This window comes from Mauremys reevesii, linkage group 1 (assembly GCF_016161935.1).
Source record: "Mauremys reevesii isolate NIE-2019 linkage group 1, ASM1616193v1, whole genome shotgun sequence".
NCBI classification, from domain to species: Eukaryota; Metazoa; Chordata; order Testudines; family Geoemydidae; genus Mauremys; species Mauremys reevesii.
In genome coordinates this window covers 296536977-296609065 of record NC_052623.1, presented here as the reverse complement: position 1 = coordinate 296609065, position 72089 = coordinate 296536977, and the positions used below count along the sequence as shown (strand labels likewise).

The following is a 72089-nucleotide window of genomic DNA, read 5'->3' as shown; positions in this document are numbered from 1 at the left end:
CAAGTACATGGAAATGATCTGGCTGAGTATGATTTTTTTTTCATTTGCCTGTTAGAAATACAGCACATAAAAGCATTTAATGAACTTCCATCAACAGCAAAATGTAGAAAATCAAAATGAAGGCCCTCTGCTGTGATCAAAGAGTACTCAGGACAGGGGAATGCAAAGATGGCCTAAAGCCTTGATTCTGGGTTGGCTGGGCCTTGAGCTGAGCACCTGGCATAAACTAAAGTATCCTGAGGGCTGTTGTAACTAGTGCCAGCTGCCACAATCCCAAGGAGCCATTACAGCAGCCCAGTGATCAATGATACATAGGAGCTCCCTGGCTACCCCCCTTTTTTCCCAGCCATGTCCCCTGCACTAGCAGAGAAGGCAGCAGAATGTCATAGGAGCCACTATGTCAGTTCTAAGCTACTAAGGGATCCCAGACTCTGAGGTGATTCTCCTGTGGCCAGTTACTTCGGGTTGAGAGCCACTTTGCACAAGTAGCACAATGCAAAGCACCTGCACCGGTGCTCAAAATCTGGTTCTAAGGATGTAAGCTTACCTCTGTCCAACTTTTCAGTCTTTCTGTGAAAATAGATCCGCCCTCAGCTACATCAGACTGACTTGAATTCTGGAATGGAACATAGAAATGACTTAGGAGACACCAAGATTTACTGAAAAACAAACAGGACCCTCCATTGAAATGGATGGGAGTAATAGTGAAATACATACAAGAATTATTTTTGCTTTAGAGATTTTCAGCTGTTATAAGTCTTTCATCTTGGAGGAATTATACAACTACATTCACTAAACTGTCAAGTCCCACTGGTGTTCTGTTAATTGCCCAACAAATATCATTAGCTGACTTACCTATACCTTTTCCGCCTGCAATTCATCTGATAAGCAACTAGCTACTCACAGTGTGTAGGTTACTACGTGCTCTTTGTGTATGCTGACATTAATAACTAAAAAATAAATACTAATAGACACAGCAAATTGTTCTTTGAATTGTCTGATCTAGTTTTATCTTCTTTTCTGAGGGATTTAAGGCCAGCAGTGCAAAATCAGTGGGCCTAACCCTTCATTCATTCCTTTCACAGTACTTAGGAAAATCTCCCATTGACTTTAGCGAAGGAATGGGAATTCATTTACCTTAGTGAAAATTTTGTGTCAGTATAGATCCCAGTGCAATAGGGTGACCAGACAGCACATGTGAAAAATCGGGACGGGGTGGGGGGGGGTAATAGGAGCCTATATAAGAAAAAGCCCCAAATATCGGGACTGTCCCTATAAAATCGGGACATCTGGTCACCCTACAGTGCAAAGGGCCCATTCAGTGTGATTCTCACATGCGGAGACGACCCGTGCCTGCCGATAGCCGGGGAGCAAAGTGAGGGCAGCTGGCTTCATCAGTGTTAGTGAGCATGATCAGTCCGTGTGAGCATGCTCAGTATAAGCCAAGCAGCATAGCTGAGGGGGAGGCACGTGACACCGCATATGCCTCCCCCCCCCCCGTATCGTCTCTGCTCACGTGATTCCCATGTTAAGGGTTTGAATGTGGCTTAAGTAGTGCCCATAGGCCTTCCCTGTTTGGGTGAATTGCAAAGAGCCCAGTTCTAGTAGAGGGGAACTGTCATTTCAGAGTCAGAACTCCTGTAATATCAGAGGTCTGTAAAAACTGGGGGAAAGTCCGATATCCCACTCTCAGACTGAGGGATGCAAAGATATTGTGGACTAGAGAGTATTTCGCATAGCTGGAAAACTGGTGTTCTGTATGCTATAGCTCAATGATTGCAGGGTTAGAAAATCCAGAGCTTTAAAAATATTTTTCTAGGGGAAATTTAGTTATTTTTACTAGTCCTGATAAAACATAATCCTAACAATACAGCATGAATCATTCATTTTTTGTTTGTTCAATAATGTAATTACAGCGACTTCAATGGGATAATTTGCATACTTAAGTGCTTTGCTGGATCAGGGTTACCTGTCAATTTTGAGAAGTGCTGAGCACCTGCAGTGGGCTTGAACTCTTGACTTCAGTGAAAACAGTAAGTGCTCAGCACCTCCCAGGATCTGGCCCTACATAGTCACATATACTATAATAGGAATCTAACATATAATCACAATAATTTTATTATATAAAATCAATATTGCATTTAATCTTCAAGCACTTGACAAAAATTAAACAAACCTTACAACATTCCTTTATGGTTATTACTGTACTCATTCTACTGACAGATAAACACCTAAAATCAGTGGCCGATCTGGAAATGGAAGCCTATGATCCTAGCCCCCAGTTCTTTGCAGTGGCTGCAAGAGCATTCTGCATCTTTCATTCATTTAAGGAAATGAATTTAAAATGTAAAAAAAACAATTAATGCCCACCCCATCCTACAGCTTTTACTCCCATTAGTAATCCCAGCTGACTGACTCCTAAGCGATCATACATTTATTAACATAACATTTACACAATCTCTATGAAAAGTGCTAATGTTGTAGATCTAGTATTCTTGCAAACATCATAATCTCAGTGCATGAAAGCAGGATTAATGTAGCAATGTTTCAAAAATACTAAAGAATAAGCACTAGGGGCCACCTTTGAGCAATGTAACAAGAAAAAATCACCAGATGCATTTGCTGAAGCAAAGGGTCTCCTTTCATCTCTATCATTTTCATTTGTTCCTGTTTACATTTAACTACTACTTAATCCCCCGTCACTGGCAAATGTAACTTTATCACCCTAAAACTAATGATGATCCAAGAGGCTGCATCCTAACTGTTACAAGATTTTCTCATTATGCATTGTTCCATGTAATTGATTGCTAAGGGAACTGGGAGAATGTTCCCCACCATGAAGCAGAAACAGTTGTATCAATTTTCCCCAGATAGATTCAAAATACTACATTACTTTAATTAGTTCAGTTGGAGGGACCTGAGTTTTGGTGACAAAGGTGACTAGCACAGAGACATTGTCTAGCATCAAACTATATTCAAATAAACAATTAACTGTAAAAGCAAACCTACACATGTTGTAACAGGACTATGTTACATTGATTGTCATAAACCAAACTCTAGCCAACTTTCAGTAATATTTAAGTCCAATTTGTGTCTAAAGCATAAGCAGTGAGAGAGGAAGAAGAATGAGTTATTAGATGGTTATACTTACAAAGTCAGCTTTGAGTTTTTCTATATCTTCTTCTATTTTAGGAAGAATTGATTGACAAAAGAAACATCCAAAACAAGAGCTGATAGATAGAAGGATGAAGAGATAAATCTGAGAAGTCATTGCTGTGGAGACACTGAAGTAAAAATGCTGAAGTAGTTTCTGAATGTGGCTATCAGGCCTAAAGCAGGGAGTCAACCTTCTAACAGTCAGGTCTGGTATTAGAAGAAAGCCGAATAGTGATCTTCATCTGTCTTGCTGGTGGTATTTATACCTGGGTGTTGAATATTTTTATCTCATCATCAGAATTACGCATTATTCACAAGTTTTAGAAGATGAGATGGTGTTAGATAGGATGTGATGCTCATTGGTTTTATTAATAGGTATGGTTTGTGGGACTTTAGCGTTTAAAGTTTCCTTTAAATGACTAGGTCTCCCGTGTGACAGAATATGATGCTCGGTTACGTGTCCAGCCCTGCCACCACTGAGGGATCCCTCGAAAGCATTTTCAACCTGGCACTGGAAATTTTCCAGATGGCTCATCAGCCCCATTTAAAGGTAAAATTTACGTGGTGTGCTGAAAAGTTTCAATGGTTTGTTTGTGGTTGGGAACAAGCAGGAAAGGAAATTCTGGTACAAGTTGGGGAAGTGGAGTCTTACAAAGCGTATATGCTGTGGCTCAGACAAGATTCTTGCAAACCATCAGAAAGCAAAGAAATCATATCATGTGGTTAAGGGGTCAGTTTGACAGTCAAGTCACTTGTTGTGTGCTTTTAAAGTAACCACTTTGATTAATGTTGGACTCTTCAGAGCTCTGAAGAATTTAAGATGATCGTTTCAATGTGATATTTTATGCAACTTAAATAGCCCTTTCTTTAAAGACAGAAATGTTTTCATAATATTTTCTTTTTTCCAATCTATCCTCAGTGACTGTAGAAAATGAAATCCTGATACCAATGTGAGGACATATTTTATTAAGTCTTTGACTCTGCAGGCTCTTTCTTTGTGCAAAGCAGGGCCTGCAAGGTTATGCTACAGCACAACTTCAAGTAGAGACTGTGGTTGGGTGCAAGTGAGGTTAAGCTTCACACTGAGCTATACTTAACTCTCACCCCCGTATGACTTTTTGCTTGCACAAAATTAGTATGGCACAAAAGCCCCTGGGCATGGGTGGAGAATGGGCATGTTTAAGGAGACATGGACCTAATCTCAATCCTCCTCAGAAGTGCTGAGCTATGCACTTCTGGCCTTATCCTTGCTTAGAATGGGGTGCACAATGGGGAAATCTGATCAATTTTGATTTGCAGGGCTCACACTCATTTTCCATGGCCATTTGTGGGAATGAAGCTTTCTTCAGACAGATGTTCATGTGTAAAGGGATCACACTATTTGCAAAATCTGTTTTGTGAAGAAACTGAAACCGTGTCAGGTAGAAGTAGGGTAGCATTCACCTTAGGGAAGGAGCAGGGTAGGCAGTAGAGAGAATGGAGGGATCCTGCTGGAGGGGGATTAGGGAAAAAGAAGAGAGACAGGGTCAAAAGAAGAACCAGCTCATCACATGTATGGGCTTGCTTTACAGAGGTTACAGAGGAGGAGCTCATTGCAGCCTTTGTAAAATTCAGCCTGAGGTGTTGAGGAGGATTGGCTTGACACCTTGGCACTTTGAACTGCCCTGCAGGAACATTGCTGGAGTGAGCTACAGCCCTTGATTAAGTAAAACCGTTCCCAGAGAGAAGTTATCAGTGGTTCACAGTCAAGGTGGAAGAGCATATTGAGTGGGGTCCCACAGGGATTGGTCCTGGTGCTGTTCTGTTCAATACCGTAATCAATGATGGAGATAGTGGCTGAGAGAGTACACTTATAAAGTTGGTTGATAAAACCAAGTTGGGAGGGGTTGCAAGTGCTTTGGAGGATAGCATTAAAATTCAAAATGATCTGGAGATATGGTCTGAAGTAAATAGGATGAAATTCAATAAGGATAAACGCAAAGTACTCCATTTAGGAAGGACCAATGAGATGCATGCATACAAAAAGGAAAATGACTGCCTAGGAAGAAGTACTGCAGAAAGGGGTACATACATGTATGAACCACAAGCTAAATATGAGCCAACAGTGTAACATTGTTGCAAAAAAAACGAACATTATTCTGGGATGTATTATCGGGAGTATTGTAAGTAAGACACGATAAGTAATTTTTCCGCTCTACTACGCGCTGATTAGGTCTCAACTGTAGTATTGTTCTGGGTGCCACATTTCAGGAAAGATGTGGACAATTTGGAGAAAGTCCAGAGAAAGAGCAACAAAAGTGATTAAAGGTCTAGAAAACATGACCTCTGAGGGAAGATTGAAAAAATTGGGTTTGTTTAGTTTGGAGAAATGATGACTAAGAGGGGACATGATAACAGTTTTCAAGTACATAAAAAGGTTGTTACAAGGAGGAGGGAGAAAAATTGTTCTTGTTAACCTCTGAGGACAGGACAAGAAGCAATGAGCTTAAATTGCAGCAAGGGCGGTTTAGGTTGGACATTAGGAAACACTTTCTGTCAGGATAGTTAAGCAGTGGAATAAATTGCCTAGGGAGCTTGTGGAATCTCCATCATTGGAGATTTTTAAGAGCAGGTTAGACAAATACGTCAGGTATGGTCTAGATCAGGGGTCAGCAACCTTTCAGAAGTGGTGTGCCGGGTCTTCATTTATTCACTCTAATTTAAGGTTTCGCTTGCCAGTTGTACATTTTAACGTTTTTAGAAGGTCTCTTTCTATAAGTCCATAATAGATAACTAAACTATTGTTGTATGTAAAGTAAATAAGGTTTTTAAAATGTTTAAGAAGCTTCATTTAAAATTAAATTAAAATGCAGAGTCCCCCGGACCGGTGGCCAGAACCTGGGCACTGTGAGTGCCACTGAAAATCAGCTCGCGTGCTGCCTTCGGCACGTGTGCCATAGGTTGCCTACCCCAGTCTAGATAATATTTAGTCCTGCCATAAGTGCAGGGGACTGGACTAGATGACCTCTTGAGGTACCTTCCAGTCACTGCTTTTTTGTCACAGCCGATTTAACGTCAGCAGCAGTGCTAGTGTGACCCAGCCTGCTAAGGTAGGAAACCATACCTCCCATGACCACAGCAGACTGCAGATGTTCAAGTGAAAGCAAATTGATTTTCTACTACAGAACATTTGTTCTGCAAAAGGTATAAAATATAAACCAAGGATGACAACTCAATTTGAAAAATGGGGCTACTCCAACTCACCCTTAAGCAAGTAGATCTTGCTTAGGATTAAAGCCACAATTGAATACAACTGTTGTGTCATCATATGTGGCAACAAGACATTTGAGAGTGAGGGAGATGGAAACAGTTGTGCTGTGATGACTAGCACTAGTGCTAAGCTGTCTTCTGAGCAGCCAGCCTGCCAAGTGCCAATGTCTGCGTATTGAGGCTAGAAGTCTCAGGCTTACTTAGATTCTCTCTCTCTCTCTCTTTGGCTTTTCAATTATCAATTCAGTTATTAAATGCTCTCCAGAAAAAAAAGGCAACGTGTTTTCCAGGTAAATAAGACAATTGCTGTGGGTGTTGTAAATGGAGCACATATTGTTTATGGTCAGAGTCCCTTTACGTTATCCATCTCCTGTGAGTAAATGGCACCAGACTACTATCAGTAGTAGCATCTTTCTTTCTTTGATAAGAAAATCCTTGATGTGGGCCATCCCCAGATCAGTGCTTTTCTCTAGATGCGCTGACCTCATCTGCATCATCCTGAGGTTGGACAACTGCCTGCATCACATTCTCTTAACTCAACTGGGGCCTGCAGTCCCTGGGATCCTGTTTTTCCCAAACGAAGTGATCAGAACAGACTACTCTTGGCTAGTACTAGCAGATCTTCTGCACAGAAATATCATTGTGTCAAATTGTTAGGAGTATCCAAGTTGAGTTGATACCATAGGGCCTAAATGTGTCTTTGTGCTGGATCCCTTTCTCCCTCCACTTCCACTCCCATTGTGCTGATGAGCAGGAAAAACAATTACAAATACAACAACAGAGGGAGAGATCTTCTAACATTTTCTCCAGTCCGGGACATGGAGGCTGTTATGAATAGTCAATCACTCCCTTTCCAGCTAGGACTATTCATGTATCCATGCTGCAATTTCTGTGTGTCAGGTGCCAAAAGGGATAGATGACAAAAAAAATGAAAGTCAAAAAATTGAAAGAACAAAATGCCCTTATTCTACGTGGAATTCTGTTGTGTATATGAAACAGCACAACACCGTGGTTGCGCCTCAGAGCCCAGACCAGAACCCTGACATGGAGGACACAGCCTATTACAAGGATGTGACTATGTCTTTCCCAACTAAATCTGTAGATTTGTGGATCAGAGAACAGAAATTGGGGATCAATAATTCAATAAATGCACTTGGTTAATTTATGAAATATTGCTGCAAATGAGATGAGACTTGGTGTTTACCAACAGTGCAACACAGGGGAGCCTGTGTCCCAGAACACCAGGACAGAGCCCTGACATTAACACAGTTAAATGAGATGGCCTGAATTGCATCCTTGTCTTTTTCAGCATTTTATGTGACCTGTTACAGCTGAGACTAGATGTGCATATACCAGTTGCAATTACTTGGTGTGACTATTACAAGAGAACATTCACTTTAAATCTGTCCCACCCAATGATATCATAATCACCTAATATTTCTAGCAATGGTGTCTCAGGCAAGGTTTGGCTCGGGTGACTTGGAACGGTGTAAAACAATCTAAAATGTCCCAAATCCTGCTGGCCTAGCTCTTCCTAACTCCACAAACTGCTCCCAACCTCTCCTTGAGAGAGTCAAAGACCCAGCAACTTGACCATGCCCACTCCGTCTATTGCAGTGGTGCTCCTCCCCTCGGGAACGAGAAGAAAGATATGATTAAGGTGAGCAGCCACACAGTAATAATACCAAATAGCAAATTCATGCAGTGAACACAGCAGGTGCACAATCCATAGATTTGCATTTGCTTTGCTGAAATGTTGTTGACATAAAACATTCATTGAATACTTGTCAATAGCCAAGCATTTGTGAAAATCAAAGTCTGGTCATGAACAATCAGGAAACAGAAAAAGGGGCAACATTTTTTTCCAGCAAATGTTTGGCCAGAATTAGTTTGCACAACTCTGTTTCTGCTGCAAGGCTGGAATAACTTGGTGGCCACATAGCCCCTCTCTCCTCAATGCAAGATTAGGTTCTCCCCAGCACTCTGTCCTATTCATCACTTCTTATCCTGCTCTCATGTGAACCCTGCTCCACACCTGTGCTGTGAATGGTCAAGCCTCAAAAAGTGGTTTAAGTTCTAATTATTAACTCCTTCAGCTGGCTATTAACTATTTCAGAAGCAGCCAGAAGAAAAACCAAAGCATTTTTTTCACTTTGCTGCCTGTAAGTCACCTGATCATTCAAGCAAAAGTAGAGGTTTCACATTTATCTGTTCAAGCAGCACCTGACAGCAATTTCCACCAGTGGCGTCCTTGGAAAGATGCTCATTCTGTAATATGCTCATTCCGTTAAACAGAAAGAGCTGATGACTATATTACTGTATAATGTCTGGTTAAAGAAAAGCTCACTGTTTTAATGAGCATTGTTCTAGCTCTGATATTTACATGGGTAGGATTTGTAAACCTGTTAATACTTCCCAAATAAATAAATGAAGAGTAAAGGAAAATCAGGGTGCCCACAGCCTTGGTCTGAGTAGGCATTTATATTTAGCCTGACCTTTTTGAGAGCTATTCCATTATCCCTTCCATCCTTTTGTTCTTTTATTCATCCCCCACTTTTAAAAGGCCCCACTTTGAGGAAACTCTCCCTTGTGGGTGAGGTGGATGTGGCTCCCTTAAAACTTGTCAGATCCTCTCCGCAAGTGCTAGCCAGGAGTCATTGAAAAGCAACTTAAGGAAATCAAAAAAAACAGGAGTACTTGTGGCACCTTAAAGACTAACAAATTTATTTAAGCATGAGCTTTCGTGAGCTACAGCTCACTTCTTCGGATGCATAGAATGGAACACACTTTCCCCTTCAGCTGTCTCAGGCTGGAGCTTAGCTGAAATTTCCCTGTGATTGTTGGACAGGCCTTAAATTACAGCAGCGATGAGTCAACCTCCAATGGAGTTGGATTGCAAAAGGCATCCAAGGCCTCATCTAAAATGGAGAATTATGTTATGCGTAACATTAATATGTGGCCATGTCTCACTAAATTTCCCAGGAGCTTTGTAATGATTTAGAGCAAGCAGAAAGGAAAGGGTTTATTTTCAAAGTGTACCACTAAACACCGTGATAAACAGAATCTTGATCATTTTAAGTACAAAGTGGAAATGGGGGTTAAGTATTAGTTGCTCTGCAGCTGACCAAATGAGAATATAGAAATACCCTAAAACATACTGTGTACAATTTAGTGAGTTCAAGACCCTTTATCATGAATAGCTATTGTTCAATGCATGGATTTTGCCTAGTATGCCAGGGAGGGGAGGAAGAGACTGTAGGGAGCCTCTTTTCTCCCTTCTGTGCAGAAGTAGGGCAGGTCTCTGTGCTTCCTTGTGCATCAGCCAGGGTGAAGACCCAGCTGTCAAGCTACAATAGATGGTATTCCATGGCTCCACTCTGGTTTGGAAATGTAGCTAGGCCTTCAGCTACCCTGTGTACACAATGCTGTGGGGAGAAGTGGTGTGGGGACTTCATACTGCTCTTTTATGGAGCACGAATAATGTCTCCTGTGGAGCACACTGGCCCAGGATCATTATGCCCTTTACAGGCTGGATGGCTCAGACCTTCTTCGCCACCTCCGCAGTGTGCCTCACTGTCATAAAGGCAAGATTAAGTTGGATGCCTACTACCTGGCATTTCATTGACCAAGACTGACATCCCCATACTGATGGATGCAATGAGGTAAAGCCAACATGCTTCCATTTATGCTGAGTGGGTCCTTCTGCACAAGCACATTGGAAAGCAGTTATGTGGTTGATATGGATGTTTACTACCAGCCTCTGCCCTCCACCCACTCCAACCGTCTATATTTTGGAATATTCTGATGTATCTCATTAGTGGCCCACTGTCAGGGGCAGCTCTAGGCACCAGCAAAACAAGCAGGTGCTTGGGGCGGCAAATTACCAGGGGTGGCATAATGCTGGGGCCCCAGCTCCGACTTGAGGCAGTGTCCTGGGCTGGATCCTGACCGCCCTTTGTTCTCTGACCGGGTGCCGCCAGGGCTGTGCAGCGGGATGGGGGGAACCGGCTCAGTGGGGAGTGTGTCCCTGCCACTCTCTCATGGGCAGCAGCCAGCCCCCCTCAGGCAGGAGCCAGTAGCACGGCCCTGCCCCAGTCGCGGAGCGCAGGGGGTGGCGGCGGAACATGGTGGCTGGGCAGGCCACTCCTCCAGTGCCGGCTGTGGGCTCCTCCTCGGCTTGTCCCCGCCTCTGCCTCCTCCTCCCTGCGCCGCCTCCTGCCAGGGGAGGGGAGCAGCAGCCCGGGCTGAGCCGAACTCATGCCGCTGTGCAGGCCAAGCCCACGGCCAGCTCACGGTGGTCCCAGGGAGCGGGAGACCTGGGCACGCTGCCCTGCAATCACCAGACACCGGCTGCTCTGCTCCAGGCCCCAGCAGCCGAACCCCACAGCCACCCCAGCTCGCTCTGCGTGAGTGCTACAGGCAGTGCCCCCCGCCCGGCTGGCTCTGTCCCCAGCCACGCCGTGGGGTGACTGCCCAGGACTCTGGGGTGTTGCTGAGGCTGCCCCAAGCCAGGATCCCTGGGGTCCGCTGCCCCTCCAGCCACAGGGGCCCTAGGCCAGTGTGGGAGCCGAGCCACAGCCCTGCTCTCAGAGCCTCCTCCCTTCCCCGTGATGCATAGCAAGATGTGGGACCGTGGGCAGGGCTGCTACAGCCATTTCAGACTGGGATTGGTGCCAGGGGAGCAGAGGTCATTGTGCCCTTGCTGGAGGGACCCCCTCCCCGCCCCCACACCCTCTGCTTGCTCCTGCCGGCACGGGGCTGCGACACCCAGCTCCAGAGGGCAGCACCAAGCCCCTGGCATACTTTGTGGAGAAGGAGAGACAGGAGGCAGAGCTGTTCGGTGTCTCCCACACAGCTCCAGGCCCCTCTGGCTACTCAGCAGCAATAGCCAGGCTGGGTAGTCCACCAGCAGCGTGACTTGGTCTGACCCACACGGACCACATGAGCCCTGGGGTTGGGGCTGACATCCTGCCTATGCCAAGGCCTCCGGCACAGGGGCAACCAAACTCTTCCCAGGCAGACACAGCCCAGCTCACTCCTTGGCCAGCCCAGTGAGTAAATGAGTGCACTATTAGGAAATTGTTTTATTTCACTAACTACAAATTCTGTGTTCATTTTTTTTATTTTAAACAGTCCAAAACAAAACATTGCAAACGTGTAAAAGCCACACAAAAAAGGGGGGGGGATTTTTTTTTGCTTGAGGCGGCAAAAAACCTAGAGCCAGCCCTGCCCACTGTGAAGACCTGGGTTCTCATCATCCCAGAAAGTGAATAAGGAAGTGTTCTTTACCACTTGACATAACACATGAATCAGGGTCACCCAATGAAATTAATAGGCAGCAGGTCTAAAACTAACATAAGGAAGTACTGCTTCACACAACACACAGTCAGCCTGTGTAACTTGTTGCCAAGGGATACTGTAAAGGCCAAAAGTATAACTGGGTTAAAAAAGAATTAGGTAAATTCCTGGAGTATAAATCCATCAATGGCTATTAGCCCAGATGGTCAGAGATGCAATCCCATGCTCTCGGTGTCCCTAAACCTCTGACTACCAGAAGCTGGGACTGGACAACAGTGCGTGGATCACTCGATAAATTGCCCTGTTCTGTTCATTCGCTACGAAGCATCTGGCACCAACCTTGTTGGAAGACAGGATACTAGGCTAGATAGACCATTAGTCTTACCCAGTATGGCCATTCTCATGTTCTTAACCCTGGGGGTGAAAAACCTACTATGCAGAAAAAGGAAGGAACTCCCAACTGTCATGTCATTTTCAGATGAAAGGGATGTCTGTGGAAAAACTGCACAAGAGTAGTCATAACAGCTAACCCCAAGTACAGTCAGTGTTCGTGAACATACAGAGGCCTGGTCTACACTAGGGAGGGGGTGTCGATGTAAGATACGCAACTTCAGCTACAGGAATACCGTAGCTGAAGTCAAAGTATCTTATTCCGACTTACCTCCCATCCTCACCACGCGGGATTGACGTCCACGGCTCCCCATGTCGACTCCGCTACCGCCGCTTGCTCCGGTGGAGTTCCGGAGTCAACGGGAGCGCGTTCGGGGATCGATATATCACGTCTAGAAAATCGATCGCTACCCGCCGATATGGCGGGTAGTCTAGACGTACCCTGAGAATGAAAGTCCTGAAACCAGAGTCTGAGGGTCAGCTACCAAGGGATAAAAGCCCTGTAGCTTGGCCATGACTGGCCTGGGTCAGGTGACTTGAGCTCATGGGGCTTAGGCTGCAGAGCTAAAAATCACTGTGTAGATGTTTGGGCTCAAGCTGGAGCCCAAGGTCTGGGACCCTCCACCCTTGCAGGGTCCCAGAACTCAGGCTCCAGTCCGAGCCTGAATGTCTACATGGCAAGTTTTCAGCCCCGGAGTCTGAGCCCTCAAACCCAAGTCAGCTGACTGGGCCAAGTCATGTGTTTTTTTATTCCCATGTAGACATACCCTAAGTGGATTTTTCCACAAATAGTCTCTCAACTCCACCTGCTACTCTCCAGACATCTGCATCTTGAAAGTTCCACATCTCCTGCACCAGAATATTATGTTGCAGTGCTGCCCATTCTCACAATTTTATTATGAGTCTCACAATATTTGGTGTTTTTCTTAAATCCCCAGCCACTGGAGTATGTGATTACATGAGAATCCCAGCTTTCATTAAACATAGAAGTAACTTTCTAGCCTTCGTGGTTGCAGAGAAAAGCTTGAAAATGTGAACCCTAAAAGCTAATAATCAGAAGGCAAATAAAAAGAACCGCACATTTATTATTTTTTAAGATCTGATGATTTTAAGACAACCTCTTGATTTTGGGGGGCCTAACTCACAAATGCTTGATGTTGGCAACACTTGAAACATTGATGACTAACTGCTGGCACTGTATGAAAGCACTGATACAGTTGCTTTTGCTATCAAGCAAGTTAAAAATATTGTGCAACCATTTTCCTATGAATTTAGTTTAGATAATCTGGTTTTAAAAATAATATAGAGGCATTCCTGCTTTCATCTGGTTTAGCAAAAGCAAGTCTTCTCTAGTTATGATAAAGTGATATGAGCAAATATACATTTTATTCTGTACTTTTATTGAATACCGGTAAAATATGCAAGGTCCCATTGCTATTATGTTGAAAGAGTCATTACTGTACCCAGATGTAAATTTATTTTTTAATTTTAAATTTTAAAGCTAGCTTTAATCAGTTATGAGTTTTGAGTTGTTTTTAGTGTCTTTTTTTTTTGGCTGCATCGTACTCTACAGAAGAATGGCTTCTTATTAAAACTAGTTATCCCCTAAAAAGTATCCTCCGTGATAGTCCTTTCCAAATTAGCACTGTTCTAACCGGGACAAGGACTATGGTATTTCCATGAAGAGTGATGTAGGTTTTAGAAAGATATTTATTTAATTAACAGCCAGAAATGCTTTAGAAAATAAACATGTAACTAATGCGCCTGTAATCTAGCCTGACTAGAGTCTCTCAGCCTTGCGACTGGTTCTTGTCTCAGAGTCTGAATGAGTCTGTGAGAGTCACTAAGCACTGCATGGTCTCCAAAAGTATCTCTAGCAGCTGTGCACTTCTCCATGAAGTTTATAACACAAGAAACTTCTTGTTTGGTTTTGCATGCTCTTCTGCCAAAGACAGGATGGCCCTCTGCAATAACAATAACCTGCAATAACAGCTTCATCCTTGACTCATCTTAGCATTCTGTTTTTGCATTCACAGTAGCTCCTATGCCCTAACAAGTCAGGAAAATTTAAGGGTCCCTCATTCATTCTGCCCTAATTCTCCTTTGGCACTCCTTGTGGCTCAGAGACAATAACCATGTTAAGACTATAGTTTTTATTAGGGCTGGCTAATAAATTTAAACTTTCTGATGTAAAACACAAAAATTCACAAAACCAGCTCTACTTTTTCTATTAATAGGGGCCCAGGTAGCTCACAGGTAGCAGTAATGTTATTGCTGGTTACATATTCATGTCCCCCATGTCCGTGTTTGAACTACTGCAAAGACTTTCTCAGTCACTTGATTTTTGGAATAAAAAATACTATTGCTCAAATTTGGAAATGCAGAACTCCTCCTCTCATCTCTATTCTCCCTGCCACTCCAGGGAAAGGGATAATTTTGTTTAGTCTAAGAATAAGTAAATTAATTTGGTTGCTTGATTACAAATACCTACAATATCTTGCTGTGTGGATGTCATTCCACAACTACTTTGTTGATGCTCTTTGCCTATCAGACTTTCCATTGTTTCATTTGAATAAGATAATTGACTAACTTCTGTCCCTTGCTTTATCCCAGGTTATGAGATATATTTAGAGGTTGTATAAAGCCATCTCTGAAGCGTAGAAATGTCCTTAAATTCAATACACTGTACAATTTAAAATCAGTGCAACAATGTTCATAAACGCCCGTTGGCCAACTTCTGCCATTTTTTTCACCCATTTCAGACAATTTCACTGAATTCCATTCAATTCTGTTGATGTCCGTAGGGTTATGGGTCATGTAAATCAGAGCAGGACTGGGCCAATGAAATGCAAATCCTTTGGCCTCAGACATTATATTCACAATCACAGATTCTTCCCCCTCCCCAGATCGATATCGTATTGGTCAGTCATCATTCATTATTTGTTGTTTGTGTGTGCGTGTGTATAGATGTGTGCCTGTGTCACATATGCAGGTCTGTATGAATACACGTGTGGTTTTAATTTGTTTCCTCTTTCTAGCTTTGTAAAAGCCAAATCCTTTAAGGAGATCCGAATAAGCAGATTCTGTGCCAGCAGAGAGCTCTGCTGAAGTCAATGGGGAATTCATGCAGGGGCAAAGGTTTGCCTGTGTAGATCCAGTTGCAGGATCAGGCCCTGTTATAGTACCATGAGTCTCAGATTGCCCAGGTCCATCCAGGAGTTCAGGGCCACTTTCCCTGATCCAAAGCAAGGATGAGTTTGTATTAGCTTTCCACTACAGCTGTCTGCTGCCTCCACAGATATATCTGGTGACTAATATTCACTTTCCTTTTCACAACATCTTATGCATTTCCCAAGAAAATACCCCCTAAACTTCCACCTCCAGATTGTGTGATATCCTCACTTTATATACGCTATTATTTTTAAAGGGATATGACAAAAGAATACACTAGAGTTTCTCAAGGTCTTAGTAATGAACTACAGATCCTTTTTCATGTAGGTTCCTGTCTGGTGACAGAAAATCATTATCATCTGATACTTATTTTAGGATCCATGTGAAACAAGTTAGAGAATACAGTCAACTTCCTAGTGGACAGGTGTCCACATCATAAAAACCACCATCGTAGTCAGTTCTTTGTTAGAAATTCAGTCAAGAGCTGAACTTTGAACAAACGACCTCGGTTTCCGGTACTGTCAATGTAGCACTTTTCATAAGATTTTACTTCAAATAGAATTTTGGTTAAAAAAAATCATCTGCCGATCTTTTAGGCTTTTCTACCCTCTCATTGAGCCTGCCCCACTCATTTTCTTAACATGACAAGTCTATTGAACTCTCTTCATGTGTTAATGGTTTGATGATTCACTGCTTTTTGTCACATTGGATTTTATTTATTTCCATTCTTTAAATTAAAAAAGTCTCCATCCCATTCTCTGGGTGAACTTGCACAATTCAGCTTTCACAGTTAAAAATGCCCTAACTGTACAGATTTGTGTGTCATTAATCATTCATTTGTGTGTTTACTTTATAAGAAATTACCAATAAATATAATACATAGCAATGCATGTTTAATTGTACTCGTATGAGTTGGATTGCCAGCTAGGAATCTTGTCTTTTTACTTTTACATTCAAAAAGCACCATTAGTGGCCCTGAATAATAACTTAATAAGGTGAATGTCCACATGTGAATGTGTGTATGTCTGTTTGTAATTTAATTATAAATATTAAGGACAGCTTAGGAGATATTTGTGAAATACCTGAATGGACTTTCCTTGTCATAGCCATTTAGAAATGTATAAGGGAGTTTCCTAGTTTCCTACTTGCAGTGTGATGCAATCCCTTCTTTTAAAATGATCCATTATATTGTTTTCGGTGGGGTTTCCCCTTACCGTCCCTGCTCTTTTATTGCCATTCATCACTGTGGTGACTAAGCAAACCATTTTTCTTTAATCACAGAAATAGGAGTACCCATGGCAAAGCAGGTATGCAAATTCAGACTTACCTCCTCTGTCCTGCCTCTGGATCATTATGAGTGGGTGAGAAAATCTGTTGTATATCAATCCAGCCACAGATGCCAGTTTACCTTAAACTGGGCTTGTTAATGAAAATTTGACTGCCAAGAATTTCCAGTTCAGGTTTGAATTTTAAATACAAACCAGAAATGTGCAACAACTTTAGTTTCTAGATGCCGTGCAATAAACTAAAGTGACACTGTGCAGCCATGATGTGTTTCCTCTTGATGTGACAGGAAATAAGACTGCCTATTGAAAAGCTACTGTGGGCAGCCTGTGAATACATTTTATAAGTTACACTTCTTGTCTTTTCAGAGATCTTAACTACTGAAGTTGAGATGCCTTGGGTGGGTGCTTGAGAATATATTGATTTAGGTACTCTGAAAATCCCTAAAACTCAAAAAAAAAAAATTTAACAAGCAAATGAACATGAAATAACATTTAGAACACCAAAGAATTTAGCGGAAATAATTTGTTTCTGCTTCTTTGAGCATGGCATCAAGTCTCCGCCCCAAAGAGCTTATTGACCTATTCATAAGATGAGAAAACAACGGGTGGGCAAAACAAATGTGGAGAAGAACAAAGTCAATAATTAATTACCAGAATTTCACATAATCAAAACATAAACAGCACTGCTTGCAAGTGGCAATTTTTTTTTTAATGTTTAAAAACATCTGTATGAATTAAACATTTGTTTGGAATTGGATAGCTTTCCTTATGCAGGTGCCAATCCTGCAAACACTTACACATCTGCTTAACTGTATGCATGTGAGTAGTTATGGACTTCAGTGCAGCTGTTCACAAGTGCGAAGTTAAGTATTTGCAGGATCAGGGCCACCGTTTTCAATAGTGCTGACCTTCCTAAATATAACCAGACTAGAAGCCCATACTGTCAGGCCACATCTTACTTTTTTTTCGCCCCTTATGGATAGATTCTACATCACAGGTTACTGACTATGCTGAGGGTAACACTGGTAACTTGTCAGGAAATGTGCTTAAGCAATGGGATCTTTCGGGTATTGCTGGGAATGTAAAAATGCTGACTACGATATGGTTAGTCGTCTAATAATGGCAGCTGACGTTTCATTAGATTTTTGTGAGTGCAATTGTATTTATTTAATAGTTTGGTAAAATGCATCAAATCCTGGGTGATATCTATGAAAAACATGTACATTAAACATTTGCAGGCTACTACTTGGTCTCCACCACTTTTTACATACAAGGGGTCTGCAGGGTTCTTGCCTCAGTCCCTATGCACCTTCAGTACAGTACATGGCTATGTTATCCAGAATCAATATACAGTACAGCCCTTCTTAGGTTTAAAACCCTAACAAAAACATGTACAAATCAAATTACGTACATTCAGATTGTTAAAGATTGTTCATAACTCGGTCAAATCAAAATTAGTTTTTGTCAAAACACTGAAGGTCCCGTATTTCCACCCAAGTTTCAGCTGTCAAAACCCAGCCATTTTGGCTGTATAATTGTTCAGAAAAGGACACAAGACATTTTTAAAATAGGAGAAAAGTGTGGATTTTTTTCACTCCCTCACAATGAAAAATGGCAAATCAGTTTTGCCCAGATACTTCAGAAATGTTCGCCTTTTGGCAGATTCAAGCCTCGAATGTTTCACCATTTGAAAAGTTCTGAACAACAGAAAGCAGAGTCTTAGAATGGAACTGTTCTGCAACCTTAGCCAAGATGATCACATATACTGCAGTGCTTCACATAAATAAAATGTTCTATAAATAACAATAATTGTAGCATAATGCCTTGAATTACACCTAAGGAAGGCTGAGCTGTACAGACAGCCTCATCCCCTGCATGTATTGCGTATACAAGAATGTGATGGGAACAGGACATGGGTCAGCTGGGAAAGGGGTGGATTCACAGGATCCAACGCTGCATGGGTTTGGTGGCCCGCCTGCTATGTCTCACATGGTTGCTCTGGGTTAGGGATGCCCAGGACTACTTCATGTATGGGTAGAAAGTGACTCCCCAGCTAGTCTGTGACTCTGTGTGGGGTATGTTTCTTGCTCACCCCAGCTAGCCAAACTGAGCACCGTGCTGAGGTCCTTATTATTAAAATACATACTTTAGAAAGAAGTGAACTGCTATACGTCTGTAAAGACATACTGGAGCTTTATCACAATGAAAGTGGATTCATAGTTTTGGAGGCCAGAAGGGATCATTATGATTATCTACTCTGATGTCCTGCGTAACACAGGCCATAGAATTTCACCCAGTAATTCCAGCACTTGTTGTCAACCTAAAACATATAGAAAGAGATCTGGTCTTAAATTACAGGCTCCAAGTGATAGTGAATTTACCACATTGTCTGTTGAGCTTTTCTAATGGTTAATTACTCTCACTTATTTCCAGTTGACCTTTGCACCATTGGATCATGTGCTTTCTTCTGCTTGAATGAAGAACCCTATACCATCTTCTCCCTGTGCAGGTAATTATAAAACATGATTAAATTGCCTCTTCTTAACCCTCTCTTTGATAGGGCTAAATAGATTGAGTTCCTTTAGTGCAGGGGTGGGCAAACTTTTTGGCCCGAGGGCCACATTGGGGTTTCAAAACTGGATGGAGGGCTGGGTAGGGAAGGCTGTAGATCCACATGAAGATTGTCCCCAGACAGCCTGGCCCCCACCCCCATCTGCCCCCTCCCACGTCCCGCCCCCTGACTGCCCCCCTCAGAACTCCTGACCCATCCAACCCCCCTACTGCTCCTTGTCCCCTAACTGCCCCCTCCTGGGACCCCCACCCCTAACCGCCCCCTGGAACCCTATCCCCTATCCAACTCTCCCCTGCTCCCAGTCCCCTGACTGCTCCGACCCCATCCCCAGCCCCACCCCAACAGGCCCCTGGGACCCTACGCCTATCCAACCCCTGTTCCCTGACCATCCCCCCCCAGAACCTCTGCCCCATTCAACCACCCCCTGCTCCCTGTCCCCTGACTGTCCCCCGGGGCCCCCCACCCCTTATACAACCCCCCAGCCCCAGCCCTGGCCCACTTACCATGCCGAGCAAAGCATGCAGAGCAGTATGTCTGGCTGCCATGCTGGCCAGAGCCAGACATGCTGCCGCTCTGCTTGGCAGGAGCGCGCAGCTCCGCCGCCCAGAGCACTGCCCGCCCAGCGGCGTGGCTCTGTGGGGGAAGAGGGACAGCGGGGGAGGGGCCGGGGGCTAGCCTCCCCAGCCGGGACCTCAGGGGCCAGGCAGGACGGTCCTGTGGGCCATAGTTTGCCCACCTCTGCTTTACTGTCTCATTGCAAGGCATGTTTTCCAGACCCCACTCAATTATGCTTATAGCTTATCTCCAAACCCTCTCCAATTTTTTCATAGTGTTTTAAAAATGTGAACACCAGGACTGGCCAGTCTACTACTGGTGAATTCATCGGTGCAATATACTGAGGTCAGATCAGCCACTTCCTCCTGCTCAGTATTCCCATTTATGCACCCAGGAATCATGTTCATCAGGATTCATGCTTCTTTTACCACAGTATCATACTGGCTTTCAATGGGGGTTCCCTAAGACCTGCCCAGAGTCACTCTTGCCACAATGCACTCCCCCATTCATGTGTGGCCTACATTTTTGGGTGAAATCCTAGTTCCATTGAATTCAATGGCAAAATTCCCATTCACTTCAATGAGGCCATGATGTTACTTTTTACTCCTTGATATCTGACCTTGCATTTGGCTGTATTAAAACACATATTATTTGATAGTGCCCAGCTTACCAAGCAACTCAGATCACTCTGTGTTAGCAACCTTCCTCCTCATTATTTACCACTCCACCAGTCAGCTGCAAACTTTATCAGCAAGAATTTTTTATTTTCTTCCAGATCACTGAGGATAATAATGAATAGTGTATAACTGAGAACCAGCCCCTGCAGGCCTCCACTTGTTGACAATTCCCCATTATTAACAAAAGAACGGCCCTACTGGGTCAGACCAGTATCCTATCTTCCAACAGTGGCCAGCGCCAGGTGCCCCAGAGGGAATGAACAGAACAGGTAATCATCAAGTGATCCATCCCCTGTCGCTTATTCCCAGCTTCTGGCAAACAGAGACTAGGGTCACCATCCCTGCCCATCCTGCCTAATAGCCATTGATGGACCTATCCTCCATGAATTTATCTAGTTCTTTTTTGAACCCTGTTATGGGCTTGGCCTTCACAACATCCTCTGGCAAGGAGTTTTACAGGTTGACTGTGCATTGTGTGAAGAAATACTTCCTTTTATTTGGTTTAAACTTGTTGCCTATTAATTTCATTTGGTGGCCCCTAGTTCTTGTGTTATGAGAAGTAGTAAACAATACTTCCTTATCTACTTTCTCTACACCAATCATGATTTTATAGGCCTCAATCATATTTACCCTTAGCCGTCTCATTTCCAAGCTGAAAAGTCCCAGTCTTATTAATCTTTCCTCATACGGAAGCCATTCCATACCCCTAATCATTTTTGTTGCCCTTTTCTGAATCTTTTCCAATTCCAATATATCTTTTTTGAGATGGGGTGACCACATCTGAACACAGTATTCAAGATGTGGCCGCACCATGGAGTTATATAGAGGTAACATGATATTTTCTGTCCTATTATGTATCCCTTTCTTAATTGTTCCCAACATTCTGTTCGCTTTTTTGACTGCCGCTGCACGTTGAGTGGATGTTTTCAGAGAACTATCCACAATGACTCCAAGATCTCTTTCTTGAGTGATGGTAACAGTTAATTTAGACCCCATCATTTGATATGTATAGTTAGGATTATGCTTTCCAGTGTGCATTACTTTGCATTTATCAACATTAAATTTCATCTGCCATTTTGTTGCCCAGTCACCCAGTTTTGAGAGATCTTTTTGTAGCTCTTTGCAGTCTGCCTGGGTCTGAACTATCTCTAGTTATTTAGTATCATCTGCAAATTTTACCATTTCACTGTTTGCCCCTTTTTCCAGATAATTTATGAATATGTTGAATAGGACTGGTCCCAGAATAGACCCTTCGGGAACACCACTATTTACCTCTCTCCATTCTGAAAACTGACCATTTATGCCTACCCTTTGTTTCCTATCTTTTAAACAGTTACCAATCCATGAGAGCGCCTTCCCCCTTATCCTGCGGCAGCTTATTTTGCCTAAGAGCCTTTGGTGAGGGACCTTGTCAAAGGCTTTCTGAAAATCTAAGTACACTATATGCACTGGATCCCCTTGGTCCACATGCTTGTTGACCCCCTCAAAAAATTCTAGTAGATTGGTGCGGCATGATTTCCCTTTACAAAAAACATGTTGACTCTTCCTCAACAAATTATGTTCATCTATATGTCTGACAATGTTGTTCTTTATTATAGTTTCAACCAGTTTGCCTGGTACTGAAGTAAGGCTTACAGGCCTGTAATTTCCGGGATCACCTCTGGAGCCCTTTTTAAAAATTGGCCTCACATTAGCTAGCCTCCAGTTATCTGGTACAGAAGCTGATTTAAATGATAGGTTACAGACTACAGTTAATAGTTCTGCAATTTCACATTTGAGTTCCTTCAGAACTCTTGGGTGAATACCATCTGGTCCTGGTGACTTATTGCTGTTTAATTTATCAATTTGTTCCAAAACTTCCTCTAATGATACCTCAGTCTGGGACAGTTCTTCAGATCTGTCACCTAAAAAGAATGGCTCAGGTTTGAGAATCAACCTCACATCCTCAGCCATGAAGACTGATGCAAAGAATTCATTTAGTTTCTCCACAATGGCCTTATCGTTCTTGAGTGTTCCTTTATCATCTCGATCATCCCGTGGCCCCACTGGTTGTTTAGCAGGCTTCCTGCTTCTGATGTACTTAAAAAAAAATTGCTATTGTTTTTTGAGTCTTTGGCTAACTGTTCCTCAAATTCTTTTTTTGGCCTCCCTAATTATATTTTTACACTTCCTTTGCCAGAGGTTATGCTCCTTTCTATTTTCCTCACTAGGATTTAACTTCCACTTTTTAAAGGATGCCTTTTTGCTTCTCACTGCTTCTTTTACATTGTTGTTTAGCCACGGTGGCTCTGTTTTGGTTCTCTTACTATGTTTTTTAATTTGGGGTATACATTTAAGATGAGCCTCTGCTATGGTGTCTTTAAAAATTTTCCACACAGCTTGTAAAGATTTCACTTTTGGCGCTGTACCTTTTAATTTCTGTTTAACTAACCTCTTCATTTTTGTGTAGTTCCCCTTTCTGAAATTAAATGCTACAGTGTTGGGCCACTGTGGTGTTTTTCCTGCCACAGAGATATTACATTTAATTATATTATGGTCACTATTACCAAGCGGTCCAGCTATATTCACCTCTTGGACCAGATCCTGTGCTCCACTTAGAATTAAATCAAGAATTGCTTCTCCTCCGGTGGGTTCCAGGACCAGCTGCTCCACGAAGCAGTCATTTAAGGTATCAAGAAACTTTATCTCTGCATCCCATCCTGAGGTGACATGTACCCAATCAACATGGGGACAATTGAAATCTTCCATTATTATTATTATTGAGTTTTTTATTTTAATAGCCGCTCTAATCTCCCTGCGCATTTCACAGTCACTATCACCATCCTGGTCAGATGGTCGGTAATATATCCCTACCACTATATTCTTATTATTAGAGCATGGAATTTCTCTCCCTACAGATTCTATGGTACAGTTTGATTCATTTATGATTTTTACTTCATTTGATTCTATGCTTTCTTTCACATATAATGCCACTCTCCCACCAGCACGACCTGTTCTGTCCTTCCAATATATTATTAAATTATTATGGTTAGTCAGTAGTTTAAATATACAGGAGTAGAAAATATATTGCAAAAGGTACTACAGATGGGTCAGTAATGTAGAAAAAATAACATGCAATTGAGAAACCGTATTATGGCCCCGATCATCCACCATGTTAGAGTTCCACTTGAGGTAGGAGGTAGAACAAAGGTGGCTTTGTAAATGCGGGGGATAAACTTTGTATGTGCACTAAGGTATTTCTTAATTTAAAATTCGCGTAGGCTGCTCTTCTCCAGTCATCGTTTTGATCATCCGCTGGTTTGGAATTCACATCTACTATAATTGATTATAGAGAATTTTACGTAAAACAATCTTTCCTCTCATGCAGGAAGAAAAACAAACTGACTTTTCCACTGACACAGCACACTGTGGTTTCTCTTCACAAATGGTTTTCCTCATATGTAAAGGGTTACATTGCAAATATTATCAAGTGAGTAATTTACCAAGCCTGTGGTTTATCTCTGTAATCTCTTTATCATCTGGAAAGTGCCGCTGGTTATTCCTTAGGTGTTACACAGGAACAGAGAAACTCATTAGCATTTGACATGATAAAATTTATCTAGGAAATGTAACTTGGTTCTTCACTCGTGGTTAGGGACCAAGAGCTGTGGTGGTGCGCGCATACCATTGGTTTTTTCAGGGCTGTTGTAAAGAAGGAAATAACTAGCAATGGTATAGTAATACTAAATTTGTGCTATTATACATCATCTTCAACAAAATGCTGACCCTGAATTGTATAACTAAGATTTATGTCGTTGATCGGTGGTGACTGAATCACCCAATCATAGTAGTTAGCAACAGAAATGACTTACTACACACTTCTCTGCTGCAACTGAGGTTATTTCCCACTCCTCCCCTCCCCCGCCCTGCCCAGTAGAGAAAATATCAGACACGTTTCTTCTGTAAGTACCAACAAACCTTAAAAGAAAAATGTTGGGGACTCTTAACTATATTAATCAGTTAACAATAATAATAATAATAGTAATAATAATAAATGTTGCATTCCTCTAAAAACATGTCTAAAGGCCACTGGAGACTTAACCAAATAGCTAAAAATATGACAATCAACTATAAGGCAGTTTAAAAAAAATGGGTTGAAGTTCAGAAGAACACTAACTTTTGGATACCTTGATGAAGTTCTAAATGAAACCTCCAGACCTATTGGTATTCACCCATCATCAGCATATTTTATAGCTACAGTGTTTGTATAATTCAGTTTATGTGATCTAGAATCTGGCAAAAGTGGTACACTAAGCAAGTTGGTTCCCAGATTGGTCCCAAGAAATGAGTTAGTATTCTTGGAATTTGAAGTTCCTACAGTACACACCTTTAGATACAAAGATCCGGTAATGCTGTTGTGGAAATTCCCATTTAAATTTTTTAATCAGGTTCTGCCAGTTACAGTTGGCAGCTAGATTTTGGAACAATACAGTGGGACTGCTAGTCCACTGATTCTACTGATCCTGCAGTAGAAGCTATCAGTTAGAGACCAATAGACATCAATTGAAGATCCAATGGAGTCTACTGGAATTTCCACTAATGCCCCACCACCAGTCTATGGGTATAATCCAACCCCCTTGAAGTCAATGGAAAGACCCCCATTAACATCAGTGAAGCTAAATAAGGCCCTATGTATCATATGTCTTAGATGCCTTATCCTGCTACCATTGAAATCAATGACACAACTCCCTTTGTCTTCACTAGGAATGGATTAGGATCTTGGGCCCAAGACTACAAAAGGACTTAAACATCTAACTCCCACTTTAGATGCATAAATCCAAAATTTAAGAGCTACTGAGAACCTCAAACTTCTGCTAAGCTGCAGCCATCCTTGGAGGTGCCTAAATTTCCACTATTAGGCATGCCTGGGGCACCTAAGTTTCCATCTCTGGTCATGTGTACTGCTACCTCAGTTCTGACGGACAATGCCTATCTCATGCCCAATGCCCATTGGGATCCTCAAACCAGGTGTTGCCCCATGAATCTGACCCGTGGAGTCCAATCTGATAGAAATTTTCAAAGTATTCCTAACACCATACAAAATGGGAGAGACATCCTCGGTTAGAACATTTAGCTCAGTGGCTAGAGCACTCACTCAGGAAGGGGGAGACCTAATTTAATTCCTCCCTCTGCCTGATAAGGAAAAGGGATTTGAACATGAGTCTTTTATGAGATATTCTGATCTGGATCTCTGTCAATCTCTCCTGTTGAAGCCATTCCCTAAATAATCAAATAATTAAAAATGTATTGGGTCAGAGAGAGAGAGAATGAGAATGACTCTATGGTCCAGTGGTTAGGGCACTCACCTGAGAGGTGGGAAACCTAAGTGCAAATCCTTTCTCCTTTTCAGGTGGGGGGAATTACCACTGAGCTAGAGGGTAAAAGAGGAGAGCCCTGCTCCTCCTCCAGCTGTTTGGTGTGGCGTTAGATGGAAAAAATAGTGGGGCATTTGGCACTCCATATGAGTGGGAGGGAGCAAGGAATTGTGTCTGGTCCTTATACAGGCCACACCAAGAAGGTAGAAAGCTCCTTATGCCCCCCTCCCTGCCCACTGTGCACCATGTAAAGGCCAGGCACATCTAGCCTCTCATGTTTATGAAGGAAAATAGGAATAGAAACTGTGCAATGTGGCCCAGTTAATGCTGTAGTTAGAGCTGGTTGAAAGTTCCTGAAATTTCAGTGGAAAAATGTTCCTCATTTTTTATCCGTTCTAGTTGTGGTAGAAATGTGAATGTTTGGAATTTCCTGGCTTTTCACTGTTTGGTTTCTCAACCTTGATGTCAAATGGATTCTAGTCTTTGAATATAATATCCCTAATGTGTGTGTGTGTTTTAAGTGATAAACAAAAGCCCCAACATCAATGGCTAACAGGCAAACAGTCTTCTTCATAAGTGACTTACTAAAATAAAAACAGCTATAATTTTTCATAGTGAGAGATGCCTCTTTTCACTATCTCGTGATTCATTGAATGTTTTAGTTCTCATATAAGTCTATTCTCCACTTAATGTACCACACATAATTCCTACTTAGCATTGCGCAAGCTTTCCATGACACCAATGGCACTTTCCATGGCACCAATTCAGGAAGAGGAGGTGGATGAGGCATTTCTAGAGCAAATAACAGAAATATCCAATACACAAGACCCCATAGTAATAAGGGACTTTAACTACTCAGACATCTGTAGGAAAAATAATATGAGCAAAACGCAAAACTTCCAATAAGTTCTTGGACTATATTGGAACAACTTTTTGCTTCAGGAAGCGGAGGAAGTAACCAAGGGGACAGCCATTGTAGTCTTGATTCTGAGCAACAGTGAGGAATTGGTTGCTAATCTGAGGGTGGAAAACAATTTGAGTGAAAGTGATCATGCAGTGATAGATATGATTCTAAGGAAAGTGAGAGCAGCAGAATAAGGATAATGGATTTCAAAAACCAGACTTTAACAAACTTGGAGAATTGGTAGATTAGGTCCCATTGGAAGAAAATCTAAGGGATAAAGAAGAATTCAGGAGAGCCAGCAGTTTCTCAAGGAGACAATATTAAAGGCACAACTGAAAACTTTCCCAATGTGAAGGAAAAATAGGAAGAATAGCAAGAGGCCAATATGATTCCATCAGAAGCTCTTTAATGACTTGCAAATCAAAAAGGAATCCTACAAAAAGTGGAAACAGAGACAAATTGCTGAGGAGCACAAGCATGTAGGGCCCAAAACAGAAAGGCTAAGGCCCAAAATGAGTTACACCTAGCAAGGGACATAAAAAGAAATAAGAAGAGGTTTTTAAAATACATTAGGAACATGAGAAAGACAAAAGAAAAGTGTAGCTCCTCTACTTAGTGGCAAAAGAGAGCTAATAAATGAGGACATCAACTAGGCGGAGGTTTTCAATGCCTATTTTGCTTCAGTCTTCACTGGTGATCAAATAGTCATCACAATTAATACTAGCAACAAGGAGGAAGACAAAATAGGGAAAGAATAGGTTAAAGAATATTCAAGTTAGCAGGGCCTGATCAGATTCATCCGAGGGTACTTAAGGAACTAGCTGAAGTAAGCTCAGAATCATTAGCAATTGTTTTGAAGAACTCATGGAGGATGGGTGAGGTCCCAGAGGACTGGAAAAGGGCAAACATAGTATCTATCTTTTAAAGGGGGAACAAAGAGGACCCAGGTAATTATAGACCAGTCAGCCTAACTTTGATATGAGAAAAGATACTGGAACAAATTTTTAAATAATCAGTTTGTAAGCACCAAGAGGATAATAGGGTTAAAAGGAATCACCCGCATAGATTTGTCAAGAACAAATCATGCCACACCAACCTAATTTCCTTCTTTGACAGGGTTACTGGCCTAATGATGTGGGAGAAGCAATGTATATGATATATCTTGATTTTAGTAAGGCTTTTCACACAGTCCCACGTGACATTCTCATAAGCAAACTAGGGCAATGTGGTCTAGATGGAATTACTAGAAGGTGGGTGCACAGCTAGTTGAAAGACCATATTCAAAGGGTAGTTATCAACAGTTTTCTGTCAAACTATGATAATGTATCTGATGGGGTCTCACAGGGTTCAGTCCTGGTTCGGGTACTATGCAATATTTTCATTAATGACTTGGAGTGGAGAGTATGCTTATAAAATGTGTAGATGATACTACACTAGGAGAGGTTGCAAGCACATGGAGGACAGGATTAGAATTGACAATGACCTTGTTTAATTTGGGAATTGGTCTAAAATCAACAAGATGAAAGTCAGTGAAGATAAGTATAAAGTACTACACTTAGGAAGGAAAAATCAAATGCACAGTTACAAAATAGGGAAAGGATCTAGGGGTTATAGTGGATCACAGATTGAATGTGAGTCAACAATGTGATGCAGTTGTGAAAAAGGCTAATATCATTCTGCAGTGTATTAACAGGAGTATCATATATAAGACCTGGGAGGTAATTGTCCTGTTCTACTTGGCACTGGTGAGGCCTCAGCTGGAGTACTGTGTCCAGATCTGGGCACCCCACTTTAGGAAAGATGTGGACAAATTGGAGCCAGTCCAGAAGAGAGCAACAAAAATGATAAAAGGTTTAGAAAAACCTGACCTCTGAGGAAAGGTTCAAAAAACTGGGCATGTTCAGTCTTGAGAAAAGACTGAGGTAGGAACCTGATAACGGGCTTTAAATATGTTATCATATTTAAAGAGAGAAAGGTGATAAAGTGTTCTCCACGTCCACTGAAGGCAGGACAAGAGGTAATGGATATTAGAAAAACTTTCTAACTGTAAGGATAGTTGAGCACTGGAATAGGCTTCCAAGGGAGGTTGCAGAATCCCACAGGTTAAACAAACAAACATCTGTCAGGGATGGTCTAGATTTACTTGGTCCTGCCTCAGTGCAGGAGGCTGGATTTGAAGACTTCTCAAGTTCCATTCCAGCTCTACATTTCTATGATTTTATAAAGCAAATTAAAAAGTTCCATAGCTTAGCCTTTTCAACAGCATGTTTTCACTGTTCATTATTAATGCCTCTCAGAGTCACTGTAATACTGCTAACTATGAAAAGCTTTTTTGATCTTCCTGGGGTTGAAATAATGGTATTCATAGAATTCCTCTGCAATTTAGCATTACTCTCAACTCACTGTAAAATGTCACCAAGTTTTTTATTATCATGCCAGTCTCCAAACTTCAATCTCTATTAGAATATTCATTGTCTTTCTTTCCCTTCCAGTAATGCTTCTCATGGACCTAGTGTGACTCTCCAAGTTTCCAACTCACTCTATAATCTTAGAAGGAAACATAGGAAATAGTATGTCAGGCATTAACTTCAAAGGTAAACACTTAGTTAAAGTAAATAAGATCCTCACCAGTTGTTTGTTTGTGGCTTATGCTCCTCTATCCTCTACACCCATTGTCGCTCTTCATTAGCAGGTGCTACCACAGCAGCCTTACTTTAAAAAATATCTGGGCTGAAACTGGGGAGATGCACCATTAAAACGAACTCCTACCTGAGGCCAAGGAGTGACTGCAGAGCCATTCCACCGCTACAGTAGCACCCACTCTCTGGATAGATATGGTGCTACACATATCCTATCTCATACTCCCCACAGAAATAGGGACTGTGGGATAGGATATGTGTAGCACCTTGTCGTGCCTTGCCCATCCCTGGATGCTGGCCATAATGGAGCTGATCGCTATGCTGCACAATGGTGGGGGTGCAATCTATGTCCCCCATGCCCTGCACCATGGAACTGCACAGGTTCTGTTAGCAGGAGACCCCACAGGACCAGTGGAGCTGGATTTGCCCTCTAGTTTAGTTAATTCAAACCTAAAACAAGAAAAATTAGAAGTCTTAGAAGGATAGTGGGTCACTTTCAAACACATGGGAAATAAGGAGATACTGATAAACAGAAGGTCACCTGAGAGCTCTAAGATAATAAGGGGGACTTTTTATTTGTTGTTTTGAAAGGTCACCCTGTGATGGCTGTAGGAGGCAGGACTAGGGAGGCCTCTTGCTAGACCTTAGGACAAGGCACAGTGGTTTCCAATTTGTTCACACATTCTCTTCTGTGATGATGTGCCAGTTGTTACTTTCTCCAGAGGTTAGTATGCAGCTGTAACAAATGAAAAACAGTGACCAAATAGCCAACCAAAACCCAGTTGATAATAATCAGTGTCCAAAACTTCATTCCCAGGCACCAGGCAAATGATTTTTCCCTGTAACATATTATCAGGAAAATTATCATTATTGTTATGTATGATTTGCATTATGGTAGTGCTTACAGTCCCCAGCTGAGATAAGGGTCCCATAGTGCTAGACACTGTATAAAACACATAGTAGGAGACACTCTATGCACTAACATTAAGGAATACTTGTTGCACCTTAGAGACTAACAAATTTATTTGGGCATAAGCTTTCGTGGGCTAGAACCCACTTCATCAGATGTACATGGCAGAGGGGCATTGCTGGCACATGATGGCATATATCACATTGGAAGATGTCCAGGTGAACAAGCCTCTAATGGTGTGGCTGATGTGGTTAGGTCCTATGATGGTGTCCCCTGAATAGATATGTGGCCAGAGTTGGCAGTGGGGGTTGTTGCAGGGATAGGTTCCTGGGTTAGTGTTTTTGTTGTGTGGTGTGTAGTTGCTGGTGAGTATTTGCATCAGATTGGGGGACTGTCTGTAAGCAAGGACTGGCCTGTCTCTCAAGGTCTGTGAGAATGAGGGATCGTCCTTCAGGATAGGTTGTAGATCCTTGATGATGCGCTGGAGATGTTTTAGTTGGGGACCGAAGGTGACAGCTAGTGGTGTTCTGTAACTTTCTTTGTTGTGCCTGTCCTGTAGTAGGTGACTTCTGGCTGCTCTTCTGGCTCTATCTGTTTCTTCACTTCAGCAGTTGGGTATTGTAGTTTTAAGAATGCTTGAGAGAGATCCTGTAGGTGTTTGTCTCTGTCTGAGGGATTGGAGCAAATGCATTGTATCTTAGAGCTTGGCTGTAGACAATGGATTGTGTGATGTGGTCTGGATGAAAGCTGGAGGCTTGTAGGTAAGTATAGCGATCAGTAGGTTTCCGGTATAGGGTGGTTTTTATGTGACCATCACTTATTTGCACTATAGTTTCCAGTAAGTGGATCTTTTGTGTGGACTGGTACAGGCTGAGGTTGATGGTGGGATGGAAATTGTTGAAATCCTGGTGGAATTCTTCAAGGGCCTCTTTCCCATTGGTCCAGATGGTGAAGATGTCATCAATGTAGCGCAAGTAGAGTAGGGACATTAGGGGACGAAAGCTGAGGAAGCGTTGTTCTAAGTCAGCCATAAAAATGTTGGCATACTGTGGGGCCATGCGGGTACCCATAGCAGTGCCACTGAGGCCATGTACATTGGCCAAACCAGACAGTCTCTATGCAAAAGAATAAATGGACACAAATCAGACGTCAAGAATTATAACATTCAAAAAACCAGTCAGAGAACACTTCAGCCTCCCTGGACACTCAATAACAGAGCTAAAATTGGCAATTCTTCAACAAAAAAACTTCAAAAACAGATTCCAACAAGAAACTGCAGAACTGGAATTAATTTGCAAACTGGACACCATCAAATTAGGCCTGAACAAAGCCTGGGAGTGGAGGGTTCATTACAAGAACTAAAAACTAATTTCCCCATGCTAATTTTCCCCTACTGTTACTCACACCTTCTTGTCAACTGTTTGAAATGGGCCACCCTGATTACCACTACAAAAGTGATTCTTCCTCCTGTTGATAATAGCACACTTTAATTGAATTGTCTCATTAGAATTGGTAAGGCAACCCCCATCTTTCATATACTATATATATATATATATATATATATCTTCCTACTGTATTTTCCACTCCATGCATCTGATGAAGTGGGTTCTAGCCCACGAAAGCTTATGTCCACATAAATTTGTTAGTCTCTAAGGTGCTACAAGTACTCCTGGTTGTTTTTGCTGATACAGACTAACACGGTTACCTCTCTGAAACCTGTCTCTATGCACTGAAGAATTTACACTCTAAATAGACAAGACAAACAAAGAATAGGGGGAAGTCAGAAATGCCTCATGCTGACACATTTACTTCAGAGGACTTTCTCTTAGTATTAATATTATTATTGTTATTTTATGTGACTAGTGCCAGAAGTGTATGCAGTGCTGTCATTTTGCACCAGTGCAATATTTCTCATCTGGTCAGTCATGAGTCTCAGGAAGGTCATGAGGCACTGAAAATTTTATTACAACTTGAAGCAAAGAAAATCTCTTTCCTCGTGCACTGCACACCTTTACCCTTCCAGATCTCATTCCAGAGGTTCTCTGAGAACCTCTCCAAACACGCACTCATACACACCCATATTATATAGGCTTCTTGTTATCACTGATACATTTTTACTCTTACTTTTATAATAAAGGTAAGTCACACACACAAAAAAAAGACTTTGAATAAGGGGTTGCCAATATGAAAAGATTAAAAAACACTGCAGTAAAGTGAACTGTGCTATGCAAATAAGACCATAGCATACTAACAATACTACAACACTTGTATATTGACTTCCATCTGAGGATTTCTGCACACATTGAAAATGGGAATTAATTTCTCCTAATGGTAGATACTTAAGCATTATTAGTTCCATTGTACAAATGAGAAAAGTGAGGTAAAGAAAGAGTATGTGACAAATCCAGGAATTAATGTCTAGTCCTGGTCCTTCACTATACGCCCGTTCTTCTTCCCTTGCACCTTAAATTTCAATTCTCAGCCACCTTGTGGCAGTTATATAAGAAAGTTTGAAATGCATCTCTGGGCTCTTCCACCTCAGTGTTACGTTAACAGGAATTACCTGTGAGACAAAGACTAACACTTTCTCCACTAACACAGGAAGCAAAAGAAAATTGGCACCGGACTGAGTCTTGTTTTCCAAGAGTGACATCTAGAGTTTTAGCTGAAATATAAAATTGCTTTTTTTTAACGTGTATGATGCAAAAATGTAATGAATTTTTGGCCACGTGTAATATTTTGTAATGTCCTTTAATAATTATTTTGCTATGTGTTTTAAAGAATTTTTTTATAGAAAATACACTATTGTTAAGTGATTTGTATATGGCTTGTTTTTGCTGTATTTAATACTCCACTATTTAAATAATGATTTTTTTTGCAGTTCTGCAATGATATCCTTTTCTTTTACACATGTTGATTGATCAATGAATGAAGCCTTGCACCATGCCTGGCGGTATTATTTCACTCATTTTACAAATGAGGAGACTGAGAAGCAGTTTGTCACTGAATTCATGCAGCAAATCAGTGGACGAGCCAGGAATAGAATCATAGACTTGTGTCTCCTATTGCTGTGCTGTAACTGCTAGAAGCTACCCCCCTCCTTTTGGCAGGTAGATTTTAGTAAACACTGCATATGAAAACTATTTTCACAGATAATCTGATTTGCATGTCGCTTTGAAGGAGAGATGGGCCTGAACCAAACCTGGCATCAGAAAACCTCTCAGCTCTGGAGAATTTTGGTTCTGGATCCTAGATTTGCATCTAGGGCTGCATTTACACTAGAGAACAAAATTAGTGGGACAGCGCCAATCTAAATACTAATGGCACAGCCTGCCTACATTAGCCATGCTGTTTTGGCTGCACAGAGTAAATCGTTGTTGAAGATGTGAAAACTGCTAAGTAACTTTGGGCTAGATCCACAAAGGGACTTGGGCTGAGGCACCAGAACAAGGGAGCCAGGGGGCCATGGCCCTCTCACTTTTTACTGGCTTTAAGGGCAAGCAATGGAGGGAGGGGCGGAGAGGAGTGAGCAGGAGCGGGGCCTCTGGGGAAGAGGTGGTTCAGGGGCAGGGTCTTGTGGGAAGGAGTGGTGTGAGGGCAGGGACTCGGGGAGAAAGGGCGGGGTCTTGGAGGGAATGGGCAGTGCAAAGGTGGGGCCTGAGGGAAAAGGGGCGGTGTGTGGACAGGGCCTCAGGGGATGGCACTGGGGAGAAGGGCCATGGTTCGGGCCCCTGTAGCCCCCCACTTTTAGGGCGCTTCTGCCGCTCCAGACATAGGAATTGCAATGCTCAATGTTCCTACTCCCAACTTTTAGGTGTCTTGCTGCCCAGTAGTATCCACAGCCCCCAGTTAGACACCTAGACTCCCTATACAATTATGGGGAGAGATAAGTACCTAAGAATACCTAAGGTACCTAAGCCCCACCTCTCTATAGGATTTAGGCACTGAGGTTTGGCCCAGAGGGTCTCTTCTTGGGATTCTCAGCTGAGCTCTCTTGGAGTTAGGTGGCTAAGTGGTTAGGACACCTACCTGGGAGGTGGGAGACCCAGATTCCAGCCCCTCTGCTCCAATGACTATTGAATTACTTGTACAGAATGGAACAGCTTCAACAGGAAAGACAGAGACCCACCACCACACAGCCAAGTGGCATTGAGTGAGGGGCCTTGCAACCTATTGTCATGAGTTTTAACAAGTGAGCAAGCAAATGCCTTCTTTAGCAGTTACACCGTTCCTAATCCTCAGCAGATACGGTCACACGATTGCTTAGTGTCAATATCCAATTGAAAGCTTTAGAAAAATATACTAGGGGCCCAATCCTGCCCTGACATGGCTTCTCCCATCCTATAACACCCAGATCCAGGGCCGGCTCCAGGCACCAGCGAAGGAAGCAGATGCCGGGGGCAGCCAATAGAAAGGGGCGGCAACCCGTCTGTTGCTGAGGTGGCACATCCGAGTCTGCGGCAGCAGTTCGGCAGCAGGTCCTTCACTCCTTCTGTTCCTCTTCAGTGGCACGTTGGCAGCAGCTCTATCGGGTTTGTCTTTTTTTCTTTTTCTTTTTCTTTCTTTTTTTTTTTTTTTTTTGCCGCTTGGGGTGGCAAAAAAGCTGGAGCCGGCCCTGCTCAGATGGCAGCAGGTCAGAATTTCCACAGAGCACTCTGATAGGCATGTTATTGGGCCAGGTGTTTCTTGCTTATTATAGTGCTGTGGTCGCTGTAAATATGCTCAGGTTTACCAGGTGCCTGCAAAAGTTACTATCACAATGAACAATACTATTACAAGGTTGCCACCTAGTGGAATAAGAAGGTATGTGTAAGTCTAACATTTGGTATATTTACTACCCTCTCTGAGCAAGAACTTTTGGCTTTGTGGTGCCAAAATATTGTAAACTGATGTCACTTTTAGTAGGTGATATATTCTCTGTTGATTTTATCAGGAATGATTTTCAGGTATTTCTAATCCACGCTAAACTGAAGTGCTTCCAGCTAAATCAGACAGCTCATTTTATCAGGTTTTTAACAGACATTATGTGACAATTTAAACTCTCAGACACTAGTAACATCGGTCTTCTACTCTTCACCATCCAGTATCTAGCGCCTCCTTTTTTCTCCTGTCCTTTTAACCTAGATAATGCATCCTGTCATTGGGTACTTAAAATCATTAGCTTTCTCCAGCAGTGTAAGGAAAGAATGAAGTGAAAAGGTTGATATGGATTGAAAAGTAAAGACTGAGCATTGGGAAGCTGTCAATCATCCATTGACCAATCACATAAGAGATACCAAAGGTTTTTTTTCAAAGCTGTTATTTTCTCATGTGAATGCATCTGATTTCCTATCTTTAAAGATATAGAGAAGTTAAAAAAAGTGTAATTTACCTGCAAATTGTCCACGGTCATGAAACTGCTGCAATTTTTCCTCTACTTAGACCTCTCCAGATTCTCTTATTTTCACCAAATCTATGGAATATGTATATAACGTATTATTCTGGATGATGTGGGGGGATTGATAAGTGCAAGTCTAGTAAGTAGAAATGTCACTGTATATAGCTACAAGACTAACACAACTTTGCTATTTGTCCTGACACGTCTAGTTCAGTTCTTCAAACACTGTGTACCAAATTCCCTGATAGTGCAAATTAACATAGTTCCACTGAAGTCAACAGAGCTACGTCAGTTTATACCAGCAAAGAATCTGAGCCAGTATCGCTGTACTCAGTATAGCTGAACAGTGAAATACATTCTGTCACTGAAATTTATTCTATTTCTGTCAAAACACACTATTCAATCAATGCTATTTGTTCAAGAGCAGCAGTCCTTGTAATTTAACAGGGACAAAATCCCCTATTTCAGTCTGTGGTAAATACTGCTGCTGAAAGTTAATTGCCAGAATGCAAAGCTGACGAGCTGATGTTATGACAGTTCGTTGCGTGTGTTGAAAGGCTCCTTTCTTCATCTCATCATTCTTCATGTTATACATAAATATAAAGGGATTGTTTTCTGTTCTCCTATGTGAGTGACAGAGTCTGCGATCAATCATTATAATTAACCCATGGATTGAAAATAATAGCTTGTCATCCGTAAATGCTGCTATGATTTCTGACAGGTTTCCAGAAATCTATCAAAATGTTGGTATTCATTTTTAAAATGAAGTAATTGATGCTAAAGGAAATTAGAGTGCATTGCAAATTGCCACTGCATATTGGTTGTCTTCACGTGTCACGGTACATAGATATTTTGTTGATACTGTGTATACGATGAGCAAAACCCTGCTTTTATAATATATAGCAGTACTGTTTGAGGAGGCAGAGTAGAGCCAGCCATGCAGTGGGTCCCTGAGCAATTCTGACTGTGAAAGACAAAGAAGGTTTTGTGTGGGAGGCAATATGGACCACATCTGAATGGTCTTCAGTAAAGGGTGAATTGGAACCCTCCGATCCAGCCTCAATAAGGGGTAACATGCAAGGGCTCCAGGACCTTTGTAGGGGGTGTGTGTGTGCAAAGAGTTAAAATTTAAGGTATGAACAAAAAAATTAAGACACCTTTAGTTCTAAACATCACTGGAGTGGGTCGGGGGAGGGAAGTGATTTCCAGCCTGTTCTCGCCCTAACTCACAGGTTCTGCAGCAGCCCTCCAGGCAGGGGTTTAGCACCATCTTCACCCCATCTCACCCCACCTCACCACCAAACTTGGCCCCAGTACTGTCCCCAGGGAGCGCGGGGCTGCTCTGTCCCCTGGGCTTTGTTCCCAAGGCAGCAGCCATGTGCGGCACCACTCCTCCTGCAGGGGACACCCTCCCCTGCAGAGCCTCCTCTGGCCAGCAGCCATGTGCGGCGCCACTCCTCCTGCAGGGGACACCCTCCCCTGCAGAGCCTCCTCTGGCCAGCAGCCATGTGCGGCGCCACTCCTCCTGCAGGGGACACCCTCCCCTGCAGAGCCTCCACTCCTCCTGCAGGGGACACCCTCCCCTGCAGAGCCTCCTCCAGCCAGGTTCCACAGCCACTGAAGCACCTGCAGTCAGGTTCCCTGGGGCTCCAGTGCACAATGCCGTAAGGCTTAAACCCTCCCCCCGCTGGAGCCAGAGCCAGGAGCCAAGAGCTCTGGGACAGGGGGATGTGGACAGGGATAAGGAGGCTTGGGCTGGAGTTACAGCTGGGGGCAAGGGTGGGCAGGGCCACCCAGAGGATTCAGAGGGCCTGGGGCAAAGCAATTTCAGGGGCCCCTTCCATAAAAAAAGTTGCATAACTATAGAATGCTATATTCTCATGGGGGCCTGGGGCAAATTGCCCCACTTCCCCCCCCCCCCCGGACAGCCCTAAGGGTGGGGCCAGGAGTGGAGCCACGGCTGGCAGCCGGGACCCCAGGCACTGGGCCGGGAACGGAGCCCTGGGCACAGGACCAGCAGCCGGGGCCGGGACCAGGAGCAGAGCTGGGTGGCGCTTCCTCCTTGCACCCCCCACTCCTGTGGGCTTGGCTGTGCCCCATCCCTGCATGTTCCTCTGTGACTCCCTGAGGGGGGGGCGCACCCCACAGTTTGGGGACCTTTGCCCTAAGAGAAAAAAACACACCCTTGGGTTATGGAGTGTTACTGCACAAGGCAAGTTGTGACCCTATGTGTCATTGGGTCAGTAAAAGTGATGTGTGAACATTAGTTACTGTGCAGCTTGGTGCTGCAAACCTATGCCACCATGTATTTGCAAACACCAATATATACACTTTATACTATGTATTCAAATAATTTTGAATTCCTGATTAGTCTCCAGTGGGAATTTTTTAAAATACACCTCTACCTCGATATAACACCCCCCAGTATAACACAAATTCAGATATAACATGGTAAAGCAGTGCTCTGGGAGGGGGCGGGGCTGTGCACTCTGATGGATCAAAGCAAGTTCACTATAACGTGGTTTCACCTATAACATGGTAAGATTTTTTGGCTCCCGAGGACAGCGTTATATCGAGGTAGAGATGTATGTATAGTCAGTTCTATTTCAGACTAGAGCTCTTTCTTAATTATACAGTATATGAAAGATTCATTGTAAATCCTTAGCCGCATTTTAATTATACTTACACTTAGGCTAAATTTACCTTGCAAACCCAATCTCCCAGATCAGTAATTGTATTAATTTATTTATCATCTCTGCATTCCATGCTGAGATATGCTTTCTGCATTGCATCATTTCAGTGATAGTTAGCAGCATCTCAAAGAACACGCATGAGGAATAGGTAGATATTTTGTCATTGACAATGGTATATGTTTATTAGACATCATGAAGTACCTTAAATTAACAGTAATGCCAAACACTTAACATGTCTCATTTACATATATAACATTACACACCAGCAGTGTCTACATCTGTAACAAAGCACAAAAGTAAGTCTTAAAGACATATGCCAGTGAGGTAATTAGAACCACTTGTGCTGAAACTAAAATCACTAGATATAGCGCTTTATCCCGAAGTACAAAGCAATGAGTGAAGTACTGGCAAGGGCTATGTCAGCTGCCAGTGGTACTGTACTAATTTGCTGGTTCTGCTACTGGAATGTATGGTCTTTGGGTGGGACTTTCAAAAGTGCTCCAGTAGGCCTGAATTTTCTCCCACCATTGACTTCAGTGGGAACTTAGACCAACTCTGAGCGCTCTTGGAAACCCCAGCCTTGACGACATTATGGACCAAAACCGCTTTTTCAGTGTGATACAATTGCTGCCAGGCTGATTGCATAATCCTCTTTCTGATGACTTGCAGTGCTTTTCTGTTTTGATTAGCATGCACAGGATGGTGGCATTTTCCTTGTGTCACTTTCCTTGACTTTTATTTGATGGTTTCTATGTAAGTCTGAATCCAGGGAAGGAGAATATCAAGTTCACTGATGGCTTTATAGATGCCCTTTTCTCCAAGCTGTCAATAAGAGAAAGGTATTAGAAGCAGAAGTCAGCCATGTTTTCAAACAATGCAGCTTTGAAATCAACTACCAGGGTTTTACCTTATCAAACATTTTCTTTATTTTTTTGACAGCCGTAGTTATTCTAGTGGTTGGAGCACACGGTAGCTGAAGGGACAAGAAGAAAATCAGAAGAACTTGAAATGTGGAGTCTGGTGTAAGCAACTGATAATAAGTAAGAACAGAGCCCGTCATATGGCCTCCTCGGGGCTCCTGATACAGATATATTTAGGCCCTACTTGCTGTTGTAAATGGGTGAGTATATATAAGCTTTTGGAAGATATGTGAGCACACTCGGGAACGCTGTAAAACATAAAACAGTGAAACTTGTACAAGGGACCACTCACATTGGGAACCTCCTTCTTTTAAGAGCCCTCTGCAAAGTAGTGAGTGCAATTCTGTTCCCTTACATGGTTACTTAAAATGGGTTTAAAGCTACTTACAAAGTTAATTTACATTTCCACGTGGAATTTTTAATGATTGTTCTTCCCATTTTTAGTGCTCATTAAGGGCCCGATTCTGCAATCTTTAACTGCAAACTTTCAATTCCCATTGAAGTCATTGGGAGTTTTGTCAGAATAAAACCTGACAACCATTTTCTCCTGTAACTAAATCTGGCAAGGAAGCCATAGATGTAAGTGTCAAGTAGTGGTGTCCTATCAGCCACATGTGGATATCTGAAACAGATTTATGTAATCACTGAAGGATCAAAATGAAGCTGGGTATGGAGGGAAAGGGTTTATACTGTAAAAACTAAAGATTGGGATTCAGTAAGATACTGGTCCAGTACGTTGCTTTTATCATTCTGAATGTTTTTTTCTTCCCTTCTGCAGCCTACGGTGCCTTCTGCAGTGACCTTCCTGGCATCAATCAGCAGATGAGGCCCTGGAGCGCTGGCAGCAACATTAGAGAAAGAAAGCAAATGTACAGACTTGCTACCTGTGACTTTTCAGGAAAAACTGTCAAAACGGCTCATCTGCTGGAGTTAAATAGTGAATGGGCCTGCTCCAGGAGTAAGGTCCTGCTCATCGTAAGGAGGGCAAAATCAGGAGTTTTATTTAGAAAGATGAAGGGCTGAGCAGCTGATGCCTGAACCTATGGTTCCAGGGAGCCTGTGTGATGCTTAGATCACTGAGCTATCCCTGTTGAATTGGCTGTGATTCTTTGACTGAATTGGCATTTAGGGTCAGGGAGTGTCGTTTATGTTGTCGTTTATGCACATCAGCTGGCACAGTGGAACTCCGAACCTCACTGGCACCTCCGAGTGCTACCACAATACAAATAATAAGACTATGGACTTATTAACTTGATGGCAAAGTAGGGAGTCCAGGTTTGGAATTTGTGTAGCAGACTAGAAGAGAAACTTAGAGGAGACTCACTCTCCCAAAGAGCACACACACAAAAAAGACCCCCATACACAAATCACAGAGCTGCCAAAATCAGGAGCATGACGACATTGACTGTGTCTTTTACTAGCAATGTTCATTTTAAAAGAAGTTTTCCAAGTGATTTGAAAATTATTTTAAAAATTGGGACAGTCTGACTAAAGATCCCTACTACTCTCAACTCAGGTTTAAATCTTTTGTGATGTCATAGTCCCACTAATTCTCATCCCTTCTAGGAGTTCTCCTGCAAAAGAGGAAGTCAAGATCTGATATGTTTTATTAACAAATCAAGCAAAAACCTACTGATGTCTAGATTGCATTTAACCTTTATCAGAGGTGCCTTGGAAAGTGAAAATGTAAACAAAAGCTACTTTAATGGATAATGCTATAACTTTTCTATACAAAATATTTAAACATTTCTTTTTAGGCTTTTTTTAGACAAATTAGTCATGATTCTTTATAATTTTAAACAATGATACAGTATGCCACAGAACTAATGCATCCAAAAGAGACGACACTAAGTTTATTTATTTAAATGACTGTTCATAGTTTCATAGATTCCAAGGCCAGAAGGGACCATTGTGATCATCTAATGTGACCTTCTGTGAATTACCATAGAACTGCCCCAAAATAATTTCTAGAGAATAATTCTGCCCCAAGTGTTCAAACATGTTATACACACTGTTCTTTCCATCTACTGGGAAGAGCTCTCTGTATGTTTAGGTGGATTATGTTTGGGCTGCGGTGTAAGATCTGCTAGTGAGTCTGAAATTAAATTGCAACAATTCAAATCATGCAATGAATTTGTTGGACTTGGGCACACTGTTCAAATGTAGGGTAAAATTTTCAAAAGCTTTAAATGACATAGGAGCCTAAATCCATTTCCAAAAGAGATTTAGGCACCGGAGAACATGTCTCATTGAAATAAATGAGAATGAGGGTCCTCAGTACCTAAGTCACTTTTGAAAGTGAGATTTGGTCTCTTAAATCACGTAGAGGCTTGTGAAAAAATTTCAAATAGCCTACTGGACAATGACTTGAGCTGATGGTGTAAGAAACAGAATGATAATATAGAGCACATTATTTGGCAATGCCTTTATATCAGAAATATTTGGTCAAAAAATAGAAGTTTTTATATATAGTATGGAATCATATGTTACTGACTGAGTCAGAACTATCTTAGCTATATGACTCTTCTGGAGTACATGGGACTATACAAGATGCTTGTTTAATAATGAATTACTATTGCCTTGGTTGTCCAAAGAACTTGATTCCCAAAAGGTGGTACCATCGTTGTGTGCCACTCCTCTGTAACCAGTATGTTGACATGGAAGAAATTCCTTCTTATGAGCATCTTATACACAGGGGCGGATGGCCCCAGCACACCAAGCACGTGCTTGGGGCGGCATGCCACGGGGGGTGCTCTGCCAGTCGCCGGGAGGGCAGTAGGCGGCTCCTGTGGACCTCCCTCAGGTGTGCCTGCAGAGGGTCCGCTGGTCCCGCGGTTCTAGTGGACCAGTGGACCACTGGAGCTGCGGGACCAGCGGACCCTCCGCAGGCACGTCTGCGGGAGGTCCACCAGAGCCGCGGGACCGGCGACCGGCAGAGCGCCCCCCGCGGCGTGCCTCCGTGCTTGGGGCGGCAAAATTGCTAGAGCCGCCCCTGCTTATACATAAGACATTCTTCCTTTTTATGATTTATATCTTATCTAAAGGAGGCAACAGATGTGCAAATAAGAGGATCATGAGATTGCTAAGATATTTGGGGATGAAGTGCTATAGCAATCCAGGACTTTGTGTAAAGTATTCATTGGTTTTGTTCTTTTTCCACATTTTATGTGATTCTTATGTATGATTTTGTATCATTGATTTAAAATCAGTATATCGTTTATTTTTTAAAGTGCTATTGAAATGACAAAACTGAGAAATCTTGCCCTATAGAAAATTCTGAAAGCTAATGTTAAATCTTTTCTCAAATACCTGTTTTATTCTAGTAAAAGAGAGGGGGACTTCTCCCTCCTATTAATATTTTTTCAGTACAGTTCCTGTCAATATCCAGAAATATACACTCTAACATATTTAGATTTTTATCTAGTAAGCACCGGCTCTAAATGTGCAATACAACACAAAACCCAGTGTATCTTGTCTACATAGTTATACAGTACAGGATCCAAGTTATTTGTAGGCTAGAGTGTGCTACAGGTTGCAAAGAGTGCAATTATTTAGTAGTAATTGATATTCATACTGGTAGTTTGAGTTTCTTGGAATGTATTGGTGCCTTTAATGGCATAATTGATTTTCAGAAAAAACAGTGGAATTTCTTTACATTTTAAATACAATATGGCAAACTGCACATGTGAAAGACATCAAATTATGGCACACTTACATAATGGATGTGCATGCATGTATGTATGAATGTAGTGTATATATTTTATATATATAAAATGCTATAACATACGAAAACCTGGGATGTCCTTAACTATAGAGTCTGAGTACTGGTGGGGGTTTTCCCATTGATATTTTAATGTTTTCACATGGTACAAATATGTAGAATGTGTTTTAGTTGAGCTGTAATGCTGCAAGGGCTTCTCTATACCTGATTATTTTGTACTGCAAATATTTGTATGGAACTAACATCTACTTCTTATACATTTATTAATAGATATAATTAGATACATTTTGATTCTATAACTTGTGTCATACATTTCTCCCCTCTTTCATTCCTTATCTGTATATAAACAGCTAGTCATTTCCAGGGGTGCTGGAACAATTTGTACAGTGAGGGGTGCTGAGAGCCACTGAACCAAACTGTAAACGCTGTATATGATAGAAACCACGTCAAGCCTGGGGGTGCGGCAGCACCTCCTCCACACCTAGTTCCAGCACCTATGGTCACTTATAATCAGAATCCTCTATTTGTGACACTATGACTGGCAATCCTGGAAGAGATTATGACATGGCAAGGGCTTGTGATTTCAAATGAAAGAAATGCGGGTGGAGGGGATGAATTTCTAAGGACCAACAGTCCTGTTTTCATACAAATAAAACTCAGGAAAGTAAATAACAGAAGTTTCATGATACAGTCTCAAGATACTTTGGGATCCTTGTCTTATTTTTCATGAAACACGAGCAGCTGTTTCAAACGGAAATATATATATTTTTTTGCTGCATTAAAGAAGTGTGAGTAAGAATTAGGCACTCATTAAAGGTACTTTGCTGAAGTAGGAACACATAGCAGGTATTATGCTGTGTGAGCATCTCTAGTTATTATGGAGGTCAGTGGAGTTAGGAGTCTTCTGTGAGGGGAAAAATCCCTGTCTTCAGGCTTCCCTCACACAGAGTGTTTTCTGTGTCGGCACAAGACAACCTCCATCTAATCTCCAGGAGATTGTGGCCAGCTGTGCTGGGGCATTGGCTAGAGTTCAGAGTCCCCCCCCGCGTCCAACTGCAGCCTCAGTACTCCGGTTGTAGCTGCACCCTGGAAGCAGTAGGTGGAGAGTGAGCAGTGCTAGCTTTAGGCATATGCTAAATGGGTGTAGTAAAATTTTCCCCCGCACAACTGGGAAGCCCTGGGAATGCTCTGAGCTCCTCAGAGAGCTCCCAGTGCTCACCCAAGGATCTGTGACTCTGAATCACCCCGCCTGCTAAAGGGATGATCCAGCTCTTTTCTGGTGCTTGGGATAGCCTGGCTCATTTTGCTTCAAAGAAGATACTCACACAGTTGCTTAGGTTCTCCTGCAGGGTCTGAAAGGCGCTAACTATGTACACCTTGTCACTTCCAATACCAAGACCTCCAAAAACATTTTTCACATAGAATGAGAGAAGCTGATCTCGAACGCTGCAATTTTTCTGAAAACAAAATAAGTCAGACATTAATTTAGTGTGAAATTGTCACATCAAATTTGGCCTAAAATTTAAGTTTGATCAAATTCAGCATTTATAAAATGCACAGGCAATAGGAATCCTTTTGTCAATTTCTTTATCATCTCAGTGGACAGCCATTTGAGGTTGCAACCAAGACAGTGCAATATCGTGCTAACCCGAAAGCAAAATACACTAGAGACTGATCATTAACAAAAGTACAATCAATGAATCTATTATTTTCTGTCCTAAAATGCAAAACATAGACATGGAGCAAATATAGTGAACCCTGTATTACATTATTTGGGCCAAATTATAGGTGTCCTTATGTTGATTCTCTGGGAGGCAGGAGTCCAATTCTCCTCTTTCAGTGCAATATGCGGGCAGGGAGGGGATTCAACGCAGCTGTTTGGGATTCCTGAGTGCTCTATGAGATCACTAGCCTTCCTGCCATAATACACACCCCTAACAGGTCAAGTTGGGGGCATAACTGTGGTCTTGGCCCTCAGGTGAACTAGCTACCCCTGGAAAGTACAACTGGGGAAGAGCACCTGCTAGACTGTTTTCACTGGTGTAGCAAGTGCCTCTTTGAGCATGTTTTCCCCCCTGGCCCAAACACCAATTATCCTCCCAGATACTACGCCAGCCTCTACCTTATACAGGGACAAAGTGCCTCCAACTGCTCCCACCTGGCTCTACAGTCACTCAGCCCTTCCCTTTCCCATTCCGTCCCCCTACACCCCAGTGCTCTGTGGCCTGTAAGAGAATCTTTTTCAGTGTTAATAGGCCAGCGTGTTAGTCATACCCTCAGTAGGGAGTTTTTCAATTTATAGTTCTCAGTCTAATATTGTCTCTCAGAATTAAACACAAATCACCAAATTCTCCATCAGAAACCATTCCTTTTGATCAGCCACTCCGCCCTCGTTCAGAATGAAATATGCTCAAAGTAAAGAAGTGGAAAACAAAGAATCCAGATCTTACCATAAACAACTTTTTGGTTGTCTTTTTTAACAATCTCCTGTTCTTGATGAGATCTGTCTATAAAGAATAATGAATTAATATTAATTCAGATTAATATACATCTAACCTTCTCCTCCAGACCAGAAGGAGGAAAGATGGACTTTTTGTTCTGTGTTTGTATAGCACCTAACACAATGGGGTCCTGGGCCATGGCTGGGGCTCCTAGGTGCTATGGTAATGCAAATAAATAATAACAATTATTAATAAGTAGGACTAGAAGTCAGGAGATCTGAGTTCTGTTCCCAGCTCTGCCACACACTTCCTCCATGACCTTAGGAAAGTCACTTAACCTGTCTATGCCCCCTCGTTTTACCCATCTTTAATACTGGGCTAACAATACTGTCCGATCTCATGGCAGTGTAGTGAGGATTAATTTATTAAAATTTCCAGGTGCTCAGATATTCTGATGCCACAGAAACATCTGTAAATAAGTAAAAATGAACATACAATCTTTCCAACCAATGGGATTAACTTACTGGAATAGATGCTTTTAAAGTAGTTGCCTTGACATATAGGTTCTCTGTCACTTTGGAGATCATTCCTTTTCGACAGCTGTTCTTGCCTGAGGATGCCTTTTTGCCTTCAGCAATGAAAAGACACAGTAGAACTAAAAGAAGACCAGACCTGAAAAGAGAATACAGTCTCATTCTCCCCACTCCTTCCTGCCTCTGGTATAGTCACAGCAGCCTGTGGGATATAGCAAGACTGGTTAGATGACAAAGGTTAACCTAATTCTGTTAACCCTCAAAGCAGCTTCTCTGCTGAGATGTTCATATAGATAATTTATTGCTGATGTGTTGGTAGATCACTTTTGTTGCTCTATTTCTATACATCTTGCTCCACTTTCAGCTAGTTTGACCACACCATCTGTGACGTTTGTAAAAGACATCTCCATATTTACTGGCAATAAGAGCTAGGTTTCCAAGAAAGAAGAGCTTCGCGCTCACTTTGAAAGGCTTCTTTCTTTTTCTTCAGTGGCCTACTGAAGAGAAAATGGTTAAATTGGTTAGCTTGGTTTTGTGACAAAAGCTAGTAGGTTTCTGAATATTTTCTCAAATGTAAAGGATTTCTGCAAAGCATGAAGGTAGCTGTTTCCAAAACACATGCATAGTTTTAAACTATTCTGAAAGCATTAGAAAGCCAATTATTCCCAAGGAAATGTACTAAGCTGGCATCACACCTGTGATCTTGTATTTTAAGGATTCTGTTTGAGCTAATGAATTCTTGCTGTAAGTACATTATGAAATAACCTACGTCATAACAGAAAAAACACCATTTATTTTCATTTTGAAGGTGTCGCTTTTTTGAAAATATGAAGGGGTGACAATGAACCACCATGAAGGATGTTATTGTGGTGGGAGTCACATCATGGTGCTGTTCTGTGTAGTTTTCAGAGTACTTTTTCTTAGCATGCGAGCACTGTTCAGTCATTAAAAAAAAAGTTTGTATTTTTTGGGGGGAGTTGTGGTAGGTAGCACGGGAGTTTGTGCTCTGCCTTAATCTCTCTAGTTAGAGTCACTTATCAAAAGCAGAATTGTTCCCTGGGAACCAAGCACTGGTGTTTGGATTGAGGTCCCAAAAAGACAGAATTGCCGATGTACTGTTTGTGACCACCTCAGTTCAAGGACTGGTGCTTGTAGAGTGAAGTAAAAAAGTTGCATGAAGAATATACCTAGAGGCTGTCGAACGGGAAATCTATCTGTAAGGTCTCAGAATCTGCTATAACTTGGCAGAGGGGTGACAGAATTGAAAGCATGATGGGTAAGATAGTTACTTCTACACAAAGAGCAAAATGGAGCGATGACAATTTACACTAGCTTTGGATCTGGCCCAGAAACGATAGGGTATAGAACTGTCAGGTTCTGAGATGAAATTGGAGCAATGGAGCAAAGTTGATACGCCTGGGATGAATTTGCCCCAGTGGTCCAGCTCCCCGATCTGGCTGAGCTGTGCTCAGTGTAAGGTCATGTGCCAGGAGAAAGTAGCTTTCAGCCACTTTTATAGACGCTTGGGCCAGTTCAATCCCTACTGGAAGTTAGAATAGTCTCTACTCTCCAACTTCCCAACTGGGAGATCTGACAGAACAAGGAGTAATGGTCCCAAATTGCAGTGGTGGTTTAGGTTGGATATTAGGAAAACCTTTTTCACTAGGAGGGTGGTGAAGCACTGGAATGGGTTACCTGGGACGGGGGGTGGAATCTCCTTCCTTAGAGGTTTTTAAGGTTAGGCTTGACAAAGCCCTAGTTGGGATGATTTAGTTGGGGATTGATCCTGCTTTGAGCAGGGGGTTGGACTAGATGACCTCCTGAGGTCCCTTCCAACCCTGATATTCTATGATTCTATGATCTTATCATTTTCTACCCCCTTTTAGCCGACTGGAGTGCCCCAAAGGGCTCTAAGCAGGCCAGAGAAAATGACTTACAGTATAAATGAGATCACTAAGGGCTTGTGTATGCTTAAAATGCTACAATGGCATAGCTGTACCACTGCAGGGCTTTAGTGTAGACACTACCTATGCTGATGGGAGGGAGTTTCCTGTTGGCTTAGGTAATCCATCTCCATGAGAGGCGGTAGCTAGGTCGATGGAAGAATTCTTCCATCAACCTAGCCCTGTCTACATGGGGACTTAGGTCACCTTAACTACACTGCTTGAGGTGTGGATTTTTCACACCCCTGACTGACATAATTAAACTGATCTAATTTTCTAGCATAGACCAAGTCTTAGAGAGATTATGAGATGCCACAGACTCCAGTGTCCTCTGTAAATCTGAATGTCATCAGTGTACTTTTTTGTTCTCAACTTTACATCCTGATGTAGCCATCACCAGGATGCCCCAGGGTCTGGAAGAAATAAACCGAGGGATGACAGGTTTGCTTCAAGTTTAACACACACAGAGCAGACATGCTGCTGGTAGAAAGAAGTAAACAGTGTAAGGAGCTGGCAGATAGACTCACCGGAACCTACACTGAGGGAATCTGACTACCCAATGAATAAGGTAATGCGCAGCCTCTGAGTCAAGATGGACTCTTCTCTGCTTCTGGTCACCCCAGTGGTGAGGAATGTATTCAGGCAGAGTTATTCTATGCTCTAATAAAACAAATATAGCAGTAAGGATATATTACTGACCAACTGACCAGGATGGTGATAGTGACTGTGAAATGCTCAGGGAGATTTGAGAGATTATTAAAATAAAAAACTCAATAATAATAATGGGGGATTTCAACTATCCTCATATAGAATGGGTACATGTCATTTCAGGACAGAATGAAGAGATAAAGTTTCTTGACACCTTAAATGACTGCTTCGTGGAGCAGCTAGTCCTGGAACCCACAAGAGGAGAGGCAATTCTTGATTTAGTCCTAAGTGGAGCACAGGATCTGGTCCAAGAGGTGAATATCGTTGGACCTCTTGGTAATAGTGACCACAATATAAGTGACCATAATATAATTAAATTGAACATCAGTGTGGTGGGGAAAACACCACAGCAGTCCAACACTGTAGCATTTAATTTCAGAAAGGGGAACTACACAAAAATGAGGAGGTTAGTTAAACAGAAATTAAAAGGTACAGCGCCAAAAGTGAAATCCCTGAAAGCTGTATGGAAACATTTTAAAGACAGATATAGGCTCAACTTAAATGTATACCCCAAATTAAAAAACATAGTAAGAGAACCAAAAAAGAGCCACCATGGCTAAACAACAAAGTAAAAGAAGCAGTGAGAAGCAAAAAGGCATCCTTTAAAAAGTGTAAGTTAAATCCTAGTGAGGAAAATAGAAAGGAGCATAAACTCTGGCAAAGGAAGTATAAAAATATAATTAGGAAGGCCAAAAAAGAATTTGAAGAACAGCTAGCCAAAGACTCAAAAAGTAAAAGACTCAAAAAAAAATTAAGTACATCAGAAGCAGGAAGCCTGCTAAACAACCAGTGGGGCCACTGGGCAATCGAGATGCTAAAGGAGCACTCAAGAACGATAAGGCCATTGTGGAGAAACTAAATGAATTCTTTGCATCGATCTTCATGGCTGAGAATGTGAGGGAGATTCCAAAACCTGAGCCATTCTTTTTTAGATGACAAATCTGAGGGATTGTCCCAGACTGAGGTGTCATTAGAAGAGGTTTTGGAACAAATTGATAAATTAAACAGAAATAAGTCACCAGGACCACATGGTATTCACCCAAGAGTTCTGAAGGAACTTAAATGTGAAATTGCAGAACTGCTAACTGTAGTCTGTAACCTGTCATTTAAATCAGCTTCTGTGCCAAATGACTGGAGGATAGCTAATGTGAGGCCACTTTTTAAAAAGGGCTCCAGAGGTGATCTCGGCAATTACAGGCCAGTAAGCCTGACTTCAATACCAGGAAAACTGGTTGAAACTATAGTGAAGAACAAAATTGTCAGACACATGGATGAACATAATTTGGTGGGGAGGAGACAACATGATTTTTGTAAAGAGCAATCATGCCTCACCAATCTACTAGAATTCTTTGAGGGGGTCAACAAGCATGTACACAAGGGGAAACCAGTGAATACAGTGTATTTAGATTTTCAGAAAGCCTTTGACAAGGTCCCTCCCTGAAGGCTCTTAAGCAAAGTAAGCTGACATGGAATAAGAGGAAAGATCTTCTCATAGATTGGTAACTGATTAAAAGATAGGAAACAAAGGGTAGGAATAAGTGGTCACTTGTAAGACTGGAAAGAGGTAAATAGTGGTATCCCCCAGGGGTCTGTACTGGGACCAGTCCTATTCAACATATTCATAAATGATCTGGAAAAAGGGGTAAACAGTGAGCTGGCAAAATTTAATGCTGATAACTGCAAAGTGATGCATATTGGAAAACATAGTCCCAATTATACATGTAAAATGATGGGGTCTAAATTAGCTGTTACCACAACTCAAGAAAAAAGATCTTGGAGTCATTGTGACTAGTTCTCTGAAAACATCCACTCAGTGTGCAGTGGCAGTCAAAAAAGCAAACAGAATGTTGGGAATCATTAAGAAAGGGATAGATAATAAGGTGGAGAATATCATATTGCCTCTATATAAATCCATGGGATGCCCAGATCTTGAATACTGCATGCAGATGTCATTGCCCCATCTCAAAAAAGATATAGTAGAATTGGAAAAAGTTCAGAAAAGGGCAACAAAAATGATTAGGGGCATGGAACAGCTTCCATATGAGAAGAGATTAATAAGACTGGGACTTTTCAGCTTGGAAAAGAGACAACTCAGGGGGGATATGATTGAGGTCTATAAAATCATGACTGGTGTGGAGAAAGTAAATAAGGAAGTGTTATTTACTCCTTCTCATAACACAAGAACTAGGGGCCACCAAATGAAATGAATAGGCAGTAGGTTTAAAACAAACAAAAGGAAGTATTTCTTCACCAACACACAGTCAATCTGTGGAACTCCTTGCCAGAGGATGTTGTGAAGGCCAAGTCTGTAACAGGGTTCAAAAAAGAACTAGATAAGTTCATGGAGGATAGGTCCGTCAATGGCTATTAGCCAGGATGGGCAGGGATGGTGTCCCTAGCCTCTGTTTGCCAGAAGCTGGTAATGAGTGACAGGGAATGAATCACTTGACAATTACCTGTTCATTCCCTCTGGGGCACCTCGCATTGGCCACTGTCGGAAGACAGGATACTGGGCTAGATGGACCTTTGGTCTGACTCAGTATGGCCATTCTTATGTTCTTCAATGGGATTACTCATGTGCTTAAAGTTACACACACGGCCTAGGAGAGTTTTTTAAAAAGGAGAGAGACAAAGAGGGGACAAAGAGGAGGTAGTAATGGGGATCACTTAACATTTTGGACTTATGGAAGGGGAGTAGAGCTAAGGGCCCTTGGGTGTGTTTAGTGCTACCTTAAGCTTTGAGTTCTGTGTTTACTGTTTGAATACCATAAAACATGACAGATCAGATGTAGTTAACTTTGCGACAATACCTGTAGTTTAAAATAGCTTTAAGCATTAGAGCAGCTGTCTCCTTGTTTGTGCCTGGAAGTGGATTTCAGGGTGCAGGACTAATATATTCAACATGCCGTACTCTGCTGCAAATTTCACGGCTGCATCGCCTCCCCTTCCTCCCCCGGATCCCCCACCTGCAGTGACAGGAGAGTTCCAGTTATAAATGGGCTACATAGCCCAGCAGTGATGGGCTTTCGCAAGAAGTCTGATGATTGTCTGCACCACTGAAACTTCAGACGTGGCTGAAAAGCATTTCGGTCCGGAAGTTTCATTTTCCACTTTCCGCATGCTCCGGGCACAAAGTGAGACGGCACTAGTGACTTCAATCTACTGGGCTTCTCCACCTCTGCAGAGCTCCCCACATGACTCAGCAAGCCAGAGAGCATCTTTTTGTGGCCATGGAACTAGCATTTGACTCCAGTTCAGACCTAGATTAACTGGTGCAGAAGGTTGGCATGCCAATAATAAAAGGAACTAAAGAAAATGGTGCTATGGTACTATGGTAGCTCAGTGCTTGATTGGGGCTCTTAGACAATCCCATAACACAAATAATAAATAATATTTATAGTACACTTGGTACTGAATACTGAATACTGAAGCTATTCAGTACTTTAAATGTTTGTGGTTCAACTGAGAAAAAATTCAGTTCACCTACTTTTTAGCATAATGCCTGCATTTCTAACAGTCCAGGAGAGCTGCAAAGATTCAGATAGACACCAGTGCTCAAATCTCCAGAGCCAGTTTGAGGACACTTGCAAGACCCAAAATGACACAGTGCTGCAATTTTAGGTCTCAGCAAGATTATCTGAAGTTATGGATTCTTGTGGGGTTTTGTAGATGGCAGTACCCCTGTTGGCTTTGGAACCAAAAGAAGCGAGGGGCTCTAGTGACTACCCTTCTTGAAGAGAAGTTTGGAAAGGAATAGCTCCCAGCATCCAAAGCTGGCTCTACAAGTTTCTTAACATTATTAGGTGAAGTGGTTCAGTTCAATACATAGATAGATAGGTATAGATACACTAAATAGGTGCAATATACTATTACATTTATATACCACTCCCTGTATCCTTCAGCTACCATCTATGACGTTTATGAACTATTACTAGCCATTTGAGTTAATATGTTTTTATAATTACTAAACATTATGAGCCAAGTTTTCAGACATGGATGCCTAAATTATGCATACACACTTTGCACCTGGGCATGTGATGATTCAGTGCAAGGACCTTTATATAATATACATAAATGAAGTGTTTTAGTTGACCACTAGGTGTTCACAATTATACATATGCAGTTATGAGTATAAAAATGCACATTACTAAATCAGGGATTACATAAATACCACATCCAGAATATTTTAGGTTGTTGTCAGAAGAGAAACTTCAGAACACTCCAAAGGCATTAGATAAAGCAGAATTAAAACTTAAACTTGGGGAAAGAAAACAAAATACTGTTACTTTTATGCTGGAGATTTATCTCTGTTTGTGGTATGTAAATAACACCATGTCGGTGGTATAGAATGTGAATTATTTTAAAACACTCTGGTTATCGTCTCTCCTCCTTTGGAAGCCTGTAATGATTCAATTGGTCAGAGAGTCTAATCTTTTTAACCTTAATCAACTGATCTGTTTTCATTTGCCTTTTAGTAAAACAGCTGATTGTCAACAGATTTCTTTCAAATTACTGGAAATTTTACCTCAATCATCGGATCAGAATATCTCTGATCAATCAGACTTCTTAGAGTCAGTCTACAGGTTATATTCAGATTCCAGTTTGAAATCTCCAAGGCACAAACATTAAAACTTCCCTATTGTGCATCTGTTATCAGTCTCCTTCCCTTTCACAATCATATAAAGATTAAAAACTTAAATTTTCGAAAGTAACTAGTAATTTTTAGTGTCCAATTCTGGATGCCTGAGAAGCATCTGCATTTCAGAAGCTGGGGCTCAGCTCTTTTTGAAAATTGGGCCCCTTTAAAATATTTTAAGTTTCACATCGAAAAACTGAAGCATCCAAAATCACTAGTCACTTTTGAAAATTAAGTTCCTTGATACAGGCTAAGAACTATACCCACTTATACTGAGTTTACTGTCCATACTCTTGACAGCTGCTGAATAAATGTTTATTTACGTAAAGCAATTAGGGCACATGAAACATAGTATTCAAGTGTTGGCATGCTAGTCTCATCATCAACTCAATTAACTACAATGATTCTAAACTCCTCATGGAGCATTATTATTTTTCTGCCATCAAATTCATATTAACAAAAGCCCAAAGCAGAGTTAATCTGTGTGAATACCCTGCAACCGAAGACATCGATATTGAACTTCCACCAATAGACATAATATTATTCCTAGCTCTTTTTTTCTTGCTAAATGAACGGATGTTCATCACTAGTTCCAATCTGTGAAGCTTTTTTCTCTTGTAATTTCAAGAGGGTTTTCTAAAAGTTTATTACAGTTAACAAAGAGCTAAATGGAAGCCTGGGTGTGTATCAGTGATTGAAGAATCCCGACAGTAGCTAGAAGTAAGATGATAAACACTACCTATTTTTAATTAGAAATGTTCTCTTTCTGCCTCCCCCTCTTTGCCCCATTTTTCACAATGTTTATCTGAATTTGTTTTCCACTCTGCCCACTCTCTGCTCTACTTTTTCATCCATTTCTTAATCTGACTTTTTTTTCCACTTTGCTCCCTCATCCAAGGTTGCACCAGGAGACCTTCCAAGCTCCAGCAGGGGATCGATAGGAGGGGTACTGGCTGAGGTGAACTGAGAGATGAGCTAAAAAACTATGGCCTTCCGGTGACTAAAGCCTCAATCCTGCAAAGACTTCAGGGGATGGAGAAAACAGCATTACAGTGGTGAGTAGGATAGACTTAACTTTTAGAAAAGACAGTATCATTCTTAATACAAACTTTATCAAGGAAGAAATTTTGCAATATAATTTCTGAAATAATAAATAATATAATTTCTGGAAAATCTCCTGAAACTACAGTGATACATTATTATATATATATATATATATATATATATATATAGGGAAACTTGAGAGACATAGCCAGATAGTAGAGAAAGTGCTGGAACTGATATACTGGGCAGGTGAAAAACAGATGACAGAAACTGCCCTGAGAAAAATCATTAGAGCTGGTAGAATTTTTTGTTTGGTTGAAATGTTTTTTCAATGCAGAATGGCTTTTTTCAATCAAACAGAAATTGCTATGGGAAATGTTCATTTTCATTAAAAAAAAAAAAATCTGAAGCCAACCAAAAATCATTTTCTGGTTGTTGACAAGCAAAACAAGTTTTGGTTGGTTTTGTGTTTTGGGCTGAAATGTGTCTGGTTTTGGTTGCTGAAAGTGAACATTTGTAGTGTGCTTCCAGCACCTAAACGTCTGTTTGGTAAAGGTTCAAAGCATTACAAACATCCCACAACCTATTCTAGAATCTTCTTTCTATGTTGTGGTTAACCATTCTTTACGATTCTCTCCTCTGTCTTCTCCATTTCTCACTGGGGGTATTCCTTTCTTTTCTTTGTTAGCAGCAGGTCTTAGGGAATCTCATTATTTGGGAAATGACTTGCTTTCTCTGATCTTACATATTTTTGCCGGATAGAGTTCATTTATTTTAATTAACCCTCTGAAATAATTACATGTCTGTGTTCTTTCAAAAGACAAAATATAGGAATTGAATGATGAGTCACACAAAAGATACTGATTTTTAAAAAGTATATAAAATTCAACAAGACCAGTACACAAAAATGAGCACCATAGAAACAGTTAAGTGTAGTGGAAAAACTGGGCTTCTTTTAGCTATCATTTATACATAAGAGAGTGAACTAAAAAATGAAGCCTAAAAGTTTATAGAAAAATAAAGCATCACAAGGTATTATTGATATTTAGATAGCAAGACTGCATCAGATCTTTCAACAGCTGTATCACTGTTCCCTCCAAGCGGTGCACGTGTGCGTGCGCACACAGATCCTAAACACCACACACACAAAAATTTGCACAGAAGCACAAAAATTTGCACAGAAGAAACTTTTTGCACACATGGCCTGTCAAAAATTTGCACAGAAAAAATGTTTAGTGAACATGGCCTGTCAAAAATTAGAGGGAACATTGAGCTGGATCCAGATCTTCACCTATAAGAAGTACTATTAGAGACTTTGCGTTATAACTGAAAGAAATATATCACTTATTTTGAATTAAATATAGTTTATGATAATGATAAAACTGATGTCTAAAACCCCAGAGAATATAATTCAGATGATAAAGATAGTATTTATTGCATTAATTGTGTGTTATTTTAGCAATATCAGGAAAAAAGTGAAATATTATTTTCATTTAACTGCAGATGACTTATGCATTTCCAGGCCTAATTATCTGATCTTTGTGATATGCTGTTGTGAAAATGAGTATAATATTTCTAGTTACAGCAGAAGTATTTTACAAAATAGAGGATGTTTTATAACATATATAACACACTTTCAGTATGTTTAAAAGAGGGTCAGTTGCAACCAATTAAATTTTAAAAGTTGAAACTTTAACTCGGAGCTTCTTAGCAACACTGAATTCAGGAACGCTCCCAAATCTAAATATTTGTAGAGTTAATGAAGTTTTTAGTGAGTTCTAATTTACAGCGAACAAGTTATCTTTGATAAGTGTTCCAGTTATAGATTTAGGCACCAATTCAGCAAACAGAGATGCATGCACTTAACCTTACTCACATGACCAAAGTTAATGATAAAAACATAAGAACAGCCATAGTGGGTCAGACCAAAGGTCCATCTAGCCCAGTATCCTGTCTTCCTACAGTGGCCAATGCCAGGTGCCCGGAGAGAATGAACAGAACAGGTAATCACCAAGTGATCCATCCCCTGTCGCCAATTCCCAGCTTCTGGCAAACAGAGGCTAGGGAAACCATTCCTTCTCATCCTGGCTAATAGCTATTGATGGACCTATCCTCCATGAATTTATTTAGTTCTTTTTTGAAACCTGTTATAGTCTTGGCCTTCACAACATCCTCTGGTAAAGAGTTCCACAGGCTGACTGTGCGTTGTGTGAAAAAATACTTCCTTTTGTTTGTTTTGAACCTGCTGCCTATTCATTTCATTTGTTGGTCCCTAGTTCTTGTGTTATGAGAAGGAGTAAATAACACTTCCTTATTTACTTTCTCCACACCAGTCATGATTTTATAGACCTCAATCATATCCCCCCTGAGTCATCTCTTTTCCAAGCTGAAAAGTCCCAGTCTTATTCATCTCTTCTCATATGGAAGCTGTTCCATGCCCCTAATCATTTTTGTTGCCCTTTTCTGAACTTTTTCCAATTCTACTATATCTTTTTTGAGATGGGGCAATGACATCTGCACGCAGTATTCAAGATCTGGGCATCCCATGGATTTATATAGAGGCAATATGATATTCTCCACCTTATTATCTATCCCTTTCTTAATGATTCCCAACATTCTGTTTGCTTTTTTGACTGCCACTGCTGACTTCCAAGCTGAATAGTCCCAGTCTTATTAATCGCTCCTCATATGGCAGCCGTTCCATACTTCTAATCATTTTTGTTACCCTTTTCTGAACCTTTTCCAATTCCAATATATATTTTTGATGGTGTACTGTGGATTTATATAGAGGCAATATGATATTTTCTGTCTTATTATCATCCCTTTCTTAATGATTCCCAACATTCTGTTTGCTTTTTTGACTGCCACTGCACATTGAGTGGATGTTTTCAGAGAACTATCCACAATGACTCCAAGATCTCTTTCTTGCATGGTAACAGCTGATTTACACCTCAGCATTTTATATGTATACTTGGGATTATGTTTTCCAGTGTGTATTACTTTGCATTTATCAACATTGAATTTCATCTGCCATTCTGTTGCCCAGTCACCTAGTTTTGTGAGATCCTTTTGTAGCTCTCCGCAATCCCTCAAAGAAGGTGTTTCTTCCCCTGCATCTCCCTGGATCCAAACTTGGACATTCTGAAAAATCTCACAAGAAAGAAGTCCTCACAAAATTTTCGGCCTGTTTTTTCAACCAAACCATTTCAGTACATTCAATGAGTTCCCGATAAGCATCTGGTTTTTAGATGTTTATCCAAATTTTGAACCTACTGAGGTTTATTCTTGATTATCTGTCACCACTGCATGATAACATCTCATTTATTTCATATTCCTGTAACCACGCAGCAAAGACAGGGAGATAATTTATAAATCTGCAACTTCTCCCTTATCTTGGTTTAGATAATGAGGTTACCTAATAAACGTAACAGTCGCAGGCAAAAATTCTGATTGCTTCTGTGCTCTTCAAAAATATGGAGGGGGTGAGTTGCTACAAACACCCTTCTTTAAAAGACTCTTCACTGGCTTTTCTCAAATAAAATGCAAATTTTAATATTGATATGCATTTTCAATGTTACTGAGTCACCAACATGAGAGGATGTTTGCAGGGAATGTTCTGTTACTAATTTTAAAATAGAAATGGAAAATTTAAGAAATATCTACAGGGGAAATATGAATTCACAATGTTGCAGCTAAGATGTTCTTAAAGTAAAAATCAATAACAATATGTAAAGCTTTTCACCTGCCAACACTTATACTAGTAAGCAGTCCCATTGAAGTCAGTAAAACTACTCATGTCAGTACAGTTAAGCATGTGTGCACATGGTCTGCAGGATCAAGGCCAAAGTAACTGATTTTATTTAGGTTATGTCTACACTAGAGGGCTTACGGCAGCGCAGGTGTATCGATGCAGCTGCGCCGCTGTACAATCTCTCGTGTAGCCACCCTAGGCTGAAGAGAAAGAGCTCTCCCGTCGATATAATTAATTCACCCTCAAAGAGCAGCAGTAGCTATGTCACTGGCAGCACTATGCACACTAGCGCTTATGCCAGCATAATTTATGTTGCTCAGGGAGATGGAATATTCATCCCCCTGAGCAACATAAGTTTTGCCAACATAGTTGAAGTGTCCGAAAGTCATTACCATATGACCAACGCATCACTGCGAGATACAAAATGAGTTGACCATCTCAGACTGCTTCCTTCCAGGCAGGTCTCCATGTAGCAGAAACTCTCTCACACCCCTAGCTGCCCCCACCAGGGAGATGTGCCAGTAAACTTTGTGCAGCCCCACCGGATTTCAACTGCTCCACTTAGACACACGTGAACCCTTATCACAGCATCATGGAGTTGCACAACTAGTTTGGGTTTTTTTACCACCACCATAGCACTACCAGAAATAGTAGAATGTTGCACTGCACTTGTGTGAATGTTAAAGGTGAACATCTATATATGTATTTATTATATTGTTTGTAAATGTTGCACTTAGTAAAGCAACTATTCTTCACTGGGAAAGAGCCACATACAACGTGGGAATCCTCCGAGTTCAGCCATTTTTGAGTTATCAATGTGCAAAATGAGGCTATGAAAGTGCAATTACCTAACTCAGGGATTCTCAACCTGGGGTTCAGAACCACTATCCTTTAGTTTGGAGCACAGAGTGAGGCTCGGCAGGCTACAATTTTTTCTCTCATAACGTGCGAGGGTTCACAATATAGAAAGGTTTGAAAAACCACTGACCTCACTCCAAAATGACTGGCGAGGTTTTACTCTGACCTGTGAGAAAAGTTTACCAAAGATGAAGGAGTTTGGAAAGCTAGGAACAAATGACAATCGGGTGTTATAATGGAAATCTGTATATAATCTTAACATTAGTGAATTCTGTAATAATTCTAGTTCCCCAGGGAATCATTAATAATGGCAGTTTTTGGAGCACAGCTCCCATAAGACAGCACTGATTCTTCACTTCCACTTTAACAAATGTATTAGAATGTTGCTAATATTGCAGTATAATTCAGTCGGTATAAACACAGATTAAGAACCTGAGTTTTGAAATCAGTGAGAATTTTGTCACTAATGTCAGTGGGATCAGGAATGGGCTCTTGAGGACCTGAGTAGTTTGATACAACTCATATATATCAATGAGTAATGAAAACCAAATCCAGAAACTTCAAGAATAGACTAATCACAAAAAAACTGACTAGCTTTCATAATTTATCACAAATAAATGAGCGGGCTCCCTGCACATTTTCAAGATCGAATGAGCTGTGTGCACTTGCAGGTAGGAAACTGCTCCTTGTTGGAAAGCTGACTAAGCTAAAACAGTAGGTTTTTTTTATCAATGCAACCTTGCAATTCTCAGGAAACAACATCATCTCGCATTCAGTCATTCTGAAACTGGGGCTCAGATTTCCATCCTAGAGTCTCACAAGTTCTCTTAGACAAGGATACCCTAAAGTTTTAAGTGGGGCAACAGTCACATATAATTTTTCACTCAATTTCTTTACAGTATTTCAATCTGACTTGGTTTTAGTAAAACAGGGAGTGATTTTTGGTTTCGAAACACTTGCCACGTGTCCATACCTCAATTTCTACAAAGAAAACTGGCCCGATTCTGCCAGTATTTAATCCTGCCCCTTAAATGGTGATGATATGTTTAAAGCGCAGATTCTCAACCTATTTACCGTAGTGGGCCAAATATGCAGCTCTCTATGCATTATGTGGGCCACATCCACACAATATACATACTGCCTGTAGAGCCCTGAGGATGTCACATGGGCCGCAGCTGTGTGCTGATTGGGCCGCAGGTTGAGAGCCATTAGTTTAAAGACTACTTTTGTTTATTTATTTGGGTGGGCTGTTGGGTTATTTTTGCTGAAGGTAAGTGGATGGTTGTTTTCAAGATATCTTTTATTTTCTCCCTGGAGGTGGAAAGGGATATGAATACTTTTCTTTTTAAAAACATTCATCAATATATTCCTGTTAACAGTAAGGAAACCAAAAGCTGTGCATTTCCCCTGAGGATTGGTACCTAATGTTAAAAGTAGACAGAGTCCTCTGATTTACATAACTTCTACAATGCTTAATACTTTTGTTAGTGATGAACATGCCTCATTGGCCAAAGCCACTCTCATTTGACTGTCTCTGAAGTTACATGTTAACAAACAATCCACACACAGGGATGTGTAAATTGATAGCTATGTATTACAGACACAGAACTGTTATCACCCCTACCATAGTTTCAATTACACCATTTACCTATCCTGCACATGTGGCTTATTAGCTACATTAGTCGATTTTCTTGAATTATGGTCAGGAATCTTAGGGATGCTATGTTATTTTCAAGCTGATATTTGCATATGTGGCATGTTATTGGGTAGATTTCCTTTAAACTGTACAACCCCTCAGAGTTGTATTCCAGGCTTTATTCTTTTGCATATTTATAATCTCTCCCATGACGGCATCATTCATAGACCTGGGATTGATTGTAACCTCTGTGCCAATATTAGCTCACTCTATGGGCCTGATTCTCCTCTCAGGTAAACCAGTTTTATACAGGTTGTAAATCTACTGATGCCTGAGTTACACTGAAGTGAGTAAGAGCAATATCAGGTCCTAGGTATCTATTGCTAGGGAACCCCACGGGTAAGATTTATGCTTTTTCAGCTCACCCTCTGGCTTATTCAGATCTGGGCTTGGACGACTACTTGTATCTCAAAGCCACAAGCAGACATGATAGAACTGTTTTCAGGCAGCCCCTCTGGATATTTTCACCTTTCTATTGTCCAGATTTTGTATCCAGCAACAGCAGATATTAGACATGTCAGTACTCTCGTTGATTCTGGGTCACTTGTGAAGCGTGGAAATGTCACCATTGAGAAACTCTGTGATTACTGTGACTAAGCAATAGTTAGGCTGTCACCAATACTTACTCAGCAGGATGTGGAAACTGCTCTCCAAGCTTTGGCTTCACTACCTCTGTTATGTGAAGATCAAAAGGCCACCTGCTTTGTAATTATCTATGAGCAAAAGAAGAGGTCTGTTTGCTTTGTATTCTGAGGTGCCTCTTGCTCCCCCACTCCTTCCTTTCCAAGGTCACCCTAGTTTATGGATGATATGTTGTTATACCAATAAAAACTAGCAGGATCTTATTAAAGGGGAAAAGACATTTGTCACATTTATTGTAAATACCATAATAAAATAAAAGATAACAGCAAACAACGTTGTTTGACTACTTATTCCTATGATTACTTATATATATATCCATTCACACAATCATTCATACAAGTTCTGTGTAGATATTATAGTTACCAGCCTAGATGTTGCTCATGCCAAGTTACTGGCCAGGTATCTTGGTCGTGAGGATGGAGCCGAGTCTGTGTCAGATGCATCTGATGCTCCTGGAGGCTGGCAGCAGAACCATAGACTCAAAGTCCTCAGTCTTTAGAGTCCAGTTTTATAGGAATTTATTCCTATGTCAGTCCATGAGAGTTGCTTCATTCTGCTGTTGCTAAATCAATCAGCAGGTGGCTGGCTCCATGTTGTCAGATGCTTGTTTTTCCTTCCTTTGAGGTGGTGGGGGTCATCTGGTTGATCCCACTTGACACCTTCTTCAGCTGACACTGAATTCTTCAGGCTGGTAACTCCCTAACCATTCTTTCATTATTTAAACTACGCACTCATTCACATACATTCTCTATCTTAATCACATCTATTTCACTGTCTCTTTACCTTTCGGGGTGTTACCAATTTAGAGAACAGGCACTTAGAGTCAATTGACGTTTAACAAGTTTTATACAAAGTATTTCTTTGAGCAGGTTTCACACAGACACAGCTGGTGGCTTGCAGGTTAGAGGCTAAATCTTGGGAATCACATTTATTTCTAATGTAAACCTTTAATTGTAAAGTCTCATTTAACAATAAATCATTTCTAACAATAAATCATTTTTCATATAAACCATGTCTAATATAAACCTTCTTTAATATCCCTACAATGTGACAAATGAAGCAAGAGGGAAGACATCTGGAATGACAAGAGTAGACGTCTCATGCCAAGGCTGATTGGTTCCAACATGCAGATTTTTTAGGAGCTCTGTTGCTGTGGCTCTGGGTAGAGGGCAAAAAAAAGTTCTTTTCCTCCACCATAGCATCTACAAAATCTCAGTCAGCAAGTTCATTGTAAGTGGTAGATAGCCTGGCAAATCTGAACTAGCTCAGCTCAGTAGCTGGTCTGAGATCTTCCCATTGAGAGACATTGTTTACTATTTTGCTAACAAGACTGATCACATTAGGGATAGGTTTTCTTCTTCAGTGGTCACAGTGCAAACTCTTGAGGGGACAAAGGCCTTGTCTTCTCTGCTAGAGTTTCGGCCAATGATGCTCCTCGGTTGTTGGGAGAACATCTTCCCACAACCTGTGCTTTGGATCCAGGGAATCCATGTCTTTTCTGGCTGATGAAAGGCAGTGGGGAAGTACTGGTTCCCTTCTGTGTAGAGATTTTCAAGGCCTCTTTTAGAGAGGGCAGACTGCCTATTGCTCGCCCAGTCCAAAAGAGCTCAAGAGTGGTGACTGCAGGCATGCTGCAAAAGACAGCTGTTTGAGAGGCCATCTGGAGAGAGCTGAGGAAATGCATCCCACAGTGATGCAGAGGACCGGTGGCTGGCTGGCCAACTGAGTTCCTATGGAACAACTTTCAGTTTGGCTGTGGTTTAAAATAATTGTGTTTATTCCAGGATTAACTATGGTATGGGCCTAGAACCTGGGATAGGCATTGTGATAAATGAAAGGGGAGGGGAATAGAGCCCTTTTATGGACATCCAGCTAAAAAAAAATTAATGGAGATATACCTATCTCCTAGAACTGGAATGGACTCTGAAGGGTCATTGAGTCCAGCCCCCTGCCTTCACTAGCAGGACCAAGTACTGATTTTGCCCCAGATTCCTAAGGCCCCTTCAAGGATTGAACTCACAATCCTGTGTTTAGCAGGCCAATGCTCAAACCACTGAGCTATCCCTCCCACCACAGCTAGCTATAAAGTCCTTCTTGGTGGCTGTTTTCTGCTTGCTTTACCTGTAACAGGTTAAAAAGTCTCCTTGACTAGGTAAAGAAAGCAAGTGGGCACCTGACCAAAAGAGCCAATGGAAGGGCTAGAACCAGGGCCGTCCTTAGGATTTCTGGTGCCCTAGGCAAGATTATTAAACTGGTGCCCCTGTGCCTGATCTGCTCTTAGCAACACAAATATAAGCATACAGTATTGGAAAACTTGCCACATTCACGTTATTAAAACCAGTTTAACTTAATTAAGCACACTGTAATGCTGATGCACTAGCACTAAAGAAGTAGCACTATAGAAAAAATTCTGATTTGACAGAATGATGCAAATAATATAATTTTTTTAATTTGTCAAAATTTTATTGGAGATTTATATGAAGAGGTATTGAAACAAAGATTTGTTTTTCATTAAAAGCAATCTTTCTGGCTTTTTTGGCTGCAAAATCAGTTTAACAAGCTGGGTTTCCAAACAGTGGGAAAATATAACCCTAGTTTTACTGCTAGGTAAAGCACAAAGTGACCAAAATGAAGTCAGCACAGAATCATCTCATCTAGATTAAGGTAGCACAAAAATGTTACAGAAGTCCTATTGTACCTTATTTTTGTTTGGAAAGACATTAGCAATAGCAGCACATTCACATGATAAAATACATGATAAATCACTGCCTCTAAAGTTCCATCAAAAACTGACATTTTCACAGCTCTAGCATGATCTGCTGTACAGATTCTTCACAAGGAAGTGTCCCTGGCCTTTCTAACTCATATTAACTATGTATTTACTTTATGAAAGGTGGAGAAAACATTGTGAAAACGTAAAACATTGGCTGCCCACCTTCTGGGCTGGCAAAAGCTATACTGACTCACAGGAAAAAAAAATGCAGGAGAATCTTAGTACAACATATGGTCAGTCTATTCCAGGGGTCGGCAACCTTTCAGAAGTGGTGTGCCAAGTTCACTGTAATTTAAGGTTTCTCGTGCCAGTAATACATTTTAACGTTTGTAGAAGGTATCTCTCTATGTCTATATTATATAAAGAAACTATTGTTATTATCTGAGGTCCTGGCCACCGGTGCTGTTCAGGCCACTGCCAGCTGAGTAAATGAAACCCCAGACCAGCAGTGGGCTGAGTGGGACTGGTGGCTGGAACCCTAGACAAGGATCCCAGGCCCTGCTCAGCCCACTGCTGGTCTGGGGTTCTGACCACCAACTCCTGCCAGCCAGGATCCCGGCTGCCAACCCCCCTCAGCCCGCTACCAGCCTGGGATTCTGCTCACCCAGGCTGGCAGGAGGCAGAGTGGGGCCGGCGGCAGGGCTCCTGACTGGCAAGGGGCTGGCAGCCGGAACCCCGGAGTAGCAGTAGGCTGAGTGCTGCCGGCACCCCAGACTGGCAGCAGACTGAGCCACTCAACCCTCCACCGGCCCTGCTCAGCCCGCCACCAGCCCACTCAGCCCACTGCCGGCTGAATGAATGAAACCCCAGGCTGACAGCAGGTTGAGTGGTTCAGCCGTCCTGCTCAGCCCGCTGCCAGCCTGGGGTTCCTTGGGGGTCCCCAGGCCAGCAGCAGGTGCTGAGTGGGGCCGACGGCCAGTATCCCAGCTGGCAATAGGGCAGCAGCCGGAACCCCAGAGCAGTGATGGGCTGAGCCGCTCAGCCTGCCACTGCGTACCATCAAAAATCAGCTCACCTGCCACCTTTGGTGCGTGTGCCATAGGTTGCCAACCCCTGCTTTATACACTAGTAAGGAGATGAGCATATTACAGTTGTTGGAGGGCTCTTATCAGGAGTAACAGGCTATAGGAAAGTCAGTCAACATTTTTTGTTTCTCTGATGAAAACTGGCCCACTCCCTACCTCAAACCAAACCTGTCACTAATAATTGTCAACAACTTAATTTTCTGTTTTTGGCTAAGATATTGATTTTAAAAAAATATTGAAATTGGATTCAGGATTGTTAGCAAGAATTTTTGGCAAACAAAGTTGTTAAATCACAATCTAAATGGCAACACAGTACTGCTTTCATGCTTGGCTCACCCCCCAGCCTGCTGGTCCAACAGCTGCAGTGGACCCCAAAATCCACCTCTTGGGGTGCAGAGTGGCAACAGCAGCAGCAAACCCTCAGATCCAATCACACGCCAATGGGCACCACCACCAGCCTTACGGACCATGGTGAAGTTAGCACAGCATCTGATCTCAGGGACAGGTCACCCATGGAGCCACAGCAGCTCATCCTGCCCTGTGTAGCTCCCCCCGGATGAGGTGGATCGCTGGCAGCCAGGGGTGGCTCTACAAATTTGGCCGCCCCAAGCAATCATGCCCGGGAGGCGCCCCCGACCGGCGGGAGCAGCGGACGTGCCGCGGGCATGACTGCGGAGGGTCCGCTGGTCGCGCGGCTCAGCTGGACCTCCCGCAGCTGCGGACGGTTCGCTGGTCCGGCGACTCCGGTTGAGCTGCCGCAGTCATGCCTGCGGGAGGTCCAGCCGAGCCGCGGGACCAGCGAACCGTCCGCAGTCATGCCTGCGGCAGGTCCGGTCGTCCCGGGGCTCCGGTGGACCTCCCGCAGCCATGACTGCGGCAGGTCCACCGACCCAGCCTGCCGCCCCCCTGGGAAAGGGCCACCCCAGGCGGGTGCTTGCCCCGCTGGGCTCTAGAGCCGCCCCTGCTGGCAGCTGCCAGCCCGGGGGAGAGGCGCTCCCCAGCTAGGGTGCCCAGATCCAGATGTCCTGATTTTATAGGGCCCGTCCCGATATTTGGGGCTTTGTCTTATATAGGCACCAATTACCCCCACCTAGAGTGACCAGACAGCAAGTGTGAAAAATCAGGACGGGATGAGGGTAAAAGGAGCCTATATAAGAAAAAGACCCCAAAATTGGGACTGGCCCTATAAAATAGGGATATCTGCTCACCCTACCCCAACCCCCTGTCCTGATTTTTCACACATCTGGCTAATCCCAGCCCAGCCCTGTGTGACATTCCAATCCTGGCCGAGAAAGTGAGTTACTTTCACTTTCATTCCTCAGCAGGCAGCCAGCCTCCCCCCCACCTACCCCCCAGCACCTTACCCAACCCAGCCCTGACGGAGGGGAGGGAGGAGAGAGAGAGGGATGCTCCTGGGGAGGAGGGAGAAAGGAGGGGGTGCTCCATGGGGAAAGGGGGGAGAAGAATGGATGTTATGGGGGACAACAAAGGATACTGGTTCCAGAGCCGCAGAGCCTGCCTTGCCTCACCTCACCTCAGCTGGGGGGGGGGGGGGGAAGAGTCACACTCACAGGTGAACTCCTTCCCCAACCCCTACCACCTCCCCTTCCCAGAGACCCCATCAGCCAATCCCCTCACTCAGCCTGTGCTGCATTCGGCTCGCTCTAGGACCCAGCAGCCTGTTCTTACATGCTCCACTGCTTCCCATCTGTCTGGGCTCCCGGCAGAGTGGTGCCCCCAGACCTAGCGGTGCCCTAGGCGGCTGCCTATTCTGCCTATGCCTAAGGATGGCCCTGGCTAGAACTTTTTAAAATTGAGGAAAAAACTTCCCTTTGTCTGTTGTTGTTGTTGTTCTCTGGAGATAGGGGACAGAGCAGGACAGGGCTGGAGCTATGCTGTAAAATACTTTAAAATCAGGTATGAAAAAACATCAAATCATACCTCAACCCTACTTATCTGAAACCCCAAATATGTAAGTAATCAGGGAATGTCTAGGAAGACACGATTAGGGTTATTTCTTTTATTTCTTATTGGCTTGTGGACTCCTCTGTGCTAACCCCAGATGTTTTTATTTGCTTGTAACCTTTAAGCAGAACCTCAAGAGAGCTATCTGGATGCTTAATTTTTGTAATTGTTTCTTTTAAGATCTAGCAAAAAGTCTAAGTTCCAAATGTATTTCCTTTCTTTTTGGGTTTAATAAAATTTACCTTTTTTTAAGAATAGGATTGGATTTTTGTGTCCCTAAGAGGTTTGTGCATGTTGTTTAATTAGCTGGTGGCAACAGCTGATTTCTTTTGTATTTTTCTCAGCTCTCCCAGGAAGGGGGGTGAAAGGGCTTGAGGGTACCCCACAGGAAGGAATTCCCAAGTGTTCCTTCCTGGGTTCTCAGAAGGGGGGGAGGGGTTTGCACTTGGGTGGTAGCAGCATCTACCCATCCAAGGTCAGAGAGAAGCTGTGATCTTGGGAGTTTAATACCAGCATGGAGTGGCCTGTATTAATTTTTAAAATCCTTGCGGGCCCCCACCTTCTGCACTCGAAGTGCCGGAGTGGGGAATCAGCCTTGACAGGCACCTTATTATTTTAAAGATATATAAATAAATATTAGAATTAATAGAAAAATTAGGGCCAGACAAAGAATGCAGTTAGCTACACCCATTTTGTGCCCGAATACTGTGCAGCAGGACTCCTGAGAATAGGGCATTCCTTTACTCTGTCTATTACTCTCTGCTACAATGACTATCCAGGGCTGATCTGGTTCCACCTGCATAGGGGAAACACAAAGTTGCCCCTCTGAGGCCCTGCACTGTTCTGTTGAATTCTCACTACAGAGGGAGAAGCATGTCCCAAACCTTGACCTTGCATCCCCCATGATAGTGTAGTGTGAGGCCAGTAGACCGTCAGCCATGCAGCATCTTCCTGCATGTGCAAGTGTTTGAGTTAAAAAGGAAAGCCTCATGAAACTGCAATATTTGGAAAATCAAAGTATTTATTATAATAAATAACAATGAAAGAGATAGCAAACAAGCAACTCTTTCAAATGTATTAGGGCCAGACAAAGAATGCAGTTAGCTACACCCATTTTGTGCCCGAATACTGTGCAGCAGGACTCCTGAGAATAGGGCATTCCTTTACTCTGTCTATTACTCTCTGCTACAATGACTATCCAGGGCTGATCTGGTTCCACCTGCATAGGGGAAACACAAAGTTGCCCCTCTGAGGCCCTGCACTGTTCTGTTGAATTCTCACTACAGAGGGAGAAGCATGTCCCAAACCTTGACCTTGCATCCCCCATGATAGTGTAGTGTGAGGCCAGTAGACCGTCAGCCATGCAGCATCTTCCTGCATGTGCAAGTGTTTGAGTTAGAAAGGAAAGCCTCATGAAACTGCAATATTTGGAAAATCAAAGTATTTATTATAATAAATAACAATGAAAGAGATAGCAAACAAGCAACTCTTTCAAATGTATTCCATAAATATTATAGTAACAGTTGTTTAGTTATATCATATTTCATGTAAAAGTATCTGGCACATTTTTATAAATAAATTCACACTATTAATTTATATAAATAAATGCACTTTATAATTATTGCCGTTCAATAAATTAGCATTAAATATTAAAAGATTGAAGGATCAATTAAACAAAAAGACAGCAAAATTTCCTAGAAAGATTTTCCAGTTAAAGATATTGGGACAGATGCAGGCATGCATCACTGCATAGCTTTCAAAATATCCACTTGTGCTTGTGCACATAGACCCCAATCAACAAAATACTTAAGCACTTGGTTAAAGTTGAAATGTTTGGCACTGTTAAATAACTACCACTCCTATAGGTGTTCTTCTTAATAGATAAATGGTTGGTATCGTAGCAGTGGTTTCCTGGAGGTTCTTTCAGTTTTTCTTCTTGTTTCCTCCCTTACTAGTAACAATTCTCTTCGGTGCTTCAGTGCATGCATTTTCCATGTAATCAAAGAGCAAATCCAGCTCCCCAATTGCTTTGTTCTTTCCACTAACTCCCAACTATATATATATATAGGGGGAAAAAAAGAAAATTCTTTAATATCTCATTATGTCACCAAAGTTTTAGATTGGAATATAGTATTTTCATAGAAATAGGGCTAAATCCTGGTCACTTTACTCTTACAAATAATTCTGTTAATGTCAGGAGACCTCAAGATGGAAACTACCTAATCCAAACTATGCCAATGCTGGAGTGTTCCCTATAGTCTATATTCCATGACCTTGCCCAATTCCATTTTAAATTACTCCAGAGATGTATCAAGTGAACATAGAAATCACTCAATGTACAATAGCATCATAACGGTGCTGAGGTTTGGCTTATGATGCTTTTAATATGACATCTGAGGAAGCTGTCCCTAGCTGATTGCCCAATTGGCTGAACCGTCCAGCCTACAGTCTCTTTCCAATAGAAGATCACATTGTGCACTAGATGCTTCTACAGTTCCGCCATAGTTGGTGGAGGAAGTTTTTATGTTCTAAAAATACATTTATTTTCTTTTAAAGTTAAAAATTGCAATGACTTAGCTGTAACATTTAATTAAGTGCACCTGGTGCTCTCTCTATTACAGTTTGCCTATCATTACAATCTCAGTTTTGGCAATAAAGAACATAAGGGCCAGGTTATCATTTCAGGGACATACTTGCATAGTGCTATTAACAAACACAGGCCCCAAGCCTGCCAGTGCTTACACATGGGAGTAATTCTATGCAAGTGATGAGTAATCTTTTAACTTCAGTGGAAATAATCACTTGCAGGATCAGGGCTATAGATAAGACATGATCTTGATGCCAAAAATCTTACAATCTAAATAAACAAGACAAAGAAGGAATAAAAATGTCCCTAGCCCCCTATCACCACTGCAGCCCTCACTCCTTAAATAATCTCTGCTCACTTTAGAAGGTTAGCTTCACAACTAGGTTTTTTCTGCATTAAACTGTTTATAGTTTTGGATTACACAAGAGCCAACATAAATGGTTTTTTTTTTCATCATTAGTCACTGCTGATAATAGGCCTGATCCAAAGTTCATTGGAGTCAACAGAAAGACCCCAACTGACTTCAGTGGGCTTTGAATCAAGCTCAACAGGGACATTGGAACAATAATGAAAAATAATGACCTGGCAAATCACAGCAAATTCATTAATCTCTTGGTCTTAAAATCACCAAGTAAGTTATTTGTAATAGCTACTTGGGGGCCTGGCACTGGTCTTGTTAAAACAAACGTACCTGTTTCATTTTGTCTTTCATTTCTTCCAGGTTCTTTTCGATATGTTCTCTGTGTCCTGAGAATTTCTGAAAAACAAAAGCCAGGGTTTGGTTGGTGACTGTGTGACAGTGCGGTTTTTCTGTTTCACACCTTTCTATTAATCTACTTGATTTCACAAACCTAAATTTGGGTATCTTGATCTGAGGTTTCCTTTGATTTCACCACCCAGTGGGTGGTCACCTTGCCACTACAGCACACTGCAAAGGCTACACTTGAAATTCAAAAGCCACCTGAGAGCAGAACAAAGGATGGGAACCAGAGAAGAGAAGGTGCAGGAGAGATAGAATGGGAAACAGCCAGGGTCTATATAAGCGTGCCATACTTACGCAGCCACTTAGCTCTGTGCTCAAAGCTGCTAAGAACTGTGCCACCTCATGGATGTGTGGATAACGGTTCTTGGGCGCAGAGAGAAGTACTTCATCCACTATGATCTCTATTACTCTCTTCATCACATAGCAGCGATTAGTCTCCTGCAAAACACAAAGTAGGAGGGTCACACTATATAATTACAAACCAATAAATCCAGCTTAGGCAGCTGGCTGTGTGCAGCATATGTAAAGCTCACCTGGACATTAATGTACAGCTGCTGTCCAATAAGCCTGTTGTCTGTGTCCTGGTCCGAGAGCCTAGCCTAAGAGGTAGAAAGGAAGTCAGTATTCTACAACAACAGTGCAGGACACTACAACTGATACCCTGCTTTGAGTGACGGCTGCCGGATTCGGGGATTATACCTCAGAGGGGACCCCGGGTGAGATGGAGAAAGCTGAGCCTACTGGGGAGGAGGGAGAGTCAGAAGAAGTGTGTAGGAGGTTACACTCTTAGGAGGAGCTTACTAGTTATTTCTAGAGTCATGTCCATGCCCAGCTTTGAATGGGGCTAAGGAGAGAGAGAAATGAAAACTCTTGTTTCAAAATTTGCCAGCCCCAGGTAAAGCAGACGAAATTTAGCTGAGTGCACAGCAGTTCATTAGAAATGAGCTGTGCTTCACCAGTGGGTTATCCCTCCACAGATTGCTGGGGGAGTTACAGTAGGTTGTGGTTTCACAAAGCTATGTACTTAGCAAGTAGTATACTATACCTGCCTCTAAAAGCATCGCTGCAGCATAAGTACATGTCCATGTAGAGGTGGGAGGCGGGGGTAGCAAGAAAGTGGAATATGGGAGGAGAGACCCATGGCAATGGAGAGGAGAGAGGGCACTCAAATACTACCATAATAGATAGATAGGTTACTATACCAGTTTGGCCAACGTGTAGGTGCGATTCCTGATGTAGGATTGCTGGAAGCTGATCTTTCTGAGTCTGCAGACGTGACTGGCAGGAGCAACTCCTGCTCCTTTTGGAGGCATGGGGAGGGCCAGGAGAAGGAAAGGAAGACAGCAGAAGCAGAAAAAGATCCATGCCGGGGAGCACTTCATCCCGTTCTGTATGGACACCATGGCTCAAAATCCAAAGTAGTGAGTTCAGCTGGGCCGCAGCTACGGTACTCTGCACCGATGAGAAAGAGAGATGGCCATCATCAGAGAGGTAGACTGGGTAAGACAAAGCAAGAAAGCCAGGTAGACTTCAAATCTTACCTTTGCTGGGATTCTTGTTGTGCTATGCAGGAGTCTAGGTGCATCTTATATAGACCCAGCAGCGTTTTTTTCCTGGGTGTCTGGTGATGAATTAAAAATGACATCAGCAAGTCTCTTACTTTCCAGCATCCTCTTCTGAGAATAACCACCACCAAAACCCACACACAACACAACCGCAAGGGCTTTGCATTCTTCTGTTTCTTATAAGAAGTAACCCCATTTTTAATGTTGGGGTAGACAGGGGCTTTTCCTGACGTATTGGTGAAGTTACACGGATGTGAACTTGGGATGTTCTTTTGAAAAAAAAATAT

General features: G+C 42.0%; 3 protein-coding genes across 3 annotated transcripts in view; all 3 read right to left on the bottom strand.

Annotated features, from left to right (window-relative positions):
* IFNG (interferon gamma) overlaps nucleotides 1–3271 on the bottom strand; it is a 5603-nt gene extending 2332 nt beyond the window's left edge. Inside the window, exons 1-3 of the mRNA XM_039508342.1 lie at nucleotides 3152–3271; nucleotides 548–616; nucleotides 1–48 (exon numbers count right to left, since the gene is read on the bottom strand). The exon at nucleotides 1–48 is cut by the window's left edge and continues 138 nt beyond it. Of these exons, the coding sequence (XP_039364276.1) occupies nucleotides 1–48; nucleotides 548–616; nucleotides 3152–3271 (237 nt within the window). The remainder of the gene's footprint in view (nucleotides 49–547; nucleotides 617–3151) is intronic.
* A 35695-nt stretch (nucleotides 3272–38966) lies between these two features.
* Nucleotides 38967–46008, bottom strand: IL26 (interleukin 26). The gene is made up of 5 exons (XM_039523915.1): nucleotides 45838–46008; nucleotides 45323–45379; nucleotides 44198–44329; nucleotides 39139–39204; nucleotides 38967–39053 (listed from the first exon to the last, which is right to left on the bottom strand). Exons 1-5 carry the CDS (start codon nucleotides 46006–46008, stop codon nucleotides 38967–38969), a joined length of 513 nt encoding a protein of 170 aa, XP_039379849.1.
* Nucleotides 46009–68659: 22651 nt separating this feature from the next.
* Nucleotides 68660–71860, bottom strand: IL22 (interleukin 22). Its single transcript, XM_039519942.1, has 6 exons — nucleotides 71779–71860; nucleotides 71440–71689; nucleotides 70771–70836; nucleotides 70532–70675; nucleotides 70166–70231; nucleotides 68660–68939 (listed from the first exon to the last, which is right to left on the bottom strand). Exons 2-6 carry the CDS (start codon nucleotides 71638–71640, stop codon nucleotides 68811–68813), a joined length of 606 nt encoding a protein of 201 aa, XP_039375876.1. The 5' UTR covers nucleotides 71641–71689; nucleotides 71779–71860; the 3' UTR covers nucleotides 68660–68810.
* Nucleotides 71861–72089: the final 229 nt, after the last annotated feature.

Bases quoted from the DNA above. Each gene is read 5' to 3' on its own strand.
- IL26 (XM_039523915.1), bottom strand. From the start codon at position 46,008: ATGAGACTGTATTCTCTTTTCAGGTCTGGTCTTCTTTTAGTTCTACTG. The intron at 39,205-44,197 runs GTGAGTATCTTC...TTGTCCCTTCAG, and splicing joins AGGAGAACCTAAGCAACTGT to CTACCGTGTGCTCCAACCAC. The intron at 39,054-39,138 runs GTAAAACCCTGG...TCTTATTGACAG, and splicing joins TAAAGAAAATGTTTGATAAG to CTTGGAGAAAAGGGCATCTA.
- IL22 (XM_039519942.1), bottom strand. From the start codon at position 71,640: ATGGTGTCCATACAGAACGGGATGAAGTGCTCCCCGGCATGGATCTTT. The intron at 70,676-70,770 runs GTGAGCTTTACA...TGTGTTTTGCAG, and splicing joins AGCTGTACATTAATGTCCAG to GAGACTAATCGCTGCTATGT. The intron at 70,232-70,531 runs GTAAGTATGGCA...TTTGTTTTTCAG, and splicing joins GCACAGAGCTAAGTGGCTGC to AAATTCTCAGGACACAGAGA.